The sequence below is a fragment of the Pleurodeles waltl genome, chromosome 11 (genome assembly GCF_031143425.1).
Source record: "Pleurodeles waltl isolate 20211129_DDA chromosome 11, aPleWal1.hap1.20221129, whole genome shotgun sequence".
NCBI lineage: Eukaryota > Metazoa > Chordata > Amphibia > Caudata > Salamandridae > Pleurodeles > Pleurodeles waltl.
In genome coordinates this window covers 719,315,836-719,387,924 of record NC_090450.1, presented here as the reverse complement: position 1 = coordinate 719,387,924, position 72,089 = coordinate 719,315,836, and positions in this window count along the sequence as shown.

Genomic DNA, 72,089 nt, shown 5'->3' with positions numbered 1-72,089 from the left:
ATCTCACATTTGATGATGGACCACAGGTTCTCAATGGGGTTCAGATCAGGTGAACAAGGAGGCCATGTCATTAGATTTCCTTCTTTTATACCCTTTCTTGCCAGCCACGCTGTGGAGTACTTGGACGCATGTGATGGAGCATTGTCCTGCATGAAAATCATGTTTTTCTTGAAGGATGCAGACTTCTTCCTGTACCACTGCTTGAAGAAGGTGTCTTCCAGGAACTGGCAGTAGGAATGGGAGTTGAGCTTGACTCCATCCTCAACCCGAAAAGGCCCCACAAGCTCATCTTTGATGATACCAGCCCAAACCAGTACTCCACCTCCACCTTGCTGGCGTCTGAGTCGGACTGGAGCTCTCTGCCCTTTACCAATCCAGCCACGGGCCCATCGATCTGGCCCATCAAGACTCACTCTCATTTCATCAGTCCATAAAACCTTATAAAAATCAGTCTTGAGATATTTCTTTGCCCAGTCTTGACGTTTCAGCTTGTGTGTCTTGTTCAGTGGTGGTCGTCTTTCAGCCTTTCTTACCTTGGCCATGTCTCTGAGTATTGCACACCTTGTGCTTTTGGGCACTCCAGTGATGTTGCAGCTCTGAAATATGGCCAAACTGGTGGCAAGTGGCATCGTGGCAGCTGCACGCTTGACTTTTCTCAGTTCATGGGCAGTTATTTTGCGCCTTGGCTTTTCCACACGCTTCTTGCGACCCTGTTGACTATTTTGAATGAAACGCTTGATTGTTCGATGATCACGCTTCAGAAGCTTTGCAATTTTAAGAGTGCTGCATCCCTCTGCAAGATATCTCACTATTTTTGACTTTTCTGAGCCTGTCAAGTCCTTCTTTTGTCCCATTTTGCCAAAGGAAAGGAAGTTGCCTAATAATTATGCACACCTGATATAGGGTGTTGATGTCATTAGACCACACCCCTTCTCATTACAGAGATGCACATCACCTAATATGCTTAATTGGTAGTAGGCTTTCGAGCCTATACAGCTTGGAGTAAGACAACATGCATAAAGAGGATGATGTGGTCAAAATACTCATTTGCCTAATCATTCTGCACTCCCTGTATAGGGATACCATCTGATTTATCAACAGTTGATAACAGGAAAATCTGGATCTCACACAACTGCATTTGTATGGCTGAAGTTGTGCAATCACTATAACCATTCAACAACTAGGAGGCATTATCACCCTCAAAGCTCTGCCCCATGGAGAAGACCACATTTATCTGTTGGCATACAATTGTAGGCCAATGCAAAGTCCATTCCCACAGATACCACACAAGCTCATGCACACATCTATTTGTCCCATACATAAGGACCCAAGAATAAGAAATTATGCTCCAAAATTCAGCCATGTTGATGGCAAAAGTACAATAGCCTGGAGAAGGTGACATAGAAATACCTGTCACATTGGAAAAAGCTCAACAATGTAGACTTCACCAAGTGATATTTGTCCCAATAGAGTCAATGAGGTAGTATCAATGTCGTACAGATAGGCCACACATGTGGAATGAAAATGAACACTGTAGATATTGCGTGCAAGATGTCAGGGAGAGATGTCCCCAAAATACACCACACAATAAATCAGAAAGCCCCAGGGTAATCACTACTAATGTCTGGAACCCCTTACAATTACATACTCTCAGTGCATCAGTAGAAGCCATTAGTCTTTTGCATGCTGGAGAGCCACAAAATTTGCAAGGACTTGGGTAGAAGGCACACAACATGGTGCCCAATGGGAACCTACCTCACCGCCCCATCTTGGTCATGCCAAGATGTATGTCTGTAGATCAATGGCTGTACCCAAACACATGTGTCTAAAACATTTCTCCAAGTCACTCCATGATAGATGCCAACAGTCAGGGCAAATACCTTAACCTTTACACAGGCAGTGCCTTTTTCCACCTGATGACAGATCAAGGTCATAGACATGCACATTGTGGTTAACAACCCTAGTCATACCTGTCATGTCCCTCATTGCTACTGCAGTTGTACATACCAAATGACATGCCATCACACATTAGGGAATGTGTCAGCCAATAAACAATGGTGATCTATTGCTGCACACAAAGAACACAGTAAGCCCTGTCACATGTATGTTGAACACCTTCAGATTCCAGACTGCAGCTAGCCACCAGCAACCATAAAACACCTAGGAAACAAGCTTCTGGGTAGCAGATGCCAACATTCACACTTACACAGTCACATGGCAGAGGACAGTGACCCATCACCTAATTACCTGTGGGTTGGAACACTGAGGAGTAGTGGTCTGCTGCACAAAAAATACATACACTACAACAATAAACAGTATATGATTGATAACTGTACACAGACATATGTGGTCCTTTCAGAGTAATAGGTGTGAGGATTCAGCACAGTTTTCTCCTAGGTCCCTGGTCCAATAGGCAAGGCACATCAGTACAAAACACATGACATGTCAACCCAAAAAATCTCTCCTCTACTCTGTGACACATGGCTCATTCCTAATTGTCAGGGGGAGTAGTCAGGACCTCACTCAATAACTTGGCAATGGGACAGGCAGGAACATGCCTTGTACTCACCCCCTTGTGGCTGCTGTGCTGCCCTCAAATGCCCATCAAGCTCCGGATAGGCCACTGCCAGGATGCGGGCCATTAGTGGGGGTCATGATTCGACAGGCACCCTGCCCATATTTGGAGGACAGCCCCAGCTGGGCCTCCGCGATCTTCCAGGCCCAGCATCTCAGGGCCTCCCACCTCTTTCTGCAGTGGACGCTCCGCCGGCTATAGACCTCCAGGGTCCGTACCTTCTTGGCAATCCATATCCATTTCTTTGATTGGCATTGACATGCATGGATGCAAAAGATAAATCAAGAGATCGTGATCACAGGTTTCATCACAAATGGTTCAGTCACATTAAGCTAGAACTTTACCATTTTGTGAATACTCCCCAAGTGTCACACATACAAGCCAATAAATACAGGGGCATTACTACAGACATACATTTCCCAATCTGCAGACTAACCCACCATCCTGCAGGCTTGCTGACATCTTGTGGGATGTGCTCTACCAACCTCACTGAGATGTAAGCCACTATGAGACACATCACACCTCTTTGGCTTCTGAAAGGTAGACACCTTAGGCTTGAATGGACCAACACATTCACACTCAATGAGAATGACTGTCTGCATACAGCCTCTATAGGCTACTGGCAGAGTACAAATTCAAACATCACACATGGGTAACAATGAAGAAACTGACATGGTGGCTACTGAAAGAGTCTACCCTGTCCATGTGTGGACATTTGCTATAAAATGCAGACACATGCCACATCAGGTGGGGGGGTTCTGTGGTATGTATCTATGCCACAGAACACCCTTTTGGAAATCTATGTCTATTGTACAGAATGGCATCGAACAAACAAAGGCATGCAGTCACTAGTTTCTGCTATGTGACTAAGGGCCAGATGTACAAACCGTTTTGCATGGCGCAAACTGCGAAATTCGCAGTTTGCGCCATGCAAAACGGCCATTGCGATGCAAATTTCCATTTTGTGAGTCGGTACCGACCCGCAAAATGGGAATGCGACTCGCAAATAGGAAGGGGTGTTCCCTTCCTATTTGCGATTCACACCGCGATGCAGAATTGATTTGTGACCGCAAACGCTTTCGCAAAGCAATTCGCAGTTAGCACCCATGTCAAGTGGGTGCTAACTCATTCGCAAAAGGGAAGGGGTCTCCATGGGACCCCTTCCCCTTTGTGAATGTCGCCCAAAATATTTTTTCAGAGAAAAAACGAAACCAAATGGTTTCATTTTTTCTTTTGTAATGCAACTCATTTTCCTTTAAGGTAAACGGGCCGCCTTACAAAAAAAAAAACTGCTTTATTGAAAAAGCAGTCACAGACATGGAGGTCTGCTGTCTCCAGCAGGCCACCATCCCTGTGAGTGCAGGGAATCGCAAGGGGGTCGCAAATTGCGACCCACCTCATTAATATTAATGAGGTGGGTCTTTGCAACCCCCTTGCGATTCGCAGTAGATGTCTGAGACACCATTCTGCATATGCTTTTGCGACTCGGAAATTGCGAGTCGCAAAAGCATATCTTGCTACATCTGGCCCTAAGTCACATATCATGATTTCTCAGGAATCAACACACTGTCTGCACTGTGGAAATGTCAGTTAATCAACAAGCCTACACAGGACAAATATGACCTATATGAAGGTGACAACAGGGCTGTGGGAGTAAGGGACCTGTCAGGAATCAGAGATACACACTGACAATGATGCTAATTGCACATCTGTCACAGATCAGTAACCCACCACTCAGGACATTCAGTCACATTCCAAGTGACCTTTGTGATGCATGTTTTTGATTTAGGCCCTGATACATGATGTGTACACATGTGTGGCAAACCAAGGGGGTGACATGTGACCCTTGTGTTATCAGCTCTGATGCATACTGTTTGCCATGTCCATTCCTTATAAACTGACTTGTCACATGTTAACCTTGACATGCATGATGCATCATGTATGATGCTGTGGACACAATGACTAATGTCAGAACTCATTTCTTGTCATATATAGGTACCAAGGGAGAGGGAGAATGCAACAACCACTGGTATACCGTCCACTGCCAGACCTTCAGGCCATGGAAGAAAGACACATCATCCTCCTGTATTATCTGAATTGGCAAACAATAGTGGATCTATGTTGTCAGTTGGAGCCAGATCTGATGCCAACTATTAGTAATCCAAACAGCATACCACCCATTGTACAAGTCATGTAAGTATTGCACTTCTTAGCCACAGGGTCCTTCCAACATACAGTGGCCCAAACAGGTGGTATGTCCCAACCTATGTTCAGTCTGGTGTTGAAGGACGTCCTTTCAGCAATGATGAAACACCTGGACATCTTCATCCATTTTCCCCCGCCTGAGGAGTTAGCCCATGTGAAGGCTGACTTTTATGGTTTTGCACGCATCCCACATGTGGTGGGGGCTACTGATGGCACCCATGTTGGCTTGGTTGCACTGCATGCCATTAAACAAGTATACCACAACAGAAAGAACTTCCATTCTATCAACATCCAAGTTGTATGTTTGGCGGACTTAGACATTTCACATGTGTATGCCGGTATTCCGGGTCCAGTCCAAGATGCCTTCATTAAGCGGAACAGCACAATTCCCCAGCTGATGTCACATATGTACCCAGAGAGGGCCTGAATGGTTGGTAAGTCTCATCTGTCCTGTTCGTAGTATGTGTGCTAGTCTGGTGAGAAATTTCTGATAAGAGGGACTCATTGATGCACATATGTTCCATTTCTTAACAGGAGACTCAGCATATCCAAACCGTCCTTGGTTGTTGATGCTGCAGAGGAATCCAACTACGTCAGGGAGGTCCGTTTCTATGAGGCCCATGACAAAACAAGGTGGGTAGTGGAGCAGGCTTTTGGGCCCTGAAGACCAGGTTTAAGTGTCTGGACGGGATGGGTGGAGCCCTCCTCTACTAACCCGGGTAAGTGCGTCAGATCATTTTGGCCTGCTACATGCTCCACAACATTGCCCTGAGGAGGAACACCTCGTACATCCTAAAGGAGGGGCAGCCTGAAGTGCCACCGGCTGAGCCTCCTGAAATGCCAAATGAGGATGACAGTGGTGAAGAGAAAGAAGCTGACTGCGGATAGATCTCATCAGTAACAACTTCTCATGAGTGTAAGTATGTCATATGATGTAACAACTGTGACTGTACAAAGTACTGTAGTTGTCAGAATGTGTGGAGTAGAGTGTTTTAGCATAACACTGGGGAGCCAATGCTCAGCAATATTGAGCCAAAGGGTACTTGAAGAGTTAGCCTTTGACATACTCCACCTTGATGTAGCTGCTTTATTTGTGTCGGTCTCATTGCAATGTAACTTCATTTCCAGATGCTTGCTATGTGCTATGTGGAATAGGTATGTTTTCAAATCTATGCTCCTTGTTTTGTCTTTGTGCAGATACCTTCACCCTGATATCCTCGTGTGGAAATTTCAGAGTTGTGACATTGGCAGGTATCTGATGCTGTTCTGACATGTGACGTGGGCAAGGATTGTTACACGTAATGTGGGTCACAGATTTGGGGTGTATGAGACCTATGCCAAGCCAACTTGGACAGTATGTTGGTGGAAGAACTGAAGTGCACATTGCACTTCTTTAGTGTGCTGTGGTGGACTGATTGCTCCATGTGTGTGATATTGTGGCTATGCAATATGCTGTCATCAAGTGTAATTAACCCATTCACCCTTCACATAGGCTAAACACTCTTCTTGTATGACCTGTGTGTGGCCATAGATATGTTTCATCATTGCAGGCCACAGTGCCTTTACCACAACACTGACCTATGTTTGCTTCATACCATCAGATGCATGGTCATTGGATTATGATGGACCTGTGATCAGGCACTGTTTGACTGCCCTCTGTCTGTATCTTGGTGTATGTGATGTTGGATTACTTGGTTTTGGTATGTGATAAGGCTCAAGCTGGTGACATCATCCACTTCTCTGTTTGCCTATTCTACAGGACAATGTCTGACAAGGCCCTTCCTTCTGTGGTCTGGGGGACTGAACCTCTGTATCTCTCCTTTGACTCAATATGAGTAAGCCATTGCTGGCAATGACAGTCCACACATATGGGCAGCCTATGAGCTGTATAGTGAAATAAAATGTTTGGTGTGAGCAGACACTTGTACCAATGTGTTTGCGTGTGTTGGTTGTACTCCTTAGCAGGACATTGTACCTGTAACACATCACTCCTTGCACTAGTATCTTGTGTCTTTATCATTAACTTCACATGGCCTTATGGTGTTCTCGTCAGGGGCATCCCCAGTGGCCTTACCCAGTGGATCACAAATTCCTGCCACCACCCTACCCCCACAGGCCTGTGCCCTTGCCCCCTACTACTGGTTCCAGGACCGTCATTGATTGAGGTGTTGTGCAGCGACTCAGGAACCTGGACAGGGGGGCACGAGATGGCAAGATGGTTGCTGCTGTTGTTGGGATACAGGTTGGGGAGCGAATGACTGCCTGTAAGGTTGAGGCAACCGGGCTGGAAGGGCCTGATGTGGGCACATTGAGACTCACTGTAGGGGTCTGACCAGGTTGTCCAGATGGGCAAGAACTGCCCTCCACGTCCAGAAGTGTTTTAATCACTGAGAGCCTCATTGAGGGAGAAAGTGGCAGTCTCGTCTGTAGCCTCTGTGTGCCCAGTGGCAGCTCGACCTGTTGATGTGAAAGATACAATCTTGCTGGTGGTATTGTGACATCTACCTCCAGACGTTTAAGTGACATTTTGCAAAACCTGTCTACGTAGTTGATTTGCAGGTTATCCTATTGTGACAGGCACCCATGGTATTGGTTGTATTAAGTTGACATTTGTGAAGCATGCCAATTCAATTTTTCATCAAGCAGCTGCTGAATTTAGCAGTTAATTATCACTTGGGAGGATGGGCAGAGATTTACATCTTGCTAGCAGTGCAGGCAAAACAGTGGCTGGGCAGGATGTGGCTTTGACTATTTTGAGGCGTAGTTGAACGCTAGGCAGGCCGACCCAGGACTTTGTTATATATGTGATTGTAGTCATCATGTGGTCAGTGCATTGTGAATGTGTCTGCTACCAATTCCATTCTGGTGAAGCATCTTGAGGCTTGGTGGATCCTTTATGTTGCACACAGTGTGAGCTGTCCTTCCTGTCCTCAATAGTTTAATCATGCCTTATCAGTTCAAGATTGAGCTAGGTGGCCAGCCACATCTCAGAGCTGAGCATGATCTGTATCTTGGTCCCTCCCAGATGAGTAATCATGATTTAAAAGTGATCAGTCTAGGAGTTTAGTGACCACTGTTCTGCTATTTGGAGTCACTATAACAGTGCCTCCTTAGAGTTGCATTCAGGTCTTTCCCCTAGTTCTCGACACTAGACAAATGTGATCCTCCCAGGTGAGTAAATTTTCTTTGAGAGCTCACTAACAGATGCATTGGGGGCAAGTATATATTGGGCTGGTGATTGGAGTTAGCAACACAGGACCCATTGGGCAGAACATTCAGGCCACTCCAATCAGTTCCCAACACTAGACAAATGTGATTCTCCCAGGAGAGTAAACTTCCATTGCCAGTTAACAAACAAGGGTATTTGGACAGGTGTACACTGGCCTTGTGTTTTGAGTTTGAGAGACAGAGCCTCCTGGTCTCAGCAGTCATGTCACTCTCTCTACTTCATACACTTGAGAAATGTCATCCCCCAGGGGAGTACACTTCTTTTGTGATTTCTCAAACAAGAGTCTTTTGATAAGAGGACACTGGACTGGTGGTTGGAGTGACAGTTAGAGAACCTCCTGTGAGTTGCAGTCATGTAACTCACTGTACTACACACTCTGTACACTGTACACTGTATCCTGTCAGGTGAGTACACTTCAATTGAGAGTTAAGACACAGGGGTCTTTTGAGGGGAGAACAATAGACTACCTCCAGTCTTCTTGGCCTGCAGCTGGTGGATAGGGGCCAGGAAACGAACCTTGACACTGAGGTCGTTCTGACTCATCCTGCTGTCCTCCCTTGTGCTCAGGGTGGTGCTTACAGCATTGACTGTGTCGACTATCCTGTCCCACATTTCCCTACTGAGAGTAGTGTGCTGGACCTGGGCTCCGTACAATTGTGGCTCCATTCTTATGATTTCATCTGCCATGACTCTTAACTCTTCATCAGTGAAATGGGAATTTTTAATACGTGCCATGAGGGAAAAAATTAAAATATGTTACAGGTGGCAGTGACTTAGTAATGAATGGTAATGCCAAAGGGTGTGACTGGACAAAAGTTTGTGCAGGGTGTTGTATGGGATGGTAAAAAAAGAAAATGGTGTCTAGTATCTGTGCAGTGTAGGAAAAAGTTGCTCTGTCTTGCTGGGTCTTTCTGTGAAAATGCAGAGGATCGTGGTGTGTGAAGGGGTGTGTTTTATACTGTCCTTTGCAGGTGTGTCGAGTGTGGCAATGTTTGTCATCTGTGTTGTTTTAAAATTCATCCAATGTGCTGCTGTGTATTACTTTGGTGACTGCGAACTGCCATGGTTCAGACTACGATTGACTGACCACCATGGGTGCCCGCCACTGTGACTTTGGACTTGTAATACGGTCAGTGGTTGGTCACGGAGCTATCGCTGCTGGAGTTCGAGCTGCCTATTTCCGGGCCTCCGCGCCTCTGGCAGTCTGGCTTTTTTGCTTGGAGGCCCTGTCTGGCTCATAATAGGGTGGTCTGTGAGACCGCCAACATAGCAGTCTGGCGGTCTAACCCGTGCTGGAGAGCTACAAGTAGCTCATGAGTTACTCATTGGAGAAGCCTGCCTTACACCAAAAGATGTCAAATGAAAAGGTCAAAATGGAGGTTTGGAAAGAGTATCCCACAAAAAAGGCTATCCTGGAGCAGAAGCTTGTTGTAGGGAGCCAGAAAAAAGAACCGGTGCAACTGCCAAAGGAAGTCAGTGCAATGTATCAAAATAGGCTGCACCCACCTTTCCCCTGAGACTGGAAAACTAACACTGCCCCTTTGAACAAGCACAGCCCACCAGAATCCATCATGTTCTGCAACAGCAGTTTCTTTGGTTCCTTTTAACAGGATACTCGGAATACTGCCCTCAAAGTAATTAACCTCTGATTTCTTCCATGAGGACCATGGAAGGCTTGCTTATAATTTCAATGCAGATTCTCCTAAAGAAGAACTAGGATTAAAGAAAGCAACCTATCCTTCTCCTTCAGCAAATCGCCAATAACAATTGTGACAACCGTTTTCCTGGTGCACCAGAGCAGACAGGGGTTACTGGGTTCCAGTTACAACAATTGGAGATGTTCACCACTGGTCTCCTGGGTCAGCAGTATTAATTGACCACAAACTGTATAACCATGTACTCCTATACAACATTTGACTCAAGGATAGCGAGACAGAGCAGTCTGAGGCTTACTCAAGGAGGAGAGATGAGTAAGACACTCAGAATACTGGGTATACCGTAATGCTGCTAAAAAGACAAATGTCTAGTTAGAAATTTAATTTATAAAACAAATGTACTTTAATGCACATAAGAAAAATGTACTACACATAAAACTAAGGTACACAGTGCAAACCAGAAGACTATATGACCTGCTGGGCCAGAATTCTGACCTCAAGCAATATTATAGCACCTAGATGCTAAACAGTATAAAACATTTAACATTGCGTCTTGCAGACCATGTTGAACAGGGTTACGCTTCAAAGCTAGAGCAATGGTGCCCATGCTTGTATTGCAGTGATGCGGCTTCAGCAGTTGATATGAAGTCAAATGCTCCTGGTTCACCTACTTTCCCCCCATGCTAAGCAACAGAAGTGATACCATCCCTTGGACAGCATACCTCTCTGATGGTGTCAGGGGGCTGGTTAGGGTTGCCTGGCATCTTGACACAGTCACTGGAGACCCATGAGGCCAGTAGACACTTGGCTAACTGTAGGAGGATAGTGGCTAGCCAGGGAGCCCGGCCACCCAGATAACCCTCAGATGACACACAAAGAGGTGGAAGTCTGTACCACAGAGCCTTCTGGTTGCAGTCCAGAGTTTCTAGTAGCAGAGCACCACCGGAGATGGTGCTGCTTGTTGCTAGCACGTGACAGCCAAGGATACATCTTAAGACTATGCTAGCCCTTGGGCAAGGACCAAGGGTTCAGATGGTGAGTTCTTTGAAAGAGCATCCTTATCCCTAGCTACAGATGGTAACTGGAAACACCCACAGGCTACAACAGCAAGGGAGGTGGGTCGGGGCAAAGCAGTTACATCTTCCAAAACAGTATGGAGCTTGCACTATTTCCCTTAATGTTAATGTACAGCCAATGCCCTTATCTTGAGCAGCTGTCAGTTGTCTCCTTCTGCTTTAAAGTGCACCCACATTCCACAAGCCTCAGAGAGCTTGTTCTATGCTGGGATGCCACCTGATGAGTTGAATCCCAGCTCCTTCTATGAGAGTGGCAAATTCCTTTCATGAGTAATATGCCACGGGACACCTTCTCAAGTCTAGACCCTATTCCTGGGTCAGGGTGGGGGAAATGGCAATCCAACTTTCCTGGATTCCACTCCTGGATTTTGGTTTCCTCCACGATCCAGGTGGGTGGCTGATGAGAAAAGAAGAGCCTTGAACAAATAACTGGCCGATGAAGCCAGACTTTTATCATCCTCTGATAGACAGATTGATCCAATCAGGGTTTCAGCTACTTTTGAAAGCAGGGTACACCTCCAACCCTAGGTCGTGATCAGTGCTTAAGGAAGACATTCTGCTAAGCTTCAATGTCTCTTTATACCTGTCTGGCCTATCCTGCAGATTGGAATTTCAATTAACTCTAGAACCAGGAGAAAGGGAGGGGACTGTCCCAGGAGATGGAGTCTAAGCTAACACAGATGAGAGCTAGTGCTTACCCCATCCCACCACCTAATGTCTAGCACCAGCAGAACAGATACCAGTTCAGCTAACAATAAACAACACAGCTTTACACTCTCACCTCTGAACCCCAAAACTCTCAAAACACACATTCCAAATATGACAGAGGCAAAAAGAAACTATGTAAGGGGGACTGCATAGACTTTTCCCAGGAGGGAAACGGTAGGGAACCCTTCCTAAGAGGTACAGGAGCAAAGATACTCCTGAGTATAAATTATCAATGCCACCTCTGCCATTCTACCACAGCCTGGGCAGAGATGACAATAGCCACTCTGTAAAAGAGGGGTGCACTATGCATGCCCCTCGACCTCAGAGCCAAGCTCTGCATCTCAATCCATGTAAACAGAGAGATGCTCTGTGGGCTTCCACAATTGTCATGTTCCCTGAGGTAGAGATCAAGAAAACCTACAGCAACATACCAGTAACTTGCCAGGAGGTCAACATAAAGCAGGGAACCACGCTTTCTAGAGTCACGCAGAAGTCTTCCAGTCCCAACAACAATAAGCATTTAATGGAACAGCAAGCCGACCCCCAATATCAGATGGTGAAGAAAACAGAAATGTGTGGTTAGTAATGTCACTCTCTTATCCACCCTAATCAGGTGTTCAGTCAACCAAAGAGATTCCTCTACATGGTTTGCCCTGGAAGTAGTCCCCTGTGACGTTGTGGACTGATCACTGTGTGGTTGCCTTACATATGTTCTCCACTATGTGAATGTTCCTCAACAAGGTAGTAGTTACAGCTCAACCCCTAGCAGAGTGTGCTTTGGGTTTACCCAGAAATGATGGATTTGCTTTGTGATAACACAACACTATGCAATAGAAAATACATCTTGGTATGGACTACTTTGAGGTGGCTGAACCTGTAGGAGCATGGCCATAATTGAAAAATAAAGATTTATGAATTTGAGAACTTTCTTCACATCAAGAGTGTGTAAAGACCTTTCTGCTTAAAAAGAGGAATACCAAAAGAATGTCGGCAGTCAATTAATATGATTAACATGGAAATCAGAGACAACTTTGGGTGGAAATCTTGGATGCATCCCTATTACCACCTTGTTCTTTTGGAATGCAATGTAAGATACATGGTACCCTGACCCTTCATGCACATGGGATCACTACTAAGAAAGCTCCTTTAACAGAATATGCTGGAATGAGGCATTATGTATTGATTCAAGTGGGGACCTATGCCCTTCAGGAAATCTCTAATAACAGGGTCTCCGAAGAAACGAGCTTCTGAGCAGTAATAGCAGCAAAATGTACCTTTACATATACCTTTACAAATAACTGCAACCCCGATCTGGCCAAATAAAATAACTAAGGAAGTACTGTTTCTTCCTGACTTAATTTAATCAATATTCTTCTCTATGCACCAGTTGCAAAATTGTTTCCATTTGAAAGCATAGAAGCTCTTGTAGATAGATGTTTGGCTTCCTCATGTTTGTTCATACGCACCTGAGGGAAGTTAAAAGTACTGTAATGAATGAATTCAGAAGCCATGCGGCAAAATTATTGTATAGTAAATTGAAGTGCAGGATTGAGTCCTGGAACTTTGTCAGGAGATCCACTTTACAAAGAAATAATTTCCTGTGTGGTTGTTCCGACAAGGGAGAACGACTGATGAACCTCACTTATAGTGGTCATTCCAATGTACAGACAGATCATCCTTGCTTTGTTGTAAGTTAGGTTGATGATGATCAACTTTGTCAGGAATACAGGAAAAAACAAAAACAGAAACATCCAGTATTTTTTTATGAAAAAGGTATTCCTCTTGGTTCCTTTTTGAAGGTACCAGAGATGAAGTATGAGGATTACTTGTTGTCTGTAACTGCAAAGTGATCTACTTCGGGATAACTCCAAATGTTGAATAGGTCATGCATTATGTTGTTAATAATAAACCACTCTTCATTTTCCTGAAAGACTCTGCGGAACGAATCGGACTCTGCATTTTAAACACCTGGGAGGTGAAGTGCTATAATCTGAAGGTATCCATTATCAACCACCCATATGTGTTTCATGAGAGATTAGACTTGATTGTCTTCTACTTTGCTTGTTTGGATAGCGCATTGCATTTATATTGTCTTTCTGCACCTATAAGAACTTCCTCTATATAGAAAGCAGATATAATTTGACCGCCAGGAGGAACGCCCTCAATTGCAGTACAATAATACGATATCTACCCAAAATGAGACAGGAGGAGGTTTCTTTGCGGTGTGTCACAAATCCTCCCAAAGTAACAGACTTGACCTAAAAGGTGTGACACTCCATAGAATGTGCTTAGGAAAACATTTCCTACATTGCTTGATTACAGATCCTGAGAATCCTCTTTTCAGGAGACAGACCATCACCCACCTAGGTGGCATGCTTCATTATCAGGCCATACCCCACATTGGGTAGGGTGTGTAAAACCCAACTGGCTTTTCAGAAATTTATTTTTGAGATCAAACACCCTTGCTAATGCTGTGTCTTAAGATATTTTCAGACAGGGCGTGGCTGGTGATTTTAAATTACTTGAATTTAGATTATATAGACTTTTCCATTTTTTCCTAGTCTAAGTAAGGTTTCAACAAACAAGAGAGGGGACTTCTAGGAACTAATAATACCTGAAGTCACTAGTTATTGCGTGGTTGACATGTTTCTGCACATTGCCCTTCCATGTCATTGGATTCATCGAGACCTATCGAAGGTATGCCTTAATCTAAATCTGGCCTTCAATAGGGCAATACACTAAGAAATATATATTTAGGAATACATGACATGAACAAATACAGCCACATTAAACGCTGTTCTCTGGAGTCTCTTTAGAACCTAACTCTGCAGTTAAAGGGTCCCAAGGGGAATTAGTCCCAGGTCTCCTCGTAGTCAAATGCATGTCAAGAGATAGCACTGGCAGTTCACCGATTTTATTGCTCCTTTCTGTGTATCCTGCCCACAGGTCCTCAGGGTCTGTAATCAAGTAACTATAGGAAATGTCTCAAGTATCTTCTATAGACATGACACTTTTTAGATCATTGATTGATATGGTATGGTGTTTATTTTCAGACTATTTGCCTTGTAGTCATAGGTGATTCTTTTGTGCTCAACTGCACTCTGACTTGGAAGGTCTTGATGGAATTTTCTGCATTTCAGACTGGGTTAAAACTAGCCTGTGTATCTGGGATCTATGCACAAGCACTACATATCATCTTATATTTACTGTAATCAAGACATAAATAATTCTGTAGGCAATTATATCTGTTACACTACTCCAGTCCAGAATAATTGCACTATAGGGCAAGCCAAAACACATGAAATGAAGCCCTCTTTTCCCCCTATCTACGGCAGTGGTGTTGGGTTTCTGTCTCCTGCCAGTTGTCAAAAACCTGTAGAGGAGATGTCAATGGCACAATCTATAATTTCTGCAGATGCTTACTCACCTTCCTGGAGAATTTTCCTTGCCTCCAACTATGCATCCTCCGGCAATAGCTTGAGATATGGTGCAATGTCTGACCACATCAGCCTATTGTAACGAGCTAGTATTGCTAGGGAATTTGCCGCTCTATCTGTAGTGGCTGTCATGGTGGTAAAGAGCGTGTCAATGTTGCCCAACGGGTGGCTCTCTGGTGCAGTAATAGGAATGGATTGGTTCCTAGAATGCCTCGGACCTGCTTGTGATATGACGGAATAAGGCTTGTGATCGCTGACACTTGGAAGACCACGTTTGGTAAGACACTGCATTTTGTAGCTGCAAAGCATCTTGAGCTTGCCCCTTTAAAAACAGCACAAATGACCTGTGGGGTTTTTGCAGTGCGGCTTTGGCAAAACCTGACAGTATCTCTCTGCAAAGATGGTCCTCGCTGTCATGGTTTATGAGGATATTGTTGGTGAAAGACCTGTACTAATCTTGGGGCATGCACATCAGATTGTAGCTCCCAAGATCTTTCCTCAGGGCCATAGCCTTTCTAGTTGATTAAATAGTAAATTTTATCTTGAACCCTTTATGAGTCTAGAATTCTTTTTACTCCAAACTCCTAATTTCCTTCAATGTTTATTGGTTTAGATGGCTGTGACATCTTCAGGTGATGGGCTACCCTTTCTAACAAAGGCACATGAAATACCGGGTGGATCTTGGCTTGTGAGGGTAGTTTTGATTGGTAAATCACTGGATTGATAATCTTTTCTACCTCCACAAAACAAGTTTGGAATTTCCGATTCCCTCTCAGTCTCAAATGCTGAGTATTCAACCAAACTCTGTCTCCAGTTCAAAAGGTTGGTCCAAGTTTCCTCTTCTCTGCATGAAACGTGTGCTCAAGCGAAGTTGTTGATTGCTGGCTCATGTACTTCTGCCAGGTGTTGAACTATATCTTTAATTCCAGTGACAGTAATTTCTTTAGGTCTTACTATAGCATTTGGATGCTTGCCACAATTCAAGAAGAATGGTAAATACCCATTTGTAAGAAAAGGCCTCTTTTGTCATGGTTAGCCCCCACTTTTTGCCTGGTAAGTGATGTAGCCTCAGAGCTGCTAGTGCCCAGGGCCCCTGCTCATCAGGTTCCCTGGGCCAGATCTCTTTCCAAAAAATGGTTGTGATGCATTAGCACAATTGGTAACACCTTTAGCTCCCACTACAAGTCCCTCAAAAATGGTACTCTGGTACCCAGGCCATGGGGTAGTAAGGATAGGCCTCTGAGGGAAGCAGAACAGATTGTGCCACCCTCTAGGCCCATGCATCCAGAAGCACCCAGCACTGCCATTGCAGGCTGGGTATTCTGATGCAATCCTAAAAGACAAACTCGACATGGCCCACAGTCTGTGTACCCTGTCCACTTTACACTGCATGCACTATAGGTAAGTCACCCCTCTGGTAGGTATTCCAGCCCTAAGGTGGGGTGCACTGTAGGGTATGTGTGGGCATAGATGCATGAGCAATATGCCCCTACTGTGTCCTTGCCAAATCTAGGACATAATAAGTGAACAGGGCAGCCATTTTAATGCATGTGCTGAACACTGGTCAGTACGAGTTTCACAGCTACATGACGGCTACCTTGAACTCTGGGTTGTTTGGTATCAAACAACTCATAATGATACATCCAAACTGGTACCAGTATTGGATTTATTACAAAATGTACCCAGGGAGCACCTTAGAAGTGCTCCCTGGAAAACCTAACTAACCTGGCATGGTTGCTGGATGGTCACAACCAGCCTGTACCACCAGACAAAATTCTGAATCCATGGGGTGAGAGATCCTGCTCTCTTGGATTCAGAACAAAGCCCTTCCTGGGTGGAGTTGCTAGCACCCCTCCCTCAGGAATGTGCACTGCGCTGCTGGTGAGCTACAAAGGGCTTTCCGCCCTTAAAACACGACCTCCGGGTCTGCTGCTGGCAGCAGATGGCTGGCCCTGTTGCACCTCACCTCTAAGAGATAGGCCCTCATTCTGACCTTGGCGGGCGGCGGAGGCCGCCCGCCAAAGTCCCGCCGTCAGATTACCGTTCCGCGGTCGAAAGACCGCGGCGGTCATTCTGACTTTCCCGCTGGGCTGGCGGGCGGTCGCCTTCAGACCGCCCGCCAGCCCAGCGGGAAAGAGGCTTCCACGATGAAGCCGGCTCGGAATCGAGCCGGCGGAGTGGAAGCTGTGCGACGGGTGCAGTTGCACCCGTCGCGTATTTCACTGTCTGCGCAGCAGACAGTGAAATACATGTAGGGGCCCTCTTACGGGGGCCCCTGCAATGCCCATGCCAGTGGCATGGGCACTGCAGGGGCCCCCAGGGGCCCCGCGACCCCCCCTACCGCCATCCGGATCCCGGCGGTCCGACCGCCGGGATCTGGATGGCGGTAGGGGGGGTCGGAATCCCCGCGGCGGTGCAGCAAGCTGCGCCGCCGTGGAGGATTCAATGGGGCGGCGGTACACTGGCGGGAGCCCGCCAGTGGTGCCGGTCCGACCGCGGCTTTACAGCCGCGGTCGGAATCCCCATTGGAGCACCGCCGGCCTGTTGGCGGTGCTCCCGCGGTCCTCCGCCCTGGCGGTCAAAGACCGCCAGGGTCAGAATGACCACCATAGTGTCTTCATTCTTTGAAGGCATCTTTTACTGCGAGTATCTCTTTTTCTGTGATTGAGTAGTTCATTTCCTCAGGAATCAACTTTCGGGATCTGTAGGCCGCTGGGTGTAATTGGCCTGTTTCTTTGTGTCTTTGTGACAACACCCCACCAGTGCCCAAATCAGAGACATCTGTTTCCAAGTAAAATGGCTTTGAAGGGCCTGCGATGAGCAAAACAGGTGCAGTGATAAAGCTTTTCATCAAAGATTGGAAGGCATAATTTGCTTCTTCGGACCACTGAAAGTGAACTCCTTTCTTCAGTAGTTTGGTAATCAGAATGACCTTCTGGGAGAAGTCTTTATAAACGTCCAGTAGAAACTGGTAAAGCCAATGACTCTTTGTATCTTTTTCACAGTAGCAGGAGGGGGGCAATCAATTACTGCCTTTATCTTCTTTTTATCCATGGTCATGCCTTCTGGAGAAATGATGAACCCCAAAAAGTCCACTGATCTTACACTGAAAGCACATTTCTCTAATTTTACATATAAACTGTTCTCTCATAGCAAGTGCAAAATATCTGTCACATGAGGCTGAGGCTCTTCTTCTGAGGTGGAATATATTAAAATATCAATACACAGTATGGCACATTCGTCTATGAAGTCCTTCAGCTCATCGTTTATGAAGTACTGAAACACAGCTGGTGCATTGCAGAGACTGTAGGGTATCACTTAGTATTCATAGATTCTGATGAGGTGATAAGCTCCTCTTAGATCCAGTTTAAATCTTAGCTCCTTTTAGCTGATCTAAAAGGACAGAGATCAAAGGTAGAGGATAACGATTTTTTATGGTGGTTCAATTGAATGCTCTGTAGTCAATACATATCCTTGACTCGCCTTCCCGTTTTGTACAAAGACTAAAGGTGAGAAAACAGGTGACTGTGAAGTTCAAATAAACCGGTTTTCTAAATATTTTTTAATATATTCTTTCAAATGTTGATTTTTAGCTTATGTCAATGCATAAATGTGACTAATTGGTAGACTTGCACCTGGTTCCAATTCTATTTTACAGTCGTATGACTGATGTGGAGGAAGCTTTTTTTCTCCCACCTCATTGAACACATCCTTAAATTCCCTATATTCCCCTGGAATGTGTGTGGTGTGCACACCAAACACACACTCATTTCATTTTAAAACAACATCGTAGCTGGGTTGGGTTCTTTTTTTCTGGGCTCAGCATTGTAACAATGGTCTTTACAATAACTTGAATCCCTGATGATGGCCCTCTCACTTCACTTTATGCAGGATTGTGCTCTGTTTGCTAAGGTAATCCCAGTATAAATTGGAACTGTAGGGCATCGATTAGGTTGAATTGAATACCTTCTTGATGCCCTTCTGGCGAGATGAGGTCAACCAGTTTTGTGTGACTAACTATAGGACCCAATGAAAGGTTGGTTCCATCCACCATTCTTACCGCTTCACTTCTAGTTTTCCGAACTGATTTGGGCTTTTTAGGACAGAAATGTCTCCTTGCTCCACACTACTGGCACAAATTGTTTAATCTTCGTTTCTCTTTCTCTTCATTGGTAAAGGAACCTCTTACTGCACCAATCTGCATTGGTTCAACAACCTGATCCTTCTCTGGAATCCTTGAGTTATCCACCCTCATTCAGTCAAATTGGGGAACACCTGAACGAAATTCCCTCCTTCATAAATCCTGTCTTTCTGTTTGTCGGTAGTCTATTTCAGGGACTAAACTTATGAGTGCAGACCTTTCTGTTGGCCTGTTTGGAATTTGCACCAATTAGTCTTTTAATTTATCATTCAACTCCCGGTAGGAAAGCAAGCCCTTTTACTTTCTGACTACTCTGTTTCGACCACAAACTTGCTGAATTGTGCGGGATATGCAACTAACTCTCTTTTTCCTTGTTTTAACTCAAGTAGTTTGTTATCAGTGGCTTGACCCACCTTTTGTCAGTCAAAAATTCTCTGAAATCCTTCTATGATTCTTCAAAGTCATATAAGAGGGGTGCATCATGAGGAATAGAAACATTGACCACAAAGCTGCGTCTCTGCTTAGATAGGACTGTATGAAGGTTATACGAGACTGTGCATCAGGAAAAATCATTGGGCGGCACATGAAATGAAGGGAACATTGGGGTAAGAAAATTTGGGCTTTTGTGGGTCCCCACTAAAATGTTCTGGTGGTGCTAAAAGTATTACTGGGGACAAAGAGTGAACAACCTGAGTGGTAACTCTGGGCGTTGGATTGGGAGGGGAACTGAAAGTCTTGCTATCTGGAGGTGAAGGAGCTAAATTAACACCTGAAGTAAAACTCCATAACTTAGAAGCTAACTCATACGTTTCTCTTCTAGATGCCTCCATATCTTGCTTTAGATTTCTGTTTTCCTCTCTAACTGCCATTACTTCCTTCTGAATCACTCCTAGTATTTTACCCAGACTTTTAAAATCGTAACCTTCTGCCTTTCTGCACAGGTAAGTAAAACTAAGTGGGCACTTCACGCTGTCAGGACCTCACGCTTGCGCATGTGGTTATCTGTTCTAATAATGTTGCACAGTTCCCACTCCCCTCCTATGCATATCCAAAACTCACACTATTTTTTTGAGGGGTCAAGGAAACTTCCAAGGAGGGAAAGGGGATTGGGATAGAGAAGAAACTGCCTTCGTCTAGTTTCTCAGGTTCCATTTGTTATTCTCTCAGTCTGCTTTTATTACCTTCAGATGTTCAGGTGGTAGTACGTGAACTGTAACATAAAATCACATCATTATTATTTCTACACTCTTCCCTAATCTAATATTATTGTGGTTGTTATAACCTTTTATTTAATCTATCTTAACCTCTAGACTAGGGACATTAGCCTCTCTTGTGTGTAAAATGCATGTCATGTAGAATTATTTATATATGTTTATGCTTTTTCTCGGTGTTCTCTTTTCAAATGTTTCCTTCTTTTAGACTTCTATTCTTCCCCACATATTTCTTTTCTAATGTTTATATTGCCTTTTACTGTTGTTTACTCTTCAAAACAAGCTCTGTATTCACCCTTGTATTGAGCATGTAGTATAACTGTTAAACACATTCAGTACTTATATTTATATATTATTTGTCTTTTTTAGGTTTAACACTTGTGTGACCCAGGCAGCTGCTTTTCTTCCTGCTTTTAGGTCCGCAACTTGCCAGTAAGTATTTGTTCACTGGAGTCAAATTATTTTCCTCACTGAAGCTCGCTTCTGCTTAAAGCCTTGAGTTTCCTCCTTTGAAACGACGAGGACCGATGCTAAGGTGAGACACTAAGGCCCATATTTATACTTTTTTAGCACCACATTTGCGTCATTTTTTTACGCAAAAGCAGCGCAAACGTACAAAATACAATTATATTTTGTAAATTTGCGCCGAAAATGCAGCGCTAAAAAAGTATAAATATGGGCCTAACTCTCTAGCACACATGCAGTAGAGAATGACACTAACTTGACTAACAAAAGCTATCTACAGTGCACACGCTTACGAACAACGCTTTTTGGAGCTTTACTGAGGTGAAGTGCACCACTTAGAACATTGAGAGCGCACTTCACTGACTTCTTGGTACTCTTGCAGGAACTCTACAAGAGAAAGACTGGACCGATAACCTTCATTAGATGCAATTGTCATTTTGAGAATTTGCTGATGACACTTGGAAGACCCAGTTGGTAAGGCGCTGCTTTTTGTAGCTGCAAAGCATCTTGATTTTGCTCAGTTAGAGACAGCATAAATGCCCTGCAAGGTTTTTGCAGTGTGGCATTGGCAAAACCTGACATTCTCCTTTGCACTGCCTTACCATTTTTCATTCCAAAAAAACAGAGACAATGTTATTTATCTTGTCTGAATTTCCTGGTTCTCTCTAAGTAAAAGCTGAGAGCTCTTTAGAGATCAAGGCAATGTAGTCATTCTTAATCTTTTGAGGGATGAGGCAGTGCAATAAAAACTGACTAGGGGGGCGTGGCCAGCATGGCGGCGTGAGTAGACGTGTTCCGTCCTTGCTCCGCCGCCCGGGCCTCAGCAATAGCTTTGCGGCCCCAGTGGGGGTGTAGCAGGGGGTCCGATGGAGCGTGTCAGACGCCCCGGACGGTGTGGAGCCCCGAAGGGCTCGAAACGCCCGCGCCTTCCCTGGGTGAGATGGCGGGGCCGCGGGGCCTGTGCTGACGCCCGGAGCGGGCGGGCGTGTCCTGTGGCGGCTTGGGCTGCGAGGCGGCCTTTGAGCCTCGCGGCTCTAGGAACAGTGAGCAGTGCGGCGGCGACCCAGGAGGGCGCAGTGCCGCTGGTGCCCCGAGGGGCTGTTTTATCCATTTGAGGGACTGGAGGACTGGTGCCTGTGATGGTGTGAGCTGGGCCCACGCCGAGAGGCACGGGCCGGCTTCTGCTGAACCAGCAATCTGATTTGGGGCAACGGGCAGCCCTTGAGTGAGTGGGCCCCGGGCCCGGTGCATCGGCGGTGCAGGCGCCCCACGGGGGATTCTACTAGCGCCGTGACTGGAGGAGCGGCCGAGCAGAGAGGTGTGTCACCATCGTGCAGTGGTGATTGGTGGCGAAGCTGGACCAGGCATTCGGTTCCTGGGCGATGGGCAGCCACTGGTGAGACGGGACCCAGAGCCCATGGACTGTCGGGGCGGGTGGCCCTTGGGGGCTCTACTGACGGCAGGAAATAAGGAGCAGCTGAGAGGTGAAGTGCCTCGCCACGTTGAAAGGAGGTTAGTGGTGGTAGGCCCCTTCGTTGTGTCTGGGGTGACCCGCGGGTGTATTTTGAGAAGGCCTAGATTGATCTCGACGCCCGACGCGACAAGGGTACTGGATCGATGGCGTCTACTAAGGGCAAGAGAGAGAGGACGGTGAGAGACATGCTCACGGGGGCCCGTCCGCTATCGGGCGGAGCGCCGGAGGAGCCACCTGCTGTGAGGGCCCCGGAGGAGAGGGGCGAGGTGGTAGACGACAAGGGGGCCCCAGTTACGAGGGGTTTTCTTGCCTCCCTGTTCGACTCGCTCAGGAGCGATCTTCAGGAGCTTCGTCGGGATATCTCCCACGAGGTAAAAGAACTGAGAGCAGAAGTCACCTCCCTCGGTGAGCGGGTGTCGCAGGTGGAAGATGGTGAAATCTCCCGGGGAGAGGAGGTGGCGGATCTCCAACAAGAATGCATCCGCTTGCGGGAGCAACATGACCTCCTCCAGATTACGGTGGAGGACCTAGAGAATTGCTCACGCCGGCATAATATCCGCATTAGAGGAGCACCAACTGGAGCAGAGAAGGACGACATTGGAGAGTTCGTGGTGGAATTATTTCGCTCAGTTCTTGGCCTGGGGGAGTCCCGAGAGATTACGTTGGATAGAGTGCACCGGGTGGGTCGGGCTCGGGTGAAGGAGATCCCCCTCCGGACATCCTGGCTTGTGTCCACAATTATGGGCTCAAGGAAAGTATACTGCAACGGGCACGCAATCTGCCGCAGATTCAATTTATAGGGCTCCAGCTTCAATTATTTCAGGACCTCTCGGCACGAACTCTGCAGAGGCGTCGGGAATGTAAACCTATTACGGAACATTTGCGTGCTCAGGACATGTCATATTCTTGGGGCCACCCGTTCCTCCTTATCTTTCGCTGGAAGGGTCAGCTCCATCAGGTGAAATCCATATCGGAAGCGAGTCGGATCCTGGACCTGGCGGAGGGTGGCCAGGACTTGAGCGTGCAACCGGGCCCGAGTGGAGAGGTCCGACTGAGTTGGAGGAGAAAGGAGAAAAAGAGGAAGCGACAGAGACCTACCGCGTCGGAGCAGTTATCGGAGCGGAAGTCGGCAGAGAACAATGTGGCAGCTGGGACTAATCTATGAGTCTGGGGCATCTGATGGCGACTGCTTAGCATGGGGTCGCCTACTTGTTTGACTATGGGCTGTCAAGGAGGGGCCTGGGCGGCGGGGTGGATGGGCTTGGCAGGTGAACTTGAGGGGGTCCCACGACCCAGTCGAGACTTTTTCCTCTTTGGAGAAGAGGGTGAGAGGACTATATGGTTATGAGCACCTGTTGTGCGCAATGGTTGTTTATTGTTGTGCTTCCCTGGGAGTCCGGTCTGGGAGTAATCACGGAGGTGTTCCCCCGTGTCCCCTTGCCATTGGGTGACCTACCCTCAGTGACGACATGACAGTTAAATGTATAAGTTTGAATGTTCGGGGGTTGAACAACCCAACCAAACGGCTAGCGATTCTGTAGAGTTTAGAGCAGTTGGGGGGTCACATTTGCCTATTACAAGAGACCCACTTGTTACATAAAGATACGTTCCGCATGCGCTCACGATGGTTCCCTCAGCAGTTCTGGTCCTCAACTACTACGAAACATGCGGGGGTGGCGATACTGCTTTCGAGGATGTTCCCCGGGGAAATAGTTGGAAAGGTACACGAAATTACAGGTAGGCTCCTGGATGTTAGAATGCGACTTGGGGCGTTCTTCTTTACTGTTGCTTCCCTTTATGCCCCAAACGCCCAACCTTTTTGGGCCTTTTTGAGACAGTCAATCTACCCTGTCCTTAGCTCGCCAGATAGCGCTATTCTAATAGGGGGGGATTTTAATCTAGTTATGGACAACGAGCCTGATCGCTCAGGCCAACGCTTTGGACAGACTGGGGCAGTGTCGGAGATGGGGCGTCAATGGTTGGCGGAGTGTGGGCTTGGGGATGTCTGGAGGAAGTCCCATCCAACCCTGTTGGATTATTCTTTTTATTCTGTGACGACCAAGACCTATGCCCGGTTGGATCTTTTCTTGGCTTCGCAAGAGTTCATGTCCCGGGTTAGGGAGGCTACGGTTGAGCCCAGGGCCTTGACTGATCATGCCCCTATTACTGTTGAGCTGGCTATGGAGGTAGGTCACGGCGGCACACCAAACTGGCGCTTTAAGGACTCCTTGCTTCAGAGTGAGTCAGCAGTGGAGTCGCTCCGTCGTGCGATTGTGGATTATATTGCCTTTAATGATAATGGCAGCACCTCTATGGAAACTGTTTGGGAGGCACTGAAGGCAGTGGTGCGGGGAGAGGTTACAGCACTGTCGGCGAGGGATAATAGAGCGAGGAGGGAAATGAGAGGAAGGCTAGAGCAGAGAGTGGCCGTCCTCGAGCATTCCCATAAATCGACTGGTGCGCCCAGAATTTGGCGAGAGCTCGAGAAGGCGAGACACCAGCTGAAGCGATTAGATTGGGATAGGGCAGAGTACGCAGTAGCACGTCTTAAGCACAAGTACTATATTGGGAGTAATAGATGTGGAAAGTTGTTGGCACATCGGTTGCGAGAACAGCGCGCTGCGTCGACGGTTAAGCTGATCCGTTCCCCCTCGGGTGATGTGGCCTGTCTGAATGATCAGATTGCGGGGTTTTACCGGGGCTTGTATGCGGCGGATGCGTGGGACGAGATGGCTCTAGACTCTTATTTAGAGGAGGTGGCGGTCGCCCCTCTTGGGGAAAGGGAGGCGATGTCTCTGGATCAGGAGATACGGCCAGAAGAAGTGGTATCGGTGATTTCCTGCCTGAAGAAAGGGAAGTCCCCTGGCCCAGATGGGTTCACAGCGTTGTTTTATAAGACTTTTTGTGTTGAGCTAGCCCTGCTACTCACCCGACTTTTTAATTCCTTTTGGACGACGGGGACCCTAGCGCCTAGTATGCTGGACGCCACTATTACTGTTATACATAAGCCGGGCAAGGACCCAGAGGATTGTGCCTCATATAGGCCGCTCTCGCTTCTGAACATAGACGCAAAATTATTTACGGGGATACTTGCCTTTCACCTTAATCCTTATATGCCGGGCCTCATTGATCCAGATCAGTCAGGTTTCATTCCAAATCGGCAATGCAGTGATAATACGAAACAGCTTTTACATCTGATAGACAAAATGGATAGATCTCATAGAGAGGCGCTTTTTCTTTCAATTGACACTGAAAAGGCGTTTGACAGGGTTCATTGGCCATATCTTTTTTCGGTCTTGAAGCGTTTTGGCCTGGGTCTGGGTTTTCAATCTTGGATCCAATGTGCTTATCGCTCTCCTATGGTGGCGGTTCGAGTCAATGGGGTGCTCTCTGCGTCGTTTCCAATTGAACGTGGGACTAGACAGGGATGCCAACTTTCCCCCTTATTATTTGCGCTATACATGGAGCCCTTTGCGCAGCGCTTGCGAGATAGCCCCCTGGTTTCTGGCGTGAAATTTGGTGGAGATCATCACCTTATTACTTTATATGCAGACAATGTGATTCTTAACCTTGCAGAGCCTGCCACTTCTTTGCCTACGCTTATGGAGTTGTTGGGTGAGTTTAGTCGGGTTTCAGGATTTAAAGTGAACATGCAGAAGTCCCAGGTCCTTAGTCTTTTTTTGAGCACGGATCATGAGGAAGATTTCCGTACGAGGTACCCCTTTATTTGGTCGTCTTCGCATCTTTCCTATTTGGGGGTTGAGTTAGCTACGTCTGCTGCAAAAACGTCGAACCTAAATTATAAGTAATTGGTACGAGATATACAGGGGGATCTGGAGTGATGGGGGAAACATAAGCTATCTTGGTTGAGAAGAGTGGCCGCGGTCAAGATGACAGTACTACCACGAATATTATATATATTTCAGGTACTCCCTTTGACCCCGCCCCCCGGACGATTGCTACCCTCCAATCCGCGGTTTTGAGATTCATATGGGAGGGCCGCCCGCCGCGCTTAGTGAGGCAGGTTTTATACCGTCCCAAGAGTAGTGGGGGGCTGGCGGTCCCGTGCCTCCAGAGGTATTTCCAGGCAGCCCAACTCCGCTTTCTTGTAGAGTGGAGTCGCCCACTTACGGAGAAACATTGGTGTTTTATGGACCAGGCGGTGGCTGGCTATCATATTTGGAAAGAGCCTTGGCTCCGGCGTAGGTATAGGGCTAGAGGTTTCTATATTTCCCCGGTTACTGGGACAACGTTGCGAGTGTGGGATGCAGTGGCTTGTCGTTCGGAGCTGACTTCTTTTCCCTCCCCGATGACCCCCATAGGTGCAAATCCTGATTTTGAGTCTGGACTCCGCCTGGAAGGACTTAGACGTTGGTATGAAGGGGGCTGTAAGAGAGTGGGAAGTCTCTTTGATGAGCATGGGGTCTTGTCCTTTGATCAGATGAGAGAGGCCTATGGCTTAGTTGAGGCGGACAGGCTAATGCATTACCAGGTTCGGCATTGGGCTCTCTTGCCGGCGAACAGAGCGTTGATAGATAGGCCTCTCACGTCATTTGAGAAATGGTTGTTCTTAAAGAAGGATGATAAGAAAATTATCTCTGAGCTATATCACCTTCTACAAGAAGCGAGCCGTCCGCCGAAGTCAAAGGGCCAGCTGAGGAGGGAGAAGGAGCTGGAGAGGGATTTCTCTGACTAGGAATGGGACAGCATATTCTATAGAACACACCATACAGCCTACAGCGCGGCAGGGACAGAGACATCATATAAGATCGCCTCTTACTGGTACTATACCCCGGCGCGAGTGCATGCATGGGATCAGGCTAGGACGGACCTTTGCTGGAGAGGCTGTGGAGCTACGGGCACACTGGTACACTTGCTTTGGCACTGCCCCAAGTTACATCGTTATTGGGGAAATATTATAGATGAGATACATGTGGCATTCCAGGTCACACTTCTGAGATTCCCATCATATATCCTACTGGGGCTGCCTAATCCCCTTACTTTTCCGTTAAGATCTCTAAAGGGGAGGCAGATAGCGCTGGCACTCAATGCAGCGCTGCAATTGATTCTAGCGCTCTGGGGAACAGATAGAGTTCCAACTCGTGTCGCATGGCTTCAGTAGCTCTGGTTTCTCCTCGCAATGGAGAAACTTACGTTGGCAGCCCAGCAGCGGGCAGAAGACTAGGGTTCACAGTGGAAGCCTTTTGTTCGGCTTCTCTCTGTAGAATTTACAGAGTTGACATGCCGACCTATCTAAGAGTTTTGAGGTTCATCTGAATTATAAGAGGGGGCGCGAGGGGGGTGACGGTGGGGAAAGGCGATTGATATTATGCGGTCAGAGTGGGGAGGGACAGATGGACGACAAGGTCTCTTTGGGAGGTACTGTTGTAATTTTTTTGTTGTTGTTTTATTTATGTTTGTTTGGTTCTTAATGGCGGGGCTGAATTGTTTAGGTCTATTGATTATTGTCATCGGCATATGACTCAGTAAGGAGGGGGCCCTTCGGAGGTCCATATCAGCATGGTTTTGAGATTTAAGAGAGGATCCTCTGTATGAAACTATGATGTGTCATTGTGCTGATGTATACCATTTCGGCCCTGTGCTGTGCGATGTTTTGTATGTTTTGCTTTTCTATAAAACAATAATAAAAAAGATTTGATCCTAAAAACTGACTAGCTGATGGACTGTCCTGAATGAAAGGGCATAACTGTCTTAGGGAGTGTAGGAAAGTACCATCTTGCCTGGCATGTTACCCCCATATTTCACTGTATATATGTTGTTTTAGCTGTATGTGTCACTGGGACCCTGCAGCCAGGGCCCCAATGCTCATAAGTGTGCCCTGCATGTGTTCCCTTTGTGATGACTAACTGTCTCACTGAGGCTCTGCTAACCAGAACCTCAGTGGTTATGCTCTCTCTTTGCTTTCCAAATTGTCACTAACAGGCTAGTGACCAATTTCACCAATTCACATTGGCATACTGGAACACCCTTATGATTCCCTAGTATATGGTACTGAGGTACCCAGGGTATTGCGGTTCCAGGAGATCCCTATGGGCTGCAGCATTTCTTTTGCCACCCATAGGGAGCTCTGACAATTCTTACACAGGCCTGCCACTGCAGCCTGAGTGAAATAACGCCCACGTTATTTCACAGCCATTTACCACTGCACTTAAGTAACTTATAAGTCACCTATATGTCTAACCTTTACCTGGTAAAGGTTGTGTGCTAAGTTACTTAGTGTGTGGGCACCCTGGCACTAGCCAAGGGGCCCCCACATCGTTCAGGGCAAATTCCCCGGACTTTGTGAGTGCGGGGACACCATTACACACGTGCACTGTACATAGGTCACTACCTATGTACAGCGTCACAATGGTAACTCCGAACATGGCCATGTAACATGTCTAAGATCATGGAATTGTCACCCCAATGCCATTCTGGCATTGGGGAGACAATTCCATGATCCCCCGAGTCTCTATCACAGACTGGGTACTGCCAAACTACCTTTCCCGGGGTTTCACTGCAGCTGCTGCTGCTGCCAACCCCTCAGACAGGTTTCTGCCCTCCTGGGGTCCAGCCAGGCTTGGCCCAGGAAGGCAGAAGAAAGGACTTCCTCAGAGAGAGGGTGTTACACCCTCTCCCTTTGGAAAAAGGTGTCAGGGCTGGGGAGGAGTAGCATCCCCCAGCCTCTGGAAATGCTTTGATGGGCACAGATGGTGCCCATCTCTGCATAAGCCAGTCTACACCGGTTCAGGGATCCCCCAGCCCTGCTCTGGCGCGAAACTGGACAAAGGAAAGGGGAGTGACCACTCCCCTGACCTGCACCTCCCAGGGGAGGTCCCCAGAGCTCCTCCAGTGTGCTCCAGACCTCTGCCATCTTGGAAACAGAGGTGCTGCTGGCACACTGGACTGCTCTGAATGGCCAGGGCCAGCAGGTGACGTCAGAGACTCCTTCTGGTAGGCTCTTACCTGTGTTGCTAGCCTATCCTCCTTCCTAGGTAGCCAAACCTCCTTTTCTGGCTATTTAGGGTCTCTGCTTTGGGGAATTCTTTAGATAACGAATGCAAGAGCTCATCAGAGTTCCTCTGCATCTCTCTCTTCATCTTCTGCCAAGGAATCGACCGCTGACTGCTCTGGATGCCTGCAAAACCGCAACAAAGTAGCAAAGACGACTACTGCAACCTTGTATCGCTGATCCGGCTGCCTTCTCGACTGTTTTCCTGGTGGTGCATGCTGTGGGGGTAGTCTGCCTCCTCTCTGTACTAGAAGCTCCGAAGAAGTCTCCCGTGGGTCGACGGAATCTTCCCCCTGCAACCACAGGCACCAAAAGACTGCATCACCGGTCCTCTGGGTCCTCTCAGCACAACGAGCGTGGTCCCTGGAACTCAGCAACTCTGTCCAAGTGACTCCCACAGTCCAGGGACTCTTCAGTCCAAGTTTGGTGGAGGTAAGTCCTTGCCTCCCCACGCTAGACTGCATTGCTGGGTACCGCGTGATTTGCAGCTGCTCCGGCTCCTGTGCACTCTTCCAGGATTTCCTTTGTGCACAGCCAAGCCTGGGTCCCCGACACTCTAACCTGCAGTGCACAACCTCCTGAGTTGTCCTCCGGCGTCGTGGGATCTTCTTTTGTGACTTCGGGTGAGCTCCTGTTCACTCTTCTTCGTAATGCCTGTTCCGGCACTTCTGCGGGTGCTGCCTGCTTCTGAGAGGGCTCCTTGTCTTGCTGGGCGCCCCCTCTGTCTCCTCATGCAATTGGCGACATCCTGGTCCCTCCTGGGCCACAGCAGCATCCAAAAACTCTAACCGCGACCCTTGCAGCTAGCAAGGCTTGTTTGCGTGTTTCTGCAAGCTTCTTCATGAGGTGGGACATCCATCCTCCAAAGGGGAAGTTCCTAGTCCTCTTCGTTCTTGCAGAATCCACAGCTTCTACCATCCGGTGGCAGCTTCTTTGCATCCTCAGCTGGCATTTCCTGGGCATTTGCCCAATCTCGACTTTGTCGCGACACTTGGACTTGGTCCCCTTGTTCCACAGGTACTCTCGTCCGGAAATCCACCTTTCTTGCATTGCTGGTGTTGGTCTTCCTTGCAGAATTCCCCTATCACGACTTCTGTGCTCTCTGGGGAATATAGGTGCACTTTACACCTACTTTTCAGGGTCTTGGGGTGGACTATTTTTCTAACCCTCACTGTTTTCTTACAGTCCCAGCGACCCTCTACAAGCTCACATAGGTTTGGGGTCCATTCGTGGTTCGCATTCCACTTTTGGAGTATATGGTTTGTGTTGCCCCTATACCTATGTGCTCTCATTGCAATCTATTGTGACTGTACATTGCTTGCATTACTTCCTTTTGCTATTACTGCATATTTTTGGTATTGTGTACATATATTTTGTGTATATTTGCTATCCTCATACTGAGGGTACTCACTGAGATACTTTTGTCATATTGTCATAAAAATAAAGTACCTTTATTTTTAGTATATCTGTGTATTGTGTTTTCTTATGATATTGTGCATATGACACCAGTGGTATAGTAGGAGCTTTGCATGTCTCCTAGTTCAGCCTAAGCTGCTCTGCTAAGCTACCCTTTTCTATCAGCCTAAGCTGCTAGAACACCTCTTCTACACTAATAAGGGATACCTGGACCTGGTGCAGAGTGTAAGTACCCCTTAGTACTCACTACAAACCAGGCCAGCCTCCTACATTGGTTGTGCAGCGGTGGGATAAGTACTTGCAACTACTTACCACTTTGTCATTTTGTACTTTTCATAAGAGAAAAATATACAAAACAAGTTCAGTGTATGTACACCTAACCAAAAAGTTTTGCTTTTCTTCTCTTACTCTATTGCTAAGTGCTGAAAAGTACCTCTAAACTTTCAAAAAGTTTCTTAAAAAGTTTTTAAAAAGTTTTTTCTGTTTCCTTAAAAAGTTCTGAAACTTTTTCTTTCTTTTTCTATCCCTTAAACCTTTTTCTATCATGTCTGGTACAGGTCCTACTCTTGATCTAACCAGCACTGCTTATGACCACCTTAGCTGGAAAGGTGCAAGGAGTCTCTGCATTGATAGAGGTTTAGGGGTAGGGAAGAATCCCTCTAGAGAATTGTTGGTTAATATGCTCATTGAAAATGATAAGGCCTTAGGTGGCACATCAGGTGAGAAATTGGCAGATGGTTCACACTCTGATTCTGGGGTAGCCCCAGTAAGAATGTTAGATGGTATTCTTTCCAACCTGCCCCTTAGCAGGCCACCTAGCATAGCTGGTACTAATGTGAGCTCTCATCACAGTAGGGATGTCATTCCTGCAGGCTAGGTTGTTAGAGTGCCAACTGTTAGGGACAGGTCTCCCTCTGTCCATTCACACCATTCTTCTGTGTCAAAGCATGCCCAACCCACCCACCCTGATGACAGAATGTTAGAAAGGGAACTCAATAGATTGAGAGTGGAAGAGTCCAGGCTGAAGCTAGACAGGGAATCTTTAGACTTAGAAAAAGAAAGGCAGAGGTTGGGGTTAGGACCCCATGGTGGCAGCAGCAGTATTACAGATAGTAATCCTGTGAAAGAGCATGATTCTAAGAATCTGCACAAGATAGTTCCCCCTTACAAGGAGGGGGATGACATTAACAAGTGGTTTGCTGCACTTGAGAGGGTCTGTGTTGCACAGGGGGTCCCTCAGAGGCAGTGGGCTGCTATCCTATGGCTATCTTTCAGTGGAAAGGGTAGGGATAGGCTCCTTACTGTGAAGGAAAGTGATGCCAATAATTTTACAGTTTTAAAGAATGCACTCCTGGATGGTTATGGCTTAACCACTGAACAATACAGGATTAAGTTCAGAGAAACCAAAAAGGAGTCTTCACAAGACTGGGTAGACTTCGTTGACCATTCAGTGAAGGCCTTGGATGGGTGGTTACATGGCAGTAAAGTTTCTGACTATGAAAGCCTGTATAACTTGATCCTGAGAGAGCATATTCTTAATAACTGTGTGTCTGATTTGTTACACCAATATCTAGTGGACTCAGATCTGACCACTCCCCAAGAATTTGGAAAGAAGGCAGACAAATGGGTCAGAAAAAAGAGTGAACAGAAAAGTTCATACAGGGGGTGACAAGGATGGCAAGAAGAAGGATGGTAAGTCTTCAGACAAGGGTGGGGACAAATCTAAAAATGAGTCTTCATCAGGCCACACAGTATAGGGGCAACACAAACCATAAACTCCAAAAGTGGAATGCGAACCACAAATGGACCCCAAACCTATGTGAGCTTGTAGAGGGTCGCTGGGACTGTAAGAAAACAGTGAGGGTTAGAAAAATAGCCCACCCCAAGACCCGGAAAAGTAGGTGTAAAGTGCACCTAAGTTCCCCAGAGAGCACAGAAGTCGTGATAGGGGAATTCTGCAAGGAAGACCAACACCAGCAATGCAACAAAGGTGGATTTCCGGACGAGAGTACCTGTGGAACAAGGGGACCAAGTCCAAGTGTCGCGACAAAGTCGAGATTGGACAAATGCCCAGGAAATGCCAGCTGAGGATGCAAAGAAGCTGCCACCGGATGGTAGAAGCTGTGGATTCTGCAAGAACGAAGAGGACTAGGAACTTCCCCTTTGGAGGATGGATGTCCCACGTCGTGAAGAATCTTGCAGAGGTGTTCCCACGCAGAAAGACCGCAAACAAGCCTTGCTAGCTGCAAGGGTCACGGTTAGGGTTTTTGGATGCTGCTGTGGCCCAGGAGGGACCAGGATTTCGACAATTGCGTGAGGAGACAGAGGGGGCACCCAGCAAGACAACTCAGGAGGTTGTGCACTGCAGGTTAGAGTGTCGTGGACCCAGGCTTGGCTGTGCACGAAGGAAATCCTGGAAGAGTGCACAGGAGCCGGAGCAGCTGCAAATCACGCAGTACCCAGCAATGCAGTCTAGCGTGGGGAGGCAAGGACTTACCTCCACCAAACTTGGACTGAAGAGTCACTGGACTGTGAGAGTCACTTGGACAGAGTTGCTGAGTTCCAGGAACCACGCTCGTCGTGCTAAGAGGGGACCCAGAGGACCGGTGATGCAGTCTTTTGGTGCCTGCGGTTGCAGGGGGAAGATTCGGTCGACCCACGGGAGATTTCTTCGGAGCTTCTAGTACAGAGAGGTGGCAGACTACCCCCACAGCATGCACCACCAGGAAAACAGTCAAGAAGGTGGCCGGATCAGCGATACAAGATTGCAGTAGTCGTCTTTGCTACTTTGTTGCGGTTTTGCAGGCGTCCAGAGCAGTCAGCTGTCGATTCCTTGGCAGAAGGTGAAGAGAGAGATGCAGAGGAACTCTGATGAGCTCTTGCATTCGTTATCTAAAGAATTCCCCAAAGCAGAGACCCTAAATAGCCAGAAAAGGAGGTTTGGCTACCTAGGAAGGAGGATAGGCTAGCAACACAGGTAAGAGCCTATCAGAAGGAGTCTCTGACGTCACCTGCTGGCCCTGGCCACTCAGAGCAGTCCAGTGTGCCAGCAGCACCTCTGTTTCCAAGATGGCAGAGGTCTGGAGCACACTGGAGGAGCTCTGGGCACCCCCCAGGGGAGGTGCAGGTCAGGGGAGTGGTCACTGCCCTTTCCTTTGTCCAGTTTCGCGTCAGAGCAGGGCTGGGGGATCCCTGAACCGGTGTAGACTGGCTTATGCAGAGATGGGCACCATCTGTGCCCATCAAAGCATTTCCAGAGGCTGGGGGAGGCTACTCCTCCCCAGTCCTGACACCTTTTTCCAAAGGGAGAGGGTGTAACACCCTCTCTCTGAGGAAGTCCTTTGTTCTGCCTTCCTGGGCCAAGCCTGGCTGGACCCCAGGAGGGCCGAAACCTGTCTGAGGGGTTGGCAGCAGCTGCAGTGAAACCCCGGGAAAGGTAGTTTGGCAGTACCCGGGTCTGTGCTAGAGACTCGGGGGATCATGGAATTGTCTCCCCAATGCCATAATGGCATTGGGGTGACAATTCCATGATCTTAGACATGTTACATGGCCATGTTCGGAGTTACCATTGTGACGCTATACATATGTCGTGACATATGTATAGTGCACGCGTGTAATGGTGTCCCCTCACTCACAAAGTCCGGGGAATTTGTCCTGAACAATGTGGGGGCACCTTGGCTAGTGCCAGGGTGCCCACACACTAAGTAACATAGCACCCAACCTTTACCAGGTAAAGGTTAGACATATAGGTGACTTATAAGTTACTTAAGTGCAGTGGTAAATGGCTGTGAAATAACGTGGACGTTATTTCACTCAGGCTGCAGTGGCAGGCCTGTGTAAGAATTGTCAGAGCTCCCTATGGGTGGCAAAAGAAATGCTGCAGCCCATAGGGGTCTCCTGGAACCCCAATACCCTGGGTACCTCAGTACCATATACTAGAGAATTATAAGGGTGTTCCAGTATGCCAATGTAAATTGGTGAAATTGGTCACTAGCCTGTTAGTGACAATTTGGAAAGAAATGAGAGAGCATAACCACTGAGGTTCTGGTTAGCAGAGCCTCAGTGAGACAGTTAGTCATCACACAGGGAACACATACAGGGCACACTTATGAGCACTGGGGCCCTGGCTGGCAGGGTCCCAGTGACACATACAACTAAAACAACATATATACAGTGAAATATGGGGGTAACATGCCAGGCAAGATGGTACTTTCCTACACACTGCGGCTGGACTGAACTGTTGGATTTGTTGCTCATGACGCCGTGATAGCCCCAGATGGAGCTATCGACTTTGAGGAACTGTGTTTTTAAGTTAATTCTTGCAAAATTCATATCTTTATTATTGTATGTTAGATTTTTATCGTATTTGGTCTTGTTTTATATAGATAAATGTTGGCTATTTTTCTAAAACTGGTGTATCTTTATGTAGTGTTTTCACTTATTACTGTGTGTTATGTGCAAATGCTTTACACAATGTTTCTGAGGTAAGCCTGACTGCTCGTGCCAAGTTACCAAGGGGGTGAGCAGGGGTTATCTGAGCAGGTATCTCCCTTATCCTGACTAGAGTGAGGGTCCCTACTTGGACAAACCGACTGCCCACTAGAGACCCCATTTCTAACAGTAGAGAATAACCTTGTGCCACAGTCTGGAATACCCATTGACCAGATGTATTGCTCCTCCATCACTGGAGGTAGTAGGTGATTCGATTTCCAGCTAGACGATCATTGGAAACTAATGGTATCTTTGGGAGGCTTTGAAGCGGCTGCAGTAAGGGCAACTGGAGTTTGGGCTGACTGGTCTCCTTAAGTTGCTGGATGCCGTTTACTTGCTGTATGACCATGTCCTCTAAACGACTGGGTTATCTGTTTTAATTGAGGCAAACATTGCCTCTGTTTAAGCTAGCCTCTTCTGAAACATAGAAAGGGATGTTGCTGCTGTGGAACCTGACGAGCTGGAGATTCCAAACCTAAGGTGCGAGCATTGGCCTTGCTCTCCTTAAAACTTTCAAAGGCTGTGTCTGCCTTTTCTCTGAATAATCTAGTGCCATTAAATGACATGTTCATCAAGGAAAGCTGAATATCCGCAGAAAATCCAGTTGAAAAGATCCATGCATGTCATCTAATAGTTACACTTGCCCCAACCTGTTGTGTCCAGTCCTGACTTAATAGAACATTTTGCTGCATCTTGTCCATCAGCGACTAAACTCTGAAATATCTTGCAAGTATCTTCTGGGGCCCCAGGTAGTACATCTGACACTCTATCCCCTAAAACATGGGACTATTTCCCTGAAAGACAGGCAGTACTGACTGATCAAAGCATGGGTATATCTCCCTGAAAGACAGGAATTACTCACTGAAATGAAAGCCTAACTAGTTGAAGAAAACATATTTGTTTACATATGTCTCCATTGTTTTAAAATCCTTGTCAGGGGGAGTAGTAGGGAAGGCATTGGGATTAGTACGACTAGTCAAATCCTGTACTACTAGAGTTTCCGCAGTTGGATGCTGAAGAAGAAAATCCGGACCTCCTGGGGGATTTTGTCTGCTTGCAATGTGGCGATTTAACAAATGGCAAATCCTGGTTTAGCCCAGGTACCCATTAAAATATTGGTCAAAGCTTGATAAAGGCCAAAAAAGGCTTCTGTGAAGCATGAGCTGTGTCAAAAATATTTATCAGTAAAGTAATGTTAATCTTTTGTGTGGGCAAAATGAGGTCAATAGTCTCAGCTGCCCTGTGTATCACTGTGTCAAATAATGCTGCCTCTTCAGTGGCTATAACTGGAGTAGGAGAAGATAAACCTACATCCAGAGATGTATCAAGACCACTTGCATCTTGCAGATCCTGTAAAATGTCATCATGAGGCTAATAAAAATAAAAATGATACTACTTGTTAGAGAAGTCAGATTCAGACTAAGCATAAACCATGGTAGATAGTACACTGGCTACAGGGTATGAATGTACAATCGGATCCACAAATAGTATCAGTAATGTTGGTACCGGAGTCAGTAACTGAGCCTGCAGTCTTGACCGAGTAGTCTGCGACAGGACTGTGTTCAATGGACCCGACGTCTACAACTTTGAGATCAGACTAAGAGGCACAGCTGGCATCAAGGATGGATCCATTAATGTCTGGAGGTACAGCTGGCATCAAGGATGGATAAGTTAACGTCTGAACAGCTGGAGGCCTCCGAGATTCTTGAAGCTTGAAAGCATACCAGACAGATCCGGAGTAACACCAAAGAAAGAGTACATAGCTTTCCAAAGTTGTTGGTGCCATTCTGGCGTTGCCACCTAATCCATTGGAAGTTGGAATGGAAACGATGCACAAGCTGGTTCTGCAACCAGTGAATGACTTTGTCTAAATGTACCAGATGCTTCATATGATCCTGATTGGTGGAAGCATAGCAAAGTAGGGGAGCTTTGTTTGGATTTTTTTGATGTTTCTTATGACTCTTCTTGGACTTACTTGATTTTGATGAAGTCCTGGCTGTCAACCTCTAGTAGGAGACCAAGACCTCCTCCTTGACCTGGAGGGAGATCGGCACACTGTTTAATTAGAACAAGTCTTCTACTTCCTCATCTCTGCTACCACGAGTTTCATTCACGGTCTCTAACTGCCTTGTTGTTCAACTTGGCACATGACAAACGTGACTTTAAATTGTATCCGAAACCAAGACACCATAAACGGACATCATGAGGATCTGTAACCAAAATGTGTTGGTTACAATTCATACCTGGTTTAATACCTGACGGTTTTTGTGACATTCTGCACACAAAAATGCTGCATCAAATAGAAATTTGACAAAAAACGTCAAACAACAGTTGAAGTTTTGGATCCGTGCCAGTTAGTGCAGAAAAAAACTAGGAGTGCTGCAAGTGCGAACATGTGACATATAAATGCGATAACCAATGTCACATCTGCACGAGACGGAGCGGCAGGAGAAGCAAAGACGTTGCACTACACCACCTGTTGACGATTGGGGATATTGCTGTGCAAACGTTTACGAATCCTGTCTGATATATGAGGGTTTTTAAAATGTGAGGATTCTGCAGTTAAAAGTCTTTTTGGAAATAATATTTTCCCTGGCTGCGGGGTTGGCTTCTCACCAAATGTCTGTTAAGCCATACCCTTAATATGTGAGTTTAGACTATTTGGAAGATTCACTGTCAGATTTTCATGTAAAAATGAGTCTGAGATGTCTAACCGAGAGTTCAATACACAGTTAAAATTGCACCCGATCAGAATAGGTAGATGTGACGTTCCCACTTGGTTTGGAGATAGTTGGCTAGGATTATCCAAGGTACTGGCTGCATAATTACAAAATATCCTTAGTGGGTTCCCATTAGGCAACCTGTAACTGTTATGAGCCTCCCTCCCCTTGACATTACTTACTGTGAGTGTTTGATCAATGCATCTTTCTCTGTGTTCCAGCTGAATTATTAGTCACTGTTTTGCGTGTAATCTAACTTCTGCCCCTCAAAAGCTTCCTATACATAGGTTGCTTCCTATGAGATTGTTTTTGGAAAATATAGGCCTCTGTGTGGTTGAAAGAACTGATATGAATTGCTGTGCAGTACACAAGGGCTCAAGTATCTGAAAACTCAAAGGCCTTGCAGTCTATCTCCACTTGTAAACCTTCTAAGACAAGATTGATACCCCAATGCTGAAAAGATAGATTCTCTCCAGATAAGGCATTACCGAAGGTATGTAACTTGTTCATATGATAGAGACTTCTAGCCACGGATTCCTTATCTTAATATAGATGCCTAAGCAATACCTCCCCAAAGGAGGGACGGAGATGCCAATAAATTAGAAAGTCCTGCAGGTCGAGGTCCAAACAGGTGAAGCGACAATCACAACAGACCGGACTCTCCAGACAGTAGTGCTTGGTGAATGTCAGGAACTGTCAGGGTGCTGGCTAGACTGGGAACAGGGAAGACAAAGTAGGTGAAATACTGGTACAGAACTGTTCAAGATCACACAGAGAGTCAGAGGAGAGTGGGGATCAGCATAAATAAAATGAATGTCGGGTAAGGCACTCAAGAGCTCCACACAGTAAGACACTGAAGCTCAGTAAGTTCTTTACCCACAATTGCTGTTACTGATTCTGACTGCTAAAACCCATATATTGGATATGCATACATAGGCAGGGTCTGTGGAGCTGACCCCTATGGTGATGTTAGAAAAGTAACTGTAAGACTACTCACAGTGAACAGGAAACAGCACCTAGGTTGTCAGCCTAGCCCATAGATCCTGGTGATCAAACAGGAACATGCAAGGCAGTAACAGCAAGGAAGCAGAACTAAATACATAACCACAAATGACAAGAAGCTAGCAAGGAGGAGTGTGTAACAGGAAAGAAGGGAAAATAAGGGACAAACTTGGCAGAAAGCAGGTAAAAACATACAAGGTAACTAGAAGCAAAACGGCAGGAAAACAGCAAACTAGGAACTGGAACAAGGAAATGGGAAGAAGGACAAGGGCCAGGTTAAGGTCTCACTGAGGCATGATGAACAGTGTAGCGAGAAACATATGCTGCAGACCTTTAGAGAACCTAGCCACAAAAGCTGACTTAAAGAGAGAAGGTTGGCCCGCCAACCGTAAAAACAAAGCAAACAAGAGTACCTTGGATAAAGCTACAGAAAGGGGGGTAAACATTGTGAAAAGCACACTATTACAAATTTGTCCCAACTGCAAGCATATACCGATTTGGTGGAGGGATGTTTGGTTCCCAGAATAGCATGACAGACTTCAAGAGGAAGATCGAAAACTTTCAACTGTTGCCATTCAATATCTACGGATGAAGGTGGAGAGTGCGCAGGATCAGGTGCAAGACCCCCCTCCTTTTGCTGCAATAGAAGATCCTCTCGAAAAGGCAGCCTAACTGGAGGACCGATGGTCAAGCTCAGCAGTTTTGGATATCAGAACGTCCATGCCCAATCCAGAGCCACAAGAATGACATGGGCCCATTCATTCCTGATCTTCTTGAGAACTCTGAGCAGGAGTAATATTGGCAGAAATGAGTACACTGCTGGAGCTCCACTTGAGTACAAAAGTGTCTTTGAGCAAGAGCCACCTTGGATACTTCATGGTGCAAAACTGCTGACAGTGAATGTTCTCGTGGTAGTGAACAGGACTAATCAAGGCTCTCCCTACTGCTGAAAGAAGCCTTGCACGACCTGTGGACGGAGACACCATCTGCTAGACATTTTTGACTGAGTTCATCCACGCTGGTGTTCAGAGAGCCCACCAGGTGCTGAAACACCAGGTAAATGCCCTTACTTCTCAGCCATGTCCAGATACACAGGTCCTCTTGCCAGAGGCTCCAATGCCCCACCCTGCCCTATTTTCTGCCTTACCCCATGGCAGTGGTGTTGTCCATGAACACCTGCATCAACCTTCCCTTGATCGAAGGAAGCAAGGCTTTCAATGCCAAGTGAATCGCCTGAAGCTCAAACAGGTTGGTATGGAGCTCAGACTCTGCCCTTGACCAGCATCCTCTGATCTCCACCTCTCCCAGATGGCCGCTGCAGCCCAAGAGTAGCGCATCTATCACTACAGTCAGTTCTGGTTGGGGAAGGGAGATGGGTCTGCTGAGAGAGGTCTGCCACTGACCCAATCACAGTTTATTAGCCACTAGTGCAGATGTTTGCAGTTCTGGCAGAGATTTGGACCATGTCAGAGAGATTCCCCTGATGCTGTGCCCACTGTAGAGCTTGCATATGCTAACTGGCTTGAGTAACCAGCAGGATGTAGGAGGCAATGGGGCCCAACAGCCTCAGAGTAGGCCTCACCAAAATCTAGGCTGAAACATGGACTCATAGTCGGAATATCCTGGACTCGCCACTTAGGAGGATATGCCTGATACTGCACTGTGTTGAGAATAGCTCAGATGAAAGGTGAGAGTGAATCAGGAGTGACTTCGGCACATCGATAGTGAACCCCAGGGAGTGCGGCGGTAGACCTGGCTCAAAACAAACAACATTCAAGACAAACTGCAGTTACGCAAACTTAACTGAATATACAAATCATCAATCAAAAAAGCTAAAAAACTACTACTTAGAATACAAAATGCTAAATCTGCTACCAAAGAATTTTATACAATTCTCAATTAATTTTGAAAACCTAAATGCATGAAAGGAAGTTATCCCACTTCTCAAGATTTCACAAACAAACTGGCAACTCATAACACAACCAAGGAAGACACATTGGACTCCTATTTAAAGGAGAAGAAAACCATCAGCGCAAACCCCTTTCCTAAAATCCCCTGTAAGAATAAACCAACCCAGCCTCTACAGTCCTTCAAACAAATATCACAAGGTGAATTTATGGATTTGGTCAAAGCAAGCAGGCATTCCGGTTGCCCTTCTGACCCTTGTCCACCACACATCTTCAAGAACATTCTTTTATCTACTTCTGCTGCCACACCTGTAAGAATCATCAATAACTCTTTAACTACAGCAACTTTTCCTCAAGACCTGAAAAAGGCATAGATACATCCGTTATTAAAGAAAACAAACCTAGATCCGCAGGACTCCAACAACTACAGACCAATCACAAATGGAACTTACCTGGGCAAACTGATAGAAAGAGCAGCATTCGCCCAGATGTCACAATTCATTGAAGACAATTCCATACTTTCAGACTACCAAACTGGATTCCGCCCAGGAAGAGGCACTGAATCGGCATTCATAACAATCTGGGATGATTTTAAAAACACAGTCGACCGCAATGGAGTTGCTGCACTTCTGCTCTTGGATCTCCTGGCTGCCTTTGATACGGTTGACCATGACACCCTCATTCAAAGACTCCACAAAGCCAGCATAGAAGGGACTGCTCTCAACTGGATTGCGTCCTGTCTTCAAAACTGAACTAATATTATCTATTCTCCCCACTTCTCATCCAAACCCTAACTCACAAAAGCAGGGGTCCCCAAGGATCATTCATCTCACCTTTGCTTTTCAACGTCTATATGATATGCCTCAGAGCTGTTGGTCAGTGGATGAGTTGGAGCCATCGCACACTAAGGGGGTCATTTTGACCTTGGCGGACGGCGGAGGCCGTCCGCCAAGGTACCGCCGCTGAATGACCGCACCGCGGTCAAAAGACCGCGGCGGCCATTCAGACATTTCCTCTGGGCCGGCGGGCGCTCTCCAAAAGAGCGCCCGCCGGCCCAGAGGAAATGCCCCTGCAACGAGGACGCCGGCTCAGAATTGAGCCGGCGTAGTTGCAGGGGTGCGACGGGTGCAGTTGCACCCGTCGCGTATTTCAGTGTCTGCTTAGCAGACACTGAAATACTTTGCGGGGCCCTCTTACGGGGGCCCCGCGGCACCCCCTACCGCCATCCTGTTCCTGGCGGGAGACCCGCCAGGAACAGGATGGCGGTAGGGGGTGTCAGAATCCCCATGGCTGCGGAGCGCGCTCCGCAGCCATGGAGGATTCACAAGGGCAGTGGTAAACCGGCGGGAGACCGCCGGTTTACCCTTTCTGGCCGCGGCTGAACTGCCGCGGTCAGAATGCCCTCGGGAGCACCGCCAGCCTGTTGGCGGTGCTCCCGTGGTCGGTGACCCTGGCGGTCACCGGCCGCCAGGGTCAGAATGACCCCCTAAATGCCTCCAAAACGGAAATACTCATATGTGGTGACTGGAAAAGGTATGACCCCCTGTGCGACTGGCCAGATGATCTCAGACCACCTACTCAATTATCCAAAGAAGTTAAAAACCTTGGAATTACCATGGAACCCAAGTTAACTATGAATGCCCAAGTGGACAAATTAGCACGAACAAGCTTCATCACCTTGAAAACTCTGCGTCGCATCTTCCCCCACCTTGGATTTCCATACAAGGTGCAGGATACTATTTCTCTTGTACTACCTAAACTGGATTATGCCAATGGCCTCTACCATGGATCATCTCTATCTATTATGAAAAAATTACAACATATTCAAAATTCCGCTGCCAGGCTAGTATTACATGTAAAGCCACAAGCCCACATCTCCCCTTCCTTGAGAGCACTGGTTACCTGTTGCCAGAAGATCCACCTTCAAGCTGCTTTGTATCACCCACAAAGCTATAGATGGAACAGGACCACTTTTTATCAGAAACAAATTAACCAAATACATTCAACAAAGAAACCTCCGCTCAAGATTGGCACCCTGCCTTAGAACACCACCATATAAGATAAAGACTATTGGTGGTACATCCTTCTCTGTTCAAGCAGCCAAACTATGGAATTCATTACCCCAAAATATAAGATCCACGGATAACTATCTTGTCTTCAGAAGACTACTCAAGAGTTGTCTCTTTCCTTCATAAACCCCATACTCAAACAGAAATGGACTGCGTATCCATGTGTTGATAAATATTTTAAATCTGAATATGTGTATACTCAAGATATGTATAGTTCTTTAGGAAATATGTATTGCTACTATGTCATAACAAATTACACACATACTCTTTAAACCTGTTTACTAAATGTATATTTAAGCACAATTAAATATGTATAGGTATGTGAATATATATATATATATGTCATGTCTCTATCAATCTATCCTCCATCCCCACTCTGACTCGTCCCAAACCCATTCTATTACTTTCATCTCCAAAATAACCCTGCCTAAGCTCTTCCTTCCTCTTCCACATCTAGCTCGCCCACACCTCATTTTATTACTATGATCTCCTAAACAACCCTAATAAATTCTCCCTACTTTATCTCACCTTGACTCATCCAATCCTCTCCTGCTACTATGATCTCCCTAACCCTTTCCACAGACTCTTTCCTCCTCCATCTCTCCTTTACTCATCCCAAACCTCATCCTATTACTATAAACTCCCAATTAACACTTCTGGATTCTTCCCTCCTCTATCCCTCCGTAACTCTAGTCAATCCAACTAATAAACTCACATATCCTCTGGTAAAATTAACTCATAAAAAATATTAAAACTGAACTCATATTTCCCTGTACTAATCCACCACTAATTCCTCTTGGGTTCCGGAGTAGCGTGCTACTCGCAAAAAAACACTTTGACGCCTTGTCATGGGTAGTAAGCGGTATATCAATACTATTACAATACAATACAATACAGGGGCGTGCCCGTTTACAACAGCTAATCAACAAGGTAGGGGAAGTCTGGAACCCCCAACCTTTGCAGATGAGCTGCAACCACTGCCATCACTTTAGGAAACACCAGAGCAGCACTAGTAAGGTGAAAGGGAGCATAGAAACGTCAAGAGCTTTTGGCCTACTATGAACCGCAGGGAACGTCTGTGGGCAGGCAGGACACAGAAGTGTAAAGGTGCATTCTACAAGCCCAACATTATCATCCAGACTCCCACCTCCAGGCCAGACAGAACTTGGGTGAGTGTGAGCATTTTGAACTTCTCCTTTTTCCAGAAGAGGGTCGGAGAGGTGGTCCTCCATAAACTGATTGTAAGAGGGTGGAATGGGTGGCAGTGTAGTGACAAAGGCTAGTGAGTAGCCACTCTGGATGATCTGTAGGACCTAGCAGTCTGATGTCACTGACCACCAGTGGGGCAGGTGATGGCCTATCCTGCCTCCCACTGAGTGACCAGGATGTTTGGAGGGCAAACTAAAGAGGCTTGGAAGCTGAGGCTGCCAGGCTGTGGGGGAATGGCGGATTGATCCGACTGCTGGCCGCCTGTCCCACTTTGTCTCTGGGACCTGCACCCTCAGCCGCTAAAAGGCTGGGGAGCCTGTTGGCCGTGGTGGCTGGGGGGGAATGGTGCGGATGGAGAAAGGGGAGGAAGGCAGGTTGGGGTTGGTGAGGGACCTTATACAAGACCAAGGACCTGGTTGTAGCTCTACTGTCCTTAAAGCGCTCCAGCCCTAAATCAGCCTTCTATCCAAAAAAGGCGAGAGCCATCAAATGGCATGTCTATGAGGGAAGACTGGACATCTGCTAAAAAGCCAGTTGTTATTCGCCAGGCTTGACGCCACAAGGCCACTGACAATGATATTGCTCTGCCAAGTGTGCCGGTTGTGCCAAGTCCACACCTTATGGTGATCTTAGCTTCATCTCACCCATCAGCAATAGCCTGGGTAAGTATGGCTCGGGTCACCTCTGAGACCATAGGCAGCACTTGCACAACCAAGGCCCATAATGAACCGGAATAAGGCTCACTAGGCATGCGGTGTTCACCAACCGCAATGCTAGGCTGGCAGAAGAGAACGTCTCTTGCCAAAGCTATCCAGACTCTCGGATTCCTTATCCGGTGGAGTGGTAAGGAAGACACCGGGATTAATTCTGGATGTGGAGGCTTGAACCACCAAGCTCTCCGGTGTGGTGTGCTGAGTAAGAAAACAGGGGTCCCCAGGAGTGGGATGACTGAGGCAGGCAATCGTTCTATGCACAGGCGCCCCTGTGCAGGGCTTGGAAGAGATCCCGAGTAGGACATATGTTAGTGCTTCATTGAAGGGGAGTAGGGAGTCAGAAGGAGAGACTCACACCTGAAGTGTTGTATAGCCATTTTAGCTATAGCTTCATGCATGTTATTTTAACACACCAGGCCTGCCGCTGTGCACTCTAACCTAGATATATTTTATTTGGCTTCATTTTATTATTGTTACAATAGCCACTTTTACGGTCTTGTTTTATTTTCTGTTTATCTAACTGTTTTTGCCTAGGCCAGCACTTTGTTCTCAAACAAGACGTTCTTGCTCACTATTTGCTTCTTCCAAGGTTACAGCAAGATAGGTTGCCGATGAACGTGGTATAAGTTTAGTCTCCAATATTCGTAGAAAACATGCATCTTTACGCAGGGACATTTACGTAGAACATTAGCTGTTTTATTAGAAAAACACTTCCTTATCCCTTACATGTTTGAGGGAGATTCCAGCCAGAGAACCACGACTGTATGCTGATTGCTGAATGCTTTGCTACAGGTGCTAATGCAGACTTCAGGTCTGGGGGATGGTTTCTTCCCAGGGGAACCTGAAGGGCAGAATTAGAGCTTAATACGCTGTGCTCTACTATAGACTAGGTAGGAATTAGTCTATTGACTGTAGTGACAATATGGTAGCATTATTTTTATGCTTCACTCTCCTGCTCACAATTTTAATACTGTTATGTTGTGTCATCCTGGTTATTGCAGCTCACGCTTTGCTAGCTAAGATGCAGTCGCTTCATTAAAATCATTATTGAAACATATACTGCCTCTGTCTGTCATTGTATATATGAGACTAATGTAACTGAGAGAAACGGATGAGACCTGAGTGACCACGGCTTCCCTGAGAAACCAACTATGTCATGTGCCTGGCTGCCTAGTCATCCCTGCCCTTGGGTAGAGGTGAGGCACAGCTAGTTAGCTGGAGCACAACCCGGATTGGAGCTACAGGTGCCACCTGCAGTGGGTCAGACTTAGGGGGTCATTCCGACCCCGGCGGGCGGCGGAAGCCGCCCGACTGGCGGAAACCGCCAAAAGACCGTACCGCGGTCAAATGACCGCGGCGGTCATTCTGACTTTCCTGCTGGGCCGGCGGGCGACCGCCAGAAGGCCGTCCGCCGGCCCAGCGGGAAAGCCCCTTCAACAATGAAGCCGGCTCCGAATGGAGCCGGCGGAGTTGAAATGGTGCGACGGGTGCAGTGGCACCCGCCGCGATTTTCAGTGTCTGCACAGCAGACACTGAAAATCTTTATGGGGCCCTGTTAGGGGGCCCCACGACACCCGTTCCCGCCATCCTGTTCCTGGCGGTAAAGGATGGCGGGAAGGGGGTCGGAATCCCCATGGCGGTGCTGCAAGCAGCGCCGCCATGGCGGATTCCTTGGGCCAGGGGTAAACCGGCGGGAAACCGCCGGTTGCCCTTTTCTGACCGCAGCTTTACCGCCGCGGTCAGAATGGCCCTGGAAGCACCGCCAGCCTGTTGGCGGTGCTTCCGCGGTCCCCGGCCCTGGCGGTCATGGACTGCCAGGGTCGGAATGACCCCCTTAGTCTCCCACACCGCAGGTGATTCTGCTGCTCAAAATCTAGTAGTCTCATTGGAATAATGAGAGCCTACGCAACAGAAGCACCTTCATCAAGACATTCATCTTGACTGCCACATTAGGCAACTGAAGGTCTAAGACCTCAGCCGCCCTTTGTACCACCACTGCAAAGGAGGCTCCCCCAAGGAGAATCTTGGCCAGTGTCTATTGAGGTGTCTAACCTACTGGCCTCTGCCAGTTCCTAGTACCAGTTGCCTTGTTCCTCATCTGGGAGCTTCTACTCATAAGGGTCCATAAACCTTCTAATTTGTGTTCCTCTACAGGCCTATCAAACAAATAATACACTGGCTCTGCTCTGGGAAGCATGAACCCAGTTTGTACTTGAGTCGACATTGGACAACGTCTATCTGACTCCGTGTCGGAGTTGGGAATAAAGATTGGGCGGCGCAGCCTAGGGCAGTAGTGGCACTGGGCATCAGCACTGGTGCGAGAGCCAAGGAAGGTTTCAATTTCACCAGCAGCTCTGGATCCAGCAAGGGATCCATGGGGCCTAGTTGGCACTGAAATGAACCTGCTGGTCTGGGTCTAGTAGGGGCACCTGTGGGACTCAAAGATGCTCCAGAGGGGCCGGGCCGCACAAATATGGCATAGCATGGCTTCATAGAATTCGTTCAGCTAGGTGGGGTTGCTCCAGCTGTGGGAAAATTGGGAAAGCGGAGAGCAGATTTAGGTTCATGTTCTGACGAACCATGAGGCCTGGAGTATCAACGCTCCTGCGTCTCAACGGAAGACTTTGACAGACGCAGTGAAGTCAAAGACCTCTTCTACTTTTTGGATTTCTTATGTTTGTGGGACTTTCCAGACTTCCCCAATGACTTAGAGTCCGACGACGACTGACGGGAAGGGCTCCGCGCAGGGTCCCGGGACCTTCCACACAACTAGACCTTCAGCGTTGCAGAGTCGACCAACGTCAGGCAGTAAAGAACTTGAGGGAGCGCTCACTCCCTCAGTGCCTTTGCATGCATGGCGTGGTAGTCCTTGCAGGTCTTGGAGTCGTGGTCCCGCTCAAAGCACCACAAACACACCAAGCGGGGGTCTATCACCGTCCTTTGCCAGTGATAGGCTCCAAGTGGTTTTAAACCAGCTGGTTTCTTGGGTAACATACCTCAACCCAAGAGAAAAGTTCTCAAGAAATTTGGATAAAACATCAAAAAAGCAAGTCAAAGAATGGCTGAGGGGTAGCTCAGACCAGATCAGCCCTATCTGATGCTGAAAAGAAAGAACTGACATCAGCACGCCATGGTGAAGCCTATATAGGCACTTCCGGCGTGGACGATGCCAAACGATGCCACCTACTGGTGCACAGGGATACTGCTCGAAAATCTTATAGATCCAGTCTGATGCCTGGGGATATTGTAAGGTAAGTAATCTGCAGCTGGAGGTCTCTATCAGTTATTCATACATCAAAACTGCCTTTCCCACTTTAATGGCCACGGTTTTTACAGCCTAAGTAAAAAGCAGAAAAGATGTTGTATCCACAGGACCCTACCTCATCTCATTATTATCACATCACTCCTTTTCAAGGTAGATGTTTTTTAATTCAGGAAAAAGCTAATCCCATTCAACGACATTGGACTGCCCTACACAGGGAAAAGAGACATCTCTAGGAAGAGATGTGGCAAACGTTCAACGTGGCTTCGTCTTGGGCACCGAAGAGGGCACCATGGACATTGGCAACAACATCAACCACATCACCAGACGATGCTGTAGGCCGTAGGTACCACACAACCTACTAAAGTTCACACCCAGCTTCTCAAGCTGCCCTTCATCACAGCAGGTTGAAAATTCCTTAGGACTCTCGTAGTAAGGCGAGAAGCAATTGCAGGCACTCCATATGTGTGCACCGTGGAACTGTCTAAGGTCCAATGCACAGTACCACCAGGTTACATAGGCAGTGGACCCAGCACCCCTTTGGGTTGCTTGGAACCCACTACCAAAGTCGTTTACCAAACTACTCCAGAACCGGCTTTCTCTTGCTGTCATTTTCTGGGAATGGAAACCTTGTTTTCTTGTTCCATTAAAAAGAATTGCTCTGACTACAAGTTCAGAATTTTCTAGAGTACTAAACTGCCAATTATGTATAATGCGAATGCTAGCTCTGTGAGTGCAGAGCACAAATCCGTTCTTCACCCATACAAGGTCCTCAACCCTATTGGCACCAGCTTGTCAATACTGTCCTGTCTCTTGCTTATTAGCCTTCAAGTTTATATTGAGGAAATGAATACATTTCCAGCTGTTGCTGCCGACACCCTAGAACTAATGACTAAGGTCATCTGTATCTATTTCATGGGTGTGCCTTCTTGTACTCACTACAACCCTTAAATCCCAAGGGTCATTCAATCATAATAAAAAGACTGGAAAAAAACGCAAGCCAAAATTGTGAAAAAATAATGAAAAGGCAGAAAAAAAGAAATGCATTTTAACTTGCTTGACTTTCAGAACTATTCTAAACCAGTGTGTTCCTGAGTCCTGACATCTGGGCACCAAAGGGAACTGGCAGGGTTTGAGCTGAGTGGCACGGTTCAGGGCATAGGCCCACACCCAGAGGGGACTGGACGGGCCGGGGCAGAAACCTTGCTAGGGCCTGGGAGATGGCATGCCTAATACGAAAAGGGTACGCAAGAGACAAAAGGTGCCAATAGGAAGTGGCACCCCATACATTCTCTTGCCTTGTTGCAGGGCAGAAAAAGGGGAGGAGAACAGAAGCGTCAAATGGTCCGAAGGGCACAAAAAGTGAGGTGCCAATGGAAAGTCCTGTTTAGATTTGAATTCTCCCCCTCACACCCTGAAGCTAGTGAGGGGCTTAAAAAGGGGCTGCCGTCGCCGGGACCCCTGCTTTCAACAAGGCTGCGGGCAGCGATCACCATCAACATCATCAACACTAACGACAAAGTGGAAAGTGCCCAGCAGCGTGCGCTATTTCCTTTAATACACTGGCTCTACTCTGGGAAGCATGAACCCAGTTTGCACTTGAGTCGACGTTGTACAACGTCCATCTGACTCCCTGTCGGAGTTGGGAATAAAGATTGGGCGGCGCAGCCTAGGGCAGCAGTGGCACTGGGCATCAGCACTGGTGCGGGAGCCAAGGAAGGTGTCAATTTCACCAGCAGCTCTGGATCCAGCAAGGGATCCATGGGGCCTAGTTGGCACTGAAGTGAACCTTCTGGTCTGGGTCTTAGGGCACCTGTGGGACTCAAAGATGCTCCAGAGGGGCTGGGCTGCACAGATATGAGGGGCATGGCTTCATAGAATTCGTTCAGCTAGGTGGGGGGTTCCAGCTGTGGGAAAATTGGGAAAGCGGAGAGCAGATTTAGGTTCATGTTCTGACGAACCATGAGGCCTGGAGTATCAACGCTCCTGCATCTCAACGGAAGACTTTGACAGATGCAGTGAAGTCAAAGACCTCTTATACTTCCTGGATTTCTTATGTTTGTGGGACTTTCCAGACTTCCCCAATGACTTAGAGTCCGATGACAACTTACGGGAAGGGCTCCGTGCAGGGTCCCGGGACCTTCCGCACAACTAGACCTTGAGTGTTGCAGAGTCGACCAACGTCAGGCAGCAAGGAGCTTGAGGGAGCGCTCTCTCCCTCAGTGCCTTTGCATGCATGGCATGGTAGTCCTTGCAGGTCTTGGAGTCGTGGTCCCACTCCAGGCACCACAAACACACCAAGTGGGGGCCTATCACCGTCATTTGCCAGTGATATGCTCCAAGTGGTTTTAAACCAGCTGGTTTCTTGGATAACATACCTCAACCCAAGAGAAAAGTTCCCAAGAAATTTGGATAAAACATCAAAAAAACAAGTCAAAAAGTGGCTGAGGGGTAGCTCAGACCAGATCAGCCCTATCTGGTGCTGAAAAGAAAGAACTGACATCAGCACGCCATGGTGAAGCCTATATAGGCACTTCCGGCGTGGACGATGCCAAAGTCGAGCCAAACAATCCCACCTACTGGTGCACAGGGATACTGTTCGAAAATCTTGTAGATCCAGTCTGATGCCTGGGGATATTGTAAGGTAAGTAATCTGCAGCTGGAGGTCTCTATCAGTTATTCAGACATCAAAACTGCCTTTCCCACTTCAATGGCCACGGTTTTTACAGCCTAAGTAAAAAGCAGAAAAGATGTTGTATCCACAGGACTCTACCTCATCTCATTATTATCACATCACTCCTTTTCAAGGTAGATGTTTTTTAATTCAGGAAAAAGCACATCCTATTCAACGACATTGGACTGCCCTTCACAGGGAAAAGAGACATCTCTAGGAAGAGATGTGGCAAACGTTTGACGTGGCTTCGTCTTGGGCACCGAAGAGGTCACCATGGACTTTGGCAACAACATCAACCACATCACCAGACGATGCGGTAGGCCACAGGTAACACAACCTACTAAAGTTCACACCCAGCATCTCAAGCTGCCCTTCATCACAGCAGGTTGAAAATTCGTTAGGACTCTCGTACTGAGGCGAGAAACAATCGCAGGCACTCCATATGTGTGAACTGTGAAACTGTCTAAGGTCTAATGCACAGTAGCATCAGGTTACATAGGCAATGGACCCAGCACCCCTATTGGTTGCTTGGAACCCACTACCAAAGTCGTTTACCAAACTACTCCAGAACCGGATTTCTCCTGCTGTCATTTTCTCGGAATGGAAACCTTGTTTTCTTGTTCCATTAAAAAGAATTGCTCTGACTACAGGTTCAGAATTTTCTAGAGTTCTAAACTGCCAAAGAGGTATAATGTGAATGCTGGCTCTGTGAGTGCAGAGCACAAATCCGTTATTCACCCATACAAGGCCCTCCACCCTTTTGGCACCAGCTTGTCGATACTGTCCTGTCTCTTGCTTATTAGCCTTCAAGTTTATATTAAGGAAATGAATACATTTCCAGCTGTTGCTGCTGACACCCTAGAACTAACGACTAAGGTCATCTGTGTCTATTTCATGGGTGTGCCTTCTTGTACTCACTACAACCCTTAAATCCCAAAGGTCATTCAATCATTATAAAAAGACTGGGGAAAAAACGCAAGCCAAAATTGTGAAAAAATTATGAAAAGCCAGAAAAAAAAGAAATTAATTTTAACTTGCTTGACTGTCAGAACTATTCTAAACCAGTGTGTTCCTGAGTCCTGACATCTGGGCATCAAAGGGAATTGGCAGGGTTTGAGCTGAGTGGCACGGTTCAGGGCGTAGGCCCACACCCTGAGAGGACTGGAAGGGCCGGGGCAGAAACCCTGCTAGGGCCTGGGAGATGGCATGCCCAATCCGAAAAGGGTACGCAAGAGACAAAAGGTGCCAATAGGAAGTGGCACCCCATACATTCTCTTGCCTTGTTGCTGGGCAGAAAAAAGGGAGGAGGACAGAAGCGCCAAATGGTCCGAAGGGCACAAAAAGTGAGGGGCCATTGGAAAGTCCTGTTTAGATTTGAATTCTCCCCTTCACACCTTGAAGCTAATGAGGGGCTTAAAAAGGGGCTGCCGTCACCGGGACCCCTGCTTTCAACAAGGCTGCCTGGCAGCGATCACCATCAACATCATCAACACTAACGACAAAGTGGAAAGTGCCAAGCAGCATGCGCTATTTCCTTTAATACACTGGCTCTGCTCTGGAAAGCATGAACCCAGTTTGCACTTGAGTCAACGTTGGACAACGTCCATCTGACTCCCTGTCGGAGTTGGGAATATTGGGTGGCGCAGTCTAGGGCAGAAGTGGCACTGGGCATCAGCACTGGTGCGGGAGCCAAGGAAGGTTTCAATTTCACCAGCAGCTCTGGATCCAGCAAGGGATCCATGGGGCCTAGTTGGCACTGAAGTGAACCTGCTGGTCTGGGTCTTAGGGCACCTGTGGGACTCAGAGATGCTCCAGAGGGGCTGGGCTGCACAAATATGAGGGGCATGGCTTCATAGAATTCGTTCAGCTAGGTGGGGGGTTCCAGCTGTGGGAAAATTGGGAAAGCGGAGAGACGATTTAGGTTCATGTTCTGACGAACCATGAGGCCTGGAGTATCAAGGCTCCTGCATCTCAACGGAAGACTTTGACAGACGCAGTGAAGTCAAAGACCTCTTCTACTTCTTGGATTTCTTATGTTTGTGGGACTTTCCAGACTTCCCCAATGACTTAGAGTCCGACGACGACTGACGGGAAGGGCTCCGTGCAGGGTCCTGGGACCTTCCGCACAACTAGACCTTGAGCGTTGCAGAGTCGACCAACATCAGGCAGCAAGGAACTTGAGGGAGCGCTCACTCCCTCAGTGCCTTTGCATGCATGGCGTGGTAGTCCTTGCAGGTCTTGGAGTCGTGGTCCTGCTCCAGGCACCACAAACACACCAAGTGGGGGTCTATCACCGTCATTTGCCAGTGATAGGCTCCAAGTAGTTTTAAACCAGCTGGTTTCTTGTGTAACATACCTCAACCCAAGAGAAAAGTTCTCAAGAAATTTGGATAAAACATAAAAAAAACAAGTCAAAAAGTGGCTGAGGGGTAGCTCAGACCAGATCAGCCCTATCTGGTGCTGAAAAGAAAGAACTGACATCAGCACGCCATGGTGAAGCCTATATAGGCACTTCCGGCGTGGACGATGCCAAAGTCGAGCCAAACAATGCCACCTACTGGTGCACAGGGATACTGTTCGAAAATCTTGTAGATCCAGTCTGATGCCTGGGGATATTGCAAGGTAAGTAAACTGCAGCTGGAGGTCTCTATCAGTTATTCTGACATCAAAACTGCCTTTTCCCACTTCAATAGCCACGGTTTTTACAGCCTAAGTAAAAAGCAGAAAAGATGTTGTATCCACAGGACCCTACCTCATCTCATTATTATCACATCACTCCTTTTCAAGGTAGATGTTTTTTAATTCAGGAAAAAGCACATCCCATTCGACGACATTGGACTGCCCTACACAGGGAAAAGAGACATCTCTAGGAAGAGATGTGGCAAACGTTCGACGTGGCTTCGTCTTGGGCACCGAAGAGGGCACCATGGACATTGGCAACAACATCAACCACATCACCAGACGATGTGGTAGGCCAGAGGTACCACACAACCTAATAAAGTTCACACCCAGCATCCCAAGCTGCCCTTCAGCACAGCAGGTTGAAAATTCCTTAGGACTCTCGTACTGAGGCGAGAAGCAATCGCAGGCACTCCATATGTGTGAACTGTGGAACTGTCTAAGGTCCAACGCACAGTAGCACCAGGTTACAAAGGTAATGGACCCGGCACCCCTTTTGGTTGCTTGGAACCCACTACCAAAGTCGTTTACCAAACTACTCCAGAACCGGCTTTCTCCTGCTGTCATTTTCTGGGAAGGGGAACCTTGTTTTCTTGTTCCATTAAAAAGAATTGCTCTGACTTCAGGTTCAGAATTTTCTAGAGTTCTAAACTGCCAAAGTTGTATAATGTGAATGCTGGCTCTGTAAGTGCAGAGCACAAATCCGTTATTCACCGATACAAGGCCCTCCACCCTTTTGGCACCAGCTTGTCGATACTGTCCTGTCTCTTGCTTATTAGCCTTCAAGTTTATATTGAGGAAATGAATACATTTCCAGCTGTTGCTGCTGACACCCTAGAACTAATGACTAAGGTCATCTGTATCTATTTCATGGGTGTGCCTTCTTGTACTCACTACAACCCTTAAATCCCAAGGGTCATTCAATCATAATAAAAAGACTGGAAAAAAACGCAAGCCAAAATTGTGAAAAAATAATGAAAAGCCAGAAAAAAATAAATTAATTTGAACTTGCTTGACTGTCAGAACTATTCTAAACCAGTGGGCACAGACATCTGGGCACCAAAGGGAACTGGCAGGGTGTGAGAAAGTAGCCTCTTTCTAGCCTTGTTACCCCCACTTTTGGCCTGTTTGTGAGTGTATGTCAGGATGTTTGTCACTGTTTTCACTGTCTCACTGGGATCCTGATGGCTAGGCCCCAGTGCTCATAGTGAAAACACTATGTTTTCAGTATGTTTGTTATGTGTCACTGGGACCCTGCTAGTCAGGACCCCAGTGCTCATAAGGTTGTGTCCTATATGTATGTGTCACTGGGACCCTGTCACACAGGGCCCCAGTGCTCATAGGTGTGCATGTATGTGTTCCTTGTGTGGTGCCTAACTGTCTCACTGAGGCTCTGCTAACCAGAACCTCAGTGGTTATGCTCTCTCATTACTTTTAAATTGTCACTAACAGGCTAGTGACCAATTTTACCAATTCACATTGGTTTACTGGAACACCCTTATAATTCCCTAGTATATGGTACTGAGGTACCCAGGGTATTGGGGTTCCAGGAGATCCCTATGGGCTGCAGCATTTCTTTTGCCACCCATAGGGAGCTCTGACAATTCTTACACAGGCCTGCCACTGCAGCCTGAGTGAAATAACGTCCACTTTATTTCACAGCCATTTTACACTGCACTTAAGTAACTTATAAGTCACCTATATGTCTAACCTTTACCTGGTAAAGGTTAGGTGCAAAGTTACTTAGTGTGAGGGCACCCTGGCACTAGCCAAGGTGCCCCCACATTGTTCAGAGCCAATTCCCTGAACTTTGTGAGTGCGGGGACACCATTACACGCGTGCACTACATATAGGTCACTACCTATATGTAGCTTCACCATGGTAACTCCGAATATGGCCATGTAACATGTCTATGATCATGGAATTGCCCCCTCTATGCCATCCTGGCATAGTTGGCACAATCCCATGATCCCAGTGGTCTGTAGCACAGACCCTGGTACTGCCAAACTGCCCTTCCTGGGGTTTCACTGCAGCTGCTGCTGCTGCCAACCCCTCAGACAGGCATCTGCCCTCCTGGGGTCCAGCCAGGCCTGGCCCAGGATGGCAGAACAAAGAACTTCCTCTGAGAGAGGGTGTGACACCCTCTCCCTTTGGAAAATGGTGTGAAGGCAGGGGAGGAGTAGCCTCCCCCAGCCTCTGGAAATGCTTTCTTGGGCACAGATGTGCCCAATTCTGCATAAGCCAGTCTACACCGGTTCAGGGACCCCTTAGCCCCTGCTCTGGCGCGAAACTGGACAAAGGAAAGGGGAGTGACCACTCCCCTGACCTGCACCTCCCCTGGGAGGTGTCCAGAGCTCCTCCAGTGTGCTCCAGACCTCTGCCATCTTGGAAACAGAGGTGCTGCTGGCACACTGGACTGCTCTGAGTGGCCAGTGCCACCAGGTGACGTCAGAGACTCCTGCTGATAGGCTCCTTCAGGTGTTAGTAGCCTTTCCTCTCTCCTAGGTAGCCAAACCCTCTTTTCTGGCTATTTAGGGTCTCTGTCTCTGGGGAAACTTTAGATAACGAATGCAAGAGCTCATCCGAGTTCCTCTGCATCTCCCTCTTCACCTTCTGATAAGGAAACGACCGCTGACCGCGCTGGAAGCCTGCAAACCTGCAACATAGTAGCAAAGACGACTACTGCAACTCTGTAACGCTGATCCTGCCGCCTTCTCGACTGTTTTCCTGCTTGTGCATGCTGTGGGGGTAGCCTGCCTCCTCTCTGCACCAGAAGCTCTGAAGAAATCTCCCGTGGGTCGACGGAATCTTCCCCCTGCAACCGCAGGCACCAAAAAGCTGCATTACCGGTCCCTTGGGTCTCCTCTCAGCACGATGAGCGAGGTCCCTCGAATCCAGCGACTCTGTCCAAGTGACCCCCACAGTCCAGTGACTCTTCAGTCCAAGTTTGGTGGAGGTAAGTCCTTGCCTCACCTCGCTGGGCTGCATTACTGGGAACCGCGACTTTGCAGCTACTCCGGCCCCTGTGCACTTCCGGTGGAAATCCTTTGTGCACAGCCAAGCCTGGGTCCACGGCACTCTAACCTGCATTGCACGACTTTCTAAGTTGGTCTCCGGCGACGTGGGACTCCTTTGTGCAACTTCGGCGAGCACCGTTTCACGCATCCTTGTAGTGCCTGTTTCTGGCACTTCTCCGGGTGCTACCTGCTTCAGTGAGGGCTCATTATCTTGCTCGACGTCCCCTCTCTTTTCAGGTCCAATTTGCGACCTCCTGGTCCCTCCTGGGCCCCAGCAGCGTCCAAAAACGCTAAACGCACGATTTGCGACTAGCAAGGCTTGTTGGCGTCCTTTCGGCGGGAAAACACTTCTGCACGACTCTCCAAAGCAAGAGGAATCCGTCCACCAAAGGGGAAGTCTCTAGCCCTTTTCGTTCCTGCAGAAACCTCAGCTTCTTCTGTCCAGTCAAAGCTTCTTTGCACCCGCAGCTGGCATTTCCTGGGCATCTGCCCATCTCCGACTTGCTTGTGACTTTTGGACTTGGTCCCCTTGTTCCACAGGTACCCTAGATTGGAAATCCACAGTTGTTGCATTGCTGGTTTGTGTCTTTCCTGCATTATTCCTCTAACACGACTATTTTGTCCTTAGGGGAACTCTAGTGCACTTTGCACTCACTTTTCAGGGTCTTGGGGAGGGTTATTTTTCTAACTCTCACTATTTTCTAATAGTCCCAGCGACCCTCTACAAGGTCACATAGGTTTGGGGTCCATTCGTGGTTCGCATTCCACTTTTGGAGTATATGGTTTGTGTTGCCCCTATCCCTATGTTTCCCCATTGCATCCTATTGTAACTGTACATTGTTTGCACTGTTTTCTAAGACTATACTGCATATTTTTGCTATTGTGTATATATATCTTGTGTATATTTCCTATCCTCTCACTGAGGGTACACTCTAAGATGCTTTGGCATATTGTCATAAAAATAAAGTACCTTTATTTTTAGTATAACTGTGTATTGTGTTTTCTTATGATATTGTGCATATGACACTAAGTGGTACTGTAGTAGCTTCACACGTCTCCTAGTTCAGCCTAAGCTGCTCTGCTAAGCTACCATTATCTATCAGCCTAAGCTGCTAGACACCCTATACACTAATAAGGGATAACTGGGCCTGGTGCAAGGTGCAAGTACCCCTTGGTACTCACTACAAGCCAGTCCAGCCTCCTACATTGGTTGTGCAGTGGTGGGATAAATGCTTGAGACTACTTACCACTCTTGTCATTGTACTTTTCATAAGAGAAAAATATACAAAACAAGGTCAGTGTATATACACATAGCCAAAAAGTTTTGCATTTCCTCTTTTCACTCTTTTCTAAGTGCTGAAAAGTACTTCTAAACTTTCAAAAAGTTCTTAAAAGTTTAAAAAGTTTTTTTCTGTCTTTCCAAAAAATTCTGAAAACTTTTTTCTCTTTTTCTATCACTTTAACTCTCTCTAAAAAATGTCTGGCACAGGCCAAAATGTTGAGCTGTCCAAACTTGCATATGATCACCTTAGCTGGAAAGGAGCAAGGAGTCTCTGCATAGAGAGAGGTTTGAGTGTAGGGAAGAATCCTTCCTTAGAACTGTTAATTAACATGCTTAGAGTACAGGATAAGGCCATAAGTGCCCAATCTGTTGAAAAAGTAGCAAATGGTTCTCAATCTGATCCAGGGACTCCCCCAGGAAAAGGTTCAGGAAAGAAACTTCTCAGCCTGCCCATTACTAGACAGTCTAGCATAGTTGGTACAGAGGTTGAATCACACCATACTGATGGTGTGCTCTCACATTATACTGTTAGCCAAGCTGTTAGGGTGCCCTCTGTAAGGGACAGGTCTCCTTCTGTTCATTCCCATCATACCTCTGTATCTAGAAATGTCCCTCCCACCCACCCTGATGACAGATTGTTAGAAAGGGAGCTCAATAGATTGAGAGTGGAACAAACCAGACTGAAGCTCAAGAAGCAACAGCTGGATTTGGATAGACAGTCTTTAGAATTAGAGAAGGAAAGACAGAAGTTGGGTTTAGAAACCCATGGTGGCAGCAGCAGTATTCCCCATAGTCATCCTGCAAAAGAGCATGATTCCAGGAATCTGCACAAGATAGTTCCCCCTTACAAGGAGGGGGATGACATTAACAAGTGGTTTGCTGCACTTGAGAGGGCCTGTGTTGTACAGGATGTCCCTCAAAAGCAGTGGGCTGCTATCCTATGGCTATCATTTAGTGGAAAAGGTAGGGATAGGCTCCTTACTGTGAAAGAAAATGATGCCAATAACTTTACAGTTCTTAAGAATGCACTCCTGGATGGTTATGGCTTAACCACTGAACAGTACAGGATAAAGTTCAGAGAGACCAAAAAGGAGTCTTCACAAGACTGGGTTGATTTCATTGACCATTCAGTGAAGGCCTTGGAGGGGTGGTTACATGGCAGTAAAGTTACTGATTATGAAAGCCTGTATAACACAATCCTGAGAGAGCATATACTTAATAATTGTGTGTCTGATTTGTTGCACCAGTACCTGGTAGACTCTGATCTGACCTCTCCCCAAGAATTGGGAAAGAAGGCAGACAAATGGGTCAGAACAAGAGTGAACAGAAAAGTTCATACAGGGGGTGACAAAGATGGCAATAAGAAGAAAGATGGTGAAAAATCTCAAGATAAGCATGGGGATAAGGGTAAAACCAAAGATCCCACTTCAAATCTTAAACACTCTTCAGAGGGTGGGGATAAAACAAATTCTTCCTCTTCTTCCCAACCTGCACACATTAAAAAGCCTTGGTGCTTTGTGTGTAAAAACAGAGGCCATAGGCCAGGGGATAAGTCCTGTCCAGGTAAACCCCCTGAGCCTACCACCACTAATACATCAAGCTCTAGTGCCCCTAGCAGTAGTGGTACTAGTGGTGGGACTGCTGGCAACAGTCAAGCAAAGGGTGTAGTTGGGTTCACTTATGGGTCCATAGTGGAAACTGATGTAATCAGTCCCAAGACAGTTTCTGTCACACCTAGTGGCATTGGCCTTGCCACACTGGCTGCTTGTCCCCTTACAATGGATAAGTACAGGCAGACAGTTTCAATAAATGGTGTTGAGGCCTTGGCCTACAGGGACACAGGTGCCAGTTTCACTTTGGTGACTGAAAACCTTGTGGCTCCTGAACAACACATCATTGGACAACAGTATAAGATTATTGATGTCCATAACTCCACTAAGTTTCTTCCCTTAGCTATAATTCAGTTTAGTTGGGGTGGAGTTACTGGCCCTAAGCAGGTGGTGGTATCACCTAGCTTACCTGTAGACTGTCTCTTAGGTAATGACCTAGAGACCTCAGGTTGGGCTGATGTAGAGTTTTATGCCCATGCAGCCATGCTGGGCATCCCTGAGGAATTGTTCCCTCTCATTTCTACTGAAATGAAAAAGCAAAGGAGAGAAGGCCTGAAAAATCAGGATCCCTCTCCATCAACAGGTAAAAAGGGTATCACAGTATCCCCTAACCACCCTACCATTCAGGATACCATTCCTGTGGTGGGAGAAACCTCTCCTGGGGTGGCACCTGTTCCAAGGGAATCATCAGCTGGCATAGCTGGACTCCCTGAGGTAGAAGTACCTCTCTGTGGGATAACTAACATTGGTGACAAGAAGAGCACCATTTTAGTTAACATGGAGCATCCCCCCAACCCTCCCAGAGAAACTTTAGTGCAGAAACCCTGCACTGCCTCCCAACACTTAGGACAGCATCCCTGCCCTAGTGTGGAGCTCATAGGACAGCATCCCTGCCCTGCTCCAACTCAAGAGAAACAGCATCCCTGTTCTCTCTTCCAGCCAGATGGACAAAGTTTTTGCCCAGCTATGGCTTTTCTGAGACAGCATCCCTGTCTGGCATTTCCATCACTACAAATAGGTTCAGTGGACAATTCCCACTGCTCTAAACTAAAACTTACTGATAGAAACTCTGAAAATACATCTTCACAATGTTGCTTAGCTAAAAAACTTCAAACAGGGTGGTTTACATCCCCACAGGGAAGTAACCATATAGTGGATGATAAAGGGAGTAACCAGTCTATTGCAGAGCTACTCTCTACTTATCACCACTTAGACAATAAAGTCTCAACTGGCCAAGGTTAGCCTTATTGTCCTTCGTTTGGGGGGGGGGTTGTGTGAGAAAGTAGCCTCTTTCTAGCCTTGTTACCCCCACTTTTGGCCTGTTTGTGAGTGTATGTCAGGATGTTTGTCACTGTTTTCACTGTCTCACTGGGATCCTGATGGCTAGGCCCCAGTGCTCATAGTGAAAACACTATGTTTTCAGTATGTTTGTTATGTGTCACTGGGACCCTGCTAGTCAGGACCCCAGTGCTCATAAGGTTGTGGCCTATATGTATGTGTCACTGGGACCCTGTCACACAGGGCCCCAGTGCTCATAGGTGTGCATGCATGTGTTCCTTGTGTGGTGCCTAACTGTCTCACTGAGGCTCTGCTAACCAGAACCTCAGTGGTTATGCTCTCTCATTACTTTTAAATTGTCACTAACAGGCTAGTGACCAATTTTACCAATTCACATTGGTTTACTGGAACACCCTTATAATTCCCTAGTATATGGTACTGAGGTACCCAGGGTATTGGGGTTCCAGGAGATCCCTATGGGCTGCAGCATTTCTTTTGCCACCCATAGGGAGCTCTGACAATTCTTACACAGGCCTGCCACTGCAGCCTGAGTGAAATAACGTCCACGTTATTTCACAGCCATTTTACACTGCACTTAAGTAACTTATAAGTCACCTATATGTCTAACCTTTACCTGGTAAAGGTTAGGTGCAAAGTTACTTAGTGTGAGGGCACCCTGGCACTAGCCAAGGTGCCCCCACATTGTCCAGAGCCAATTCCCTGAACTTTGTGAGTGCGGGGACACCATTACACGCGTGCACTACATATAGGTCACTACCTATATGTAGCTTCACCATGGTAACTCCGAATATGGCCATGTAACATGTCTATGATCATGGAATTGCCCCCTCTATGCCATCCTGGCATAGTTGGCACAATCCCATGATCCCAGTGGTCTGTAGCACAGACCCTGGTACTGCCAAACTGCCCTTCCTAGGGTTTCACTGCAGCTGCTGCTGCTGCCAACCCCTCAGACAGGCATCTGCCCTCCTGGGGTCCAGCCAGGCCTGGCCCAGGATGGCAGAACAAAGAACTTCCTCTGAGAGAGGGTGTGACACCCTCTCCCTTTGGAAAATGGTGTGAAGGCAGGGGAGGAGTAGCCTCCCCCAGCCTCTGGAAATGCTTTCTTGGGCACAGATGTGCCCAATTCTGCATAAGCCAGTCTACACCGGTTCAGGGACCCCTTAGCCCCTGCTCTGGCGCGAAACTGGACAAAGGAAAGGGGAGTGACCACCACCCTGACCTGCACCTCCCCTGGGAGGTGTCCAGAGCTCCTCCAGTGTGCTCCAGACCTCTGCCATCTTGGAAACAGAGGTGCTGCTGGCACACTGGACTGCTCTGAGTGGCCAGTGCCACCAGGTGACGTCAGAGACTCCTGCTGATAGGCTCCTTCAGGTGTTAGTAGCCTTTCCTCTCTCCTAGGTAGCCAAACCCTCTTTTCTGGCTATTTAGGGTCTCTGTCTCTGGGGAAACTTTAGATAACGAATGCAAGAGCTCATCCGAGTTCCTCTGCATCTCCCTCTTCACCTTTCACGGGAGATTTCTTCGGAGCTTCTAGTACAGAGAGGTGGCAGACTACCCCCACAGCATGCACCACCAGGAAAACAGTCAAGAAGGTGGCCGGATCAGCGATACAAGATTGCAGTAGTCGTCTTTGCTACTTTGTTGCGGTTTTGCAGGCGTCCAGAGCAGTCAGCTGTCGATTCCTTGGCAGAAGGTGAAGAGAGAGATGCAGAGGAACTCTGATGAGCTCTTGCATTCGTTATCTAAAGAATTCCCCAAAGCAGAGACCCTAAATAGCCAGAAAAGGAGGTTTGGCTACCTAGGAAGGAGGATAGGCTAGCAACACAGGTAAGAGCCTATCAGAAGGAGTCTCTGACGTCACCTGCTGGCCCTGGCCACTCAGAGCAGTCCAGTGTGCCAGCAGCACCTCTGTTTCCAAGATGGCAGAGGTCTGGAGCACACTGGAGGAGCTCTGGGCACCTCCCAGGGGAGGTGCAGGTCAGGGGAGTGGTCACTCCCCTTTCATTTGTCCAGTTTCGCGCCAGAGCAGGGCTGGGGGATCCCTGAACCGGTGTAGACTGGCTTAGGCAGAGATGGGCACCATCTGTGCCCATCAAAGCATTTCCAGATGCTGGGGGATGCTACTCCTCCCCAGCACTGACACCTTTTTCCAAAGGGAGAGGGTGTAACACCCTCTCTCTGAGGAAGTCGTTTGTTCTGCCTTCCTGGGCCAAGCCTGGCTGGACCCCAGGAGGGCAGAAACCTGTCTGAGGGGTTGGCAGCAGCAGCAGCTGCAGTGAAACCCCGGGAAAGGTAGTTTGGCAGTACCCAGGTCTGTGCTAGAGACTCTGGGGATCAATTCCATGATCTTAGACATGTTACATGGCCATGTTCGGAGTTACCATTGTGACGCTGTACATAGGTAGTGACCTATGTACAGTGCACGCGTGTAATGGTGTCCCCGCACTCACAAAGTCCGGGGAATTTGCCCTGAACGATGTGGCTAGTGCCAGGGTGCCCACACACTAAGTAACTTAGCACCCAACCTTTACCAGGTAAAGGTTAGACATATAGGTGACTTATAAGTTACTTAAGTGCAGTGGTAAATGTCTGTGAAATAACGTGGACGTTATTTCACTCAGGCTGCAGTGGCAGGCCTGTGTAAGAATTGTCAGAGCTCCCAATGGGTGGCAAAAGAAATGCTGCAGCCCATAGGGATCTCCTGGAACTCCAATACCCTGGGTACCTCAGTACCATATACTAGGGAATTATAAGGGTGTTCCAGTATGCCAATGTGAATTGGTGAAATTGGTCACTAGCCTGTTAGTGACAATTTGGAAAGCAAAGAGAGAGCATAACCACTGAGGTTCTGGTTAGCAGAGCCTCAGTGAGACAGTTAGTCATCACACAGGGAACACATACAGGGCACACTTATGAGCACTGGGGCCCTGGCTGGCAGGGTCCCAGTGACACATACAACTAAAACAACATATATACAGTGAAATATGGGGCTAACATGCCAGGCAAGATGGTATTTTCCTACACAACCCCCCCCAAACGAAGGACAATAAGACTAGCCATGACCTGATGAGTCTTCATTGTCTAAGTGGAAATATCTGGAGAGTCCATCTGCATTGGAGTGGGTACTCCCAGGTCTATGTTCCACTGTATAGTCCATTCCCTGTAGAGATATGGACCACCTCAACAATTTAGGGTTTTCACCTTTCATTTGTTTTAGCCAAAGTAGAGGTTTGTGGTCTGTCTGAACAATGAAGTGAGTGCCAAACAGGTATGGCCTCAACTTCTTCAGTGCCCAGACCACAGCAAAGGCCTCCCTCTCTATGGCAGACCAACGCTTTTCTCTAGGGGTCAACCTCCTGCTGATAAGAGCAACAGGTTGATCGTGGCCCTCAGAATTGAGTTGTGATAAGACCGCCCCTGCCCCTAATTCAGATGCATCAGTTTGAACAATGATTTTCTTGGAGTAATATGGGCTTTTTAGGACAGGTGCAGAGCACATCGTCTGTTTCAGCTCCTCAAAGGCTTTTTGACAGTTAGCTGCCCACAATACCTTTTTAAGCATTTTCTTTGAAGTGAGGTCATTAAGAGGGGCTGCAATGGAGCCATAGTTCTTTATGAACCTCCTGTAATACCCAGTGAGGCCTAAGAAGGCTCTCACCTGGGTCTGAGTTGTAGGGGGAACCCAATCTATGATAGTTTGGATTTCCCCCTGAAGTGGTGCAATCTGTTCTCCACCTACAAGGTGTCCCAGATAAACCACTTTCCTCTGCCCTATCTGGCACTTTGAAGCCTTGATAGTGAGGCCTGCCTTTTGCAGGTCCTCCAAAACTTTCCATAGGTGGACCAGGTGATCATCCCAGGTGGAGCTAAAGACAGCTATATCATCTAGATATGCTGCACTAAAAGCCTCCAATCCTTGCTACCCCTGTCTGATACTACCTCTTTTGGGAAACCCACCCTGGAAAAGATTCCCAGGAGGGCCTTTGCCACTGCAGGAGCTGTAGTGGTCCTTAGAGGAATTGCTTCAGGATATCTTGTGGCATGGTCCACTACCACCAAGATAAACCTATTGCCTGAAGCAGTAGGAGGGTCAAGGGGGCCAACTATGTCAACCCCTACCCTTTCAAAGGGAACCCCAACCACAGGCAGTGGAATAAGGGGATCCTTTGGGGTGCCACCTGTTTTGCCACTGGCTTGACAGGTGACACAGGACTTACAACATTCTTTTGTGTCCTCTGACATTCTAGGCCAATGAAACAGGGGGACAAGCCTATCCCATGTTTTCATCTGCCCCAAATGTCCAGCCAAGGGAATGTCGTAGATTCAGGGCAGACAGAACTTGAGTAAGTGTGAGCATCTTGAACTTGCCCTTTTTTTATAAAATAAGTTCAGGGGATGAAGATCTAAAATTGGACGAAGACCCCTGTCCTTCTTTGGCATTGAAAACAACAGCAGATCTGATTTCTGATACTGGAAAAAAAGCCCCTTTGCTAAAAAAGCCTAAACTTCTTGTTGAAGAATTGACAAGTGGTTCTCCGGGAGATGTTGTGGTGGTGAAGGAATGTATGAAGGAAATGACTGAAATGGTAGATGTTGGAAATGTCCCATTTTGCAGGGTTAGCCCAAACTTTTTGCTTTCTTCCTCCTATTTTTTCTGATCTGCTTTGGCTGGTTTATTGTCTCTGCGCACTTGATCACTACTGATCAGTGCTAAAGTGCAAGTGCTCCCTATGTAAATTGTATTGGTGATTGGTTTATCCATGATTGGCATATTTGATTTACTGGTAAGCCCCTAGTAAAGTGCACCAGCAGTTCTCAGGGTGTGTAAATCAAATGCTACTAGTGGGCCTGCAGCACTGATTGTGCCACCCACATAAGTAGCCCTGTAAACAAGTCCCAGACCTGCCTTTACAGTGTCTGTGTGTGCAATTTTGCACTGCCAATTCGAACTGGCAAGTGTACCCTCTTGCCAGGCCCCAGCCTTCCATTTTACTATATTTAAGGCATCCCCAAGGTAGGCCCTAGGTAGCCCCAAGGGCAGGGTGTTGTGTACATTTAAGGGGGGCATGTCCTGATGTGTTTTACATGTCCTAACAGCGAAATACTGCCAAATTTGGTTTTCACTGTTGCAAGGCCTATCTCTCTCATAGGTTAACATGGGGGCTGCCTTTAATTATTCTTAAAGTGCAGTTTCCCTGCGAGAGCAGATAGACATTTGGAGTTTGGGATCTCTGAACTCACAATTTAACAATACATCTTTTGGTAAAGGTGGTTTTTAAATTGTTTGCTTGAAAATGGCACTTTTAGAAAGTGGGTATTTTCTTGCTTAAACCATTCTGTGCCTCTGCCTTGTTGTGTATTCCACGTCTGGGTCAGAGTGACAGTTGGGCTGTTGTGAATTCCCTCTAGACAGTGACACAAAGGGAGCTGGGGTGTAGCCTGATATCCTGATGGGCCATCTGGGCTAGAGTGGAGGGAGGAGTGGTCACTTTAACCTGAAAGGTCTGTGCCTGCCCTCACACAATGCAGTCTCCAACCCCCTGGAGTGTGTCTGTGGCCAGGCCTAGCATGGCAGGATCTCGTGAACAACAGAGACTTTCCTTTGAAGTATGCCTACTTCAGATGGCAGAAAGGGATACAAGTAGTGGACCCAAAACCCCAGACTTTTAGAAACATTCTGGATGAAGAGGAACCTCTGCTAAGGTGAAGAGCTGGAGGAGGAGTACTGCCTCTTTGCTCTGTTGCTTTGCTGGGTTGGCCTGCAGGTGCTGCTTCTGCCTGAAAAGAGAGCAAAGGATGAACTTTGCTGTGCATCTTGCTTGAGAAAGTTCTCCAAGGGCTTGATGTAGAGCTTGCCTCCTGTTGGAAGTCTTAGGGACACCAAAGACTTCCGTTTCATCTACCTACCACACTGAGAACTGTGTGTTTTGTGCTGTTCAGGAAGAAAAACCACTGTGACGCCGCCAATGACGCCCCTAGCCTGCACCGTGACCTGCTGATGCCGTTGGAGCCTCACTGCCCCGCTTCGCACCACAACCCTGGTGTCACCAACGCCACCATCTGATGCTGCCACCGAGCCACTGCTTGCTACGTGACCTGAGTGCCCAGCACTCCAGCATCGCCTTGCTCACACCGCAGCCTGGGCATCCCCGATGACGACTCTCCTGCTGACACCGGCGCCGCTGCCTGAACCATGGCCTGTGGACCCTGCTCGTGAGGTACACAAAGCACCATACCGTCCTGCACCGCAGCCCTGGTCCATCGTCACCAGCACTATCGACTCCAGTGTCGTCAACAGACATCTCTGTCTGCACTGTGAATGCAGCACAGCGCCTGATCCGCGCCACCGACTTGTGTCTATCGACAACAGTGCTTCAGCAATGACGAAGCCGATGGCTGCACCGTGACCTGGTGACCGCGCACGTCGCACCCCTGCTTCACACCGCAGCCAAGATGCCATCCACGCCAGTGCTCCTGACTTCATCAGCCCGTAGTTCGATCTGCAACACGTGTGACTTCAAGGGCCCGATGACCCCTCACCGACCTCCGGAACAGACGCCAGCAACGCCGCTCTCCAGATCTCATTGTGAGGATCACGACACCCTACAATTTCTAGGCACTGTTTGCGGGTCTTCCTGACACCGTAGCTGACCTGCGCCGCTGAGTAGGAGGCTGGCCTGGTTTGTAGTGAGTACCAAGGGGTACTTACACTCTGCACCAGGTCCAGGTATCCCTTATTAGTGTAGAAGAGGTGTCTAGCAGCTTAGGCTGATAGAAAAGGTAGCTTAGCAGAGCAGCTTAGGCTGAACTAGGAGACGTGTAAAGCTCCTACTATACCACTGGTGTCATATGCACAATATCATAAGAAAACACAATACACAGATATACTAAAAATAAAGGTACTTTATTTTTATGACAATATGCCAAAAGTATCTCAGTGAGTACCCTCAGTATGAGGATAGCAAATTTACACAAGATATATGTACACAATACCAAAATTATGCAGTAATAGCAATAGACAGCAATGCAAGCAATGTACAGTCACAATAGATTGCAATGAGGGCACATAGGGGTAGGGGCAACACAAACCATATACTCTAGAAGTGGAATGCGAACCACAAATGGACCCCAAACCTATGTGACCTTGTAGAGGGTCGCTGGGTCTGTAAGAAAACAGTAAGGGTTAGAAAAATAGCCCACCCCAAGACCCTGAAAAGTGGGTGCAAAGTGCACCTAAGTTCCCCAGAGAGCACAGAAGTCGTGATTGGGGATTTCTGCAAGGAAGACCAACACCAGCAATGCAACAACACTGGATTTCCAGACGAGAGAACCTGTGGCACAAGGGGACCAAGTCCAAGAGTCACACTCAAGTCGTGAGTGGGCAGATGCCCAAGAAATGCCAGCTGAGGGTGCAAAGAAGCTGCCACCGGATGGTAGAAGCGGCAGATTCTGCAAGAATGAAGAGGACTAGGAACTTTCCCTTTGGAGGATGGATGTCCCACGTTGTGAAGAAGCTTCCAGAGGTGTTTCCGTGCAAAAAGACCACAAACAAGCCTTGCTAGCTGCAAGGGTCACGGTTAAGGTTTTTGGATGCTGCTGTGGCCCAGGAGGGACCAGGATGTCGCCAATTGCGTGAGGAGACAGAAGGGGCGTCCAGCAAGACAAAGAGCCCACTCAGAAGCAAGCAGCACCCACAGAAGTGCCGGAACAGGCACTACAAAGAAGAGTGAACTGGAGCTCACCGAAGTCACAAAAGAAGGTCCCACGATGCCGGAGGACAACTCAGGAGTTCGTGCACTGCAGGTTAGAGTGTCGGGGACCCAGGTTTGGCTGTGCACAAAGGAAATCCTGGAAGAGTGCACAGGAGCCGGAGCAGCTGCAAATCACGCGGTACCCAGCAATGCAGTCTAGCGTGGGGAGGCAAGGACTTACCTCCACCAAACTTGGACTGAAGAGTCGCTGGACTGTGGGGGTCACTTGGGCAGAGTTGCTGAGTTCCAGGGACCACGCTCGTTGTGCTGAGAGGGGACCCAGAGGACCGGTGATGCAGTCTTTTGGTGCCTGCGGTTGCAGGGGGAAGATTCCGTCGACCCACGGGAGATTTCTTCGGAGCTTCTAGTGCAGAGAGGAGGCAGACTACCCCCACAGCATGCACCACCAGGAAAACAGTTGAGAAGGCGGCCGGATCAGCGTTACAAGGTCGCAGTAGTCGTCTTTGCTACTTTGTTGCAGTTTTGCAGGCTTCCAGAGCAGTCAGCGGTCGATTCCTTGGCAGAAGGTGAAAAGAGAGATGCAGAGGAACTCTGATGAGCTCTTGCATTCGTTATCTAAAGAATTCCCCAAAGCAGAGACCCTAAATAGCCAGAAAAGGAGGTTTGGCTACTTAGGAAGGAGGATAGGCTAGCAACACAGGTAAGAGCCTATCAGAAGGAGTCTCTGACGTCACCTGCTTGCCCTGGCCACTCAGAGCAGTCCAGTGTGCCAGCAGCACCTCTGTTTCCAAGATGGCAGAGGTCTGGAGCACACTGGAGGAGCTCTGGGCACCCCCCAGGGGAGGTGCAGGTCAGGGGAGTGGTCACTCCCCTTTCCTTTGTCCAGTTTCGCGTCAGAGCAGGGCTGGGGGATCCCTGAACCGGTGTAGACTGGCTTATGCAGAGATGGGCACCATCTGTGCCCATCAAAGCATTTCCAGAGGCTGGGGGAGGCTACTCCTCCCCAGTCCTGACACCTTTTTCCAAAGGGAGAGGGTGTAACACCCTCTCTCTGAGGAAGTCCTTTGTTCTGCCTTCCTGGGCCAAGCCTGGCTGGACCCCAGGAGGCCCGAAACCTGTCTGAGGGGTTGGCAGCAGCTGCAGTGAAACCCCGGGAAAGGTAGTTTGGCAGTACCCGGGTCTGTGCTAGAGACTCGGGGGATCATGGAATTGTCTCCCCAATGCCATAATGGCATTGGGGTGACAATTCCATGATCTTAGACATGTTACATGGCCATGTTCGGAGTTACCATTGTGACGCTATACATATGTCGTGACATATGTATAGTGCACGCGTGTAATGGTGTCCCCGCACTCACAAAGTCCGGGGAATTTGCCCTGAACAATGTGGGGGCACCTTGGCTAGTGCCAGGGTGCCCACACACTAAGTAACATAGCACCCAACCTTTACCAGGTAAAGGTTAGACATATAGGTGACTTATAAGTTACTTAAGTGCAGTGGTAAATGGCTGTGAAATAACGTGGACGTTATTTCACTCAGGCTGCAGTGGCAGGCCTGTGTAAGAATTGTCAGAGCTCCCTATGGGTGGCAAAAGAAATGCTGCAGCCCATAGGGGTCTCCTGGAACCCCAATACCCTGGGTACCTCAGTACCATATACTAGAGAATTATAAGGGTGTTCCAGTATGCCAATGTAAATTGGTGAAATTGGTCACTAGCCTGTTAGTGACAATTTGGAAAGAAATGAGAGAGCATAACCACTGAGGTTCTGGTTAGCAGAGCCTCAGTGAGACAGTTAGTCATCACACAGGGAACACATACAGGGCACACTTATGAGCACTGGGGCCCTGGCTGGCAGGGTCCCAGTGACACATACAACTAAAACAACATATATACAGTGAAATATGGGGGTAACATGCCAGGCAAGATGGTACTTTCCTACACACTGCAGCTGGACTGAACTGTTGGATGTGTTGCTCATGACGCCGTGATAGCCCCATATGGAGCTATCGACTTTGAGGAACTGTGTTTTTAAGTTAATTCTTGCAAAATTCATATCTTTATTATTGTATGTTAGATTTTTATCGTATTTGGTCTTGTTTTATATAGATAAATGTTGGCTATTTTTCTAAAACTGGTGTATCTTTATGTAGTGTTTTCACTTATTACTGTGTGTTATGTGCAAATGCTTTACACAATGTTTCTGAGGTAAGCCTGACTGCTCGTGCCAAGTTACCAAGGGGGTGAGCAGGGGTTATCTGAGCAGGTATCTCCCTTATCCTGACTAGAGTGAGGGTCCCTACTTGGACAAACCGACTGCCCACTAGAGACCCCATTTCTAACAGTAGAGAATAACCTTGTGCCACAGTCTGGAACACCCATTGACCAGATGTATTGCTCCTCCATCACTGGAGGTAGTAGGTGATTCGATTTCCAGCTAGACGATCATTGGAAACTAATGGTATCTTTGGGAGGTTTTGAAGCGGCTGCAGTAAGGGCAACTGGAGTTTGGGCTGACTGGTCTCCTTAAGTTGCTGGATGCCGTTTACTTGCTGTATGACCATGTCCTCTAAACGACTGGGTTATCTGTTTTAATTGAGGCAAACGAACGAGTTACTTACCTTCGGTAACGACTTTTCTGGTGGATACATTAGCTACCTGTGGATTCCTCACCTCATGAATACTCCCATGGCGCCAGCATTCAACGGAAATCTTCTTACTAGTCTCTGCACGTCGACGAGGACGTCACTGTCTCGCACGCGACGCCGTCTGACGTCATACAGGCAATAAGAGGTCCTCGACGACGTGCAGACGTCAGTACCAATCATTTTTTACGTGCATGAGAACAACCAGGCAATGCAATGAAAGAGCAAGGCAACATCCATTATATTGTAAAATACACCACATTGTATGAATAACTGTAAATCTTTTTATGTACATATATATATATATATATAAAACTCTCTCTTTTAAAATATATACACACACCAAGTATATACATAAAGATATATACACATATACATATATATATATAAATATATTATATATACATCTATTGCACCTTCAAAGACCAAGAGGAGCGCACTCAAGGATTACTTGGCAAGACCATAAAGGCAACGGGGAGGCGGGTGGGACCGTGAGGAATCCACAGGTAGCTAATGTATCCACCAGAAAAGTCGTTACCGAAGGTAAGTAACTCGTTCTTCTGATGGATACAACTACCTGTGGATTCCTCACCTCATGAATAGAGTCCCAAAGCAGTACCACGCCCGGCGGTGGGTGCCTAAATGGTCAAACCAAGAAATCCTGCAGCACTGACCGTGCAAAATGGCCGTCCCTTCTAACCTCAGAATCTAAACAGTAATGTTTTGCAAAAGTGTGAAGGGACGACCAAGTTGCGGCCTTGCAGATGTCGACCACAGGAACACCTCTGGCTAAGGCCGAAGTGGCCGACTTAGCTCTGGTGGAATGAGCTCTAATGCCCTCAGGAGGATCCTTCTTTGCCAAAGAGTAACATATTTTAATGCAAAGAACAACCCACCTGGATAGTGTTCTCTTGTGGACTGCCTTTCCTCTCCTCTTGCCCACGTATCCAATAAACAGCTGATCCTCCAGCCTGAAATCCCTTGTTCTATCGATAAAGAAGCTCAACGCTCTCTTTGGGTCCAGACGGTGCAGTCTTTCTTCCTCTTTGGAAGGATGAGGCGGAGGATAGAACGTGGACAAAGTAATTGCCTGAGCCAAATGGAAGGGTGAAACAACCTTCGGAAGGAAAGCAGCCTTGGTCCTCAACACCACCTTATCCCCATAAAAAGTTGTATAAGGGGGTTTTACTGA